This window comes from Cibotium barometz, chromosome 27 (assembly GCF_041138505.1).
Source record: "Cibotium barometz isolate CiBa-2024 chromosome 27, ASM4113850v1, whole genome shotgun sequence".
In the NCBI taxonomy this organism is placed as follows: Eukaryota; Viridiplantae; Streptophyta; class Polypodiopsida; order Cyatheales; family Cibotiaceae; genus Cibotium; species Cibotium barometz.
The window spans coordinates 10,173,480-10,244,282 of record NC_141072.1 but is presented as its reverse complement, the minus strand read 5'-3'; the positions used below and the strand labels follow the sequence as shown (position 1 = coordinate 10,244,282).

The 70,803-nt window shown below is 44.5% G+C and overlaps 1 protein-coding gene across 1 annotated transcript; it reads right to left on the bottom strand.

Annotated features, from left to right (window-relative positions):
- Positions 1-27,132: 27,132 nt before the first annotated feature.
- Positions 27,133-70,061, bottom strand: LOC147623064 (COP9 signalosome complex subunit 6-like). Its single transcript, XM_086821103.1, has 9 exons — positions 69,687-70,061; positions 58,978-59,066; positions 43,724-43,817; positions 43,584-43,645; positions 43,416-43,494; positions 43,239-43,331; positions 27,961-28,061; positions 27,737-27,792; positions 27,133-27,635 (listed from the first exon to the last, which is right to left on the bottom strand). The coding sequence occupies exons 1-9, from the start codon at positions 69,931-69,933 to the stop codon at positions 27,551-27,553; spliced, it is 906 nt and encodes a 301-aa protein (XP_086677229.1). The 5' UTR covers positions 69,934-70,061; the 3' UTR covers positions 27,133-27,550.
- Between the last annotated feature and the right edge of the window lie 742 nt (positions 70,062-70,803).

The following is a 70,803-nucleotide window of genomic DNA, read 5'->3' as shown; positions in this document are numbered from 1 at the left end:
ACTCTTAACCTTGAGGAATATGCTCACACTTGGTACATACATATTTCTTCTCATGATTATGAGGTTGCTACTTGGACAACCTTTAAAGAAGAAATGAGGGAGACTTTTACATACATATTTCTTCTCATGATTATGAGGTTGCTACTTGGACAACCTTTAAAGAAGAAATGAGGGAGACTTTTACATCGGAATTACACAACAATAAGGTCATTAGTGCTTGGAATGATTTGGAACAAAGAGGAGAAAGTGTTAAAGAGTACTCACACAATTTGTCAAGCCTGCTTTCCATGTAGAAGGGGTGAGTGAAAACAAATGATCAATACATCGATGTTGATATGAATGAGCAAAGGCCTCTTTCTCTTAAGGAGGATATAATGTTGTCTGAGATTTATGATAAGAAATATGCTCATAATTAGCAATATAAAGGACCTCAAAAGAGTGATTCAACTCCTACCTTTCATATGAAGCTCTCATGTGAAGGCTCAATATGGTTCAACATGGGACCTCCTATTCCGAGATACCAATTTGGGAGTCAAGGACTCTTCAATATTAAATTGTATAAAAAAATGAAAGGTTGTGACAAAAATACGATATTGGGTCAAATTTTCTTCTATATAAGAGCGAGTCCACTCTCTCTTGGTGTATTTTAATCATATTAACTTAGCTTGTGGGGCTCAAAATAGCTTCCCTTTTACAAATATGTCGATTTTAAGCAAAAATAACTTGCTTTATTGAACATGCAAATCTAACCACTCAAAGTAGATGTGAACCTTTAACTATATAAATATGTACAACTTTTGTAATAAAATCAAATGTCTATAAGGAAGCTTTTGTATGTCTAACTAAATATATCCGTTGTAAATGAATATGAACGATACACAAAATAGAATCAATGGTGTGTGTTGCACAAAATGGAATAAATGGCACGCGTGTTGCACAAAATCAAGTAATAACCTATCAACACCCAAAGTTTAGTGTCTCAAAATCTTCATGGATCACCACCAGCTCGCCTCTGTTATCCAACCCAAGAATTTATACTTACATTAACTATAAATTAATCAATTAATTAAAAATATAAATAACCATATGAAACTCGATAAATCAAGTTGATGCAACTCGATACTCTCACACATGTACGGAATCACCTGTATACACACGAAGTAAGCTACTATCATACGGATTTAGAAAGGCATCCAAAGTTAAGTGTCTCAAAATATTCATGACCACCACCAGCTCGCCTCCGTTATCCAACCCAGCTCGCCTCCGTTATCCAACCCAAGAATTTACACTTACATCAACTATGCCAATAAATTAGTTAATTAATTAATTAAAAATATAAATAACCATATGAAACTTAATAAATTAAGACGATGCAACCCATACTCTCATGCATGTATGGAATCACCTGCGTATGCACAAAGTAAGCTACTATCACCCAGATTTAGAAATGTATGGAGAATTCATAAATAATAAGAAATGTGAGAATATTAAATTCCATGAATTTACTCCCCAAGGGTAAGAAGCAAATGTTCTCAGTTTATTACAAAATTTGAAATAATCATGGCAAGTATGAATATAAGATATAATCAAGAATGGATAGGCAAGTATGAATATAAGATACAATCAAGGATGGATAGGCAACGAGCATGATCAAGGAGCCATTGAGCCTCTTCAGTAGGGTGGCCTTTATACTTCACTAAATATTTGTGATAAATATTTTCTCTCCTTTTGTTATTATCTACTCATGATCTAAAATAATTTTCGATTCTGTGATCTCAGAATCTTCTTGAGTAATGAATAGTCATCATAAACTGGATATATGGGAAGAGTCTCAATAGACTAATGTGAAAAGAGTTATGAGTACGCTAATGGGATGGAATATCTAAACAGAATGCATTGTTATTAATCTTTGTGAGAATCTTCAGTGGGCCATAAAATTGAGGAGCTAATTTAATTGATGGGTGCTTCTCTACTCTTTTCAATCTTCTCTTTTTTATGCAATGCCAAACATAGTCACCTTCTTGAAAAGTCACTATTGTACGTCTCTCTTTTATTGGCTTGGATCATATACTGACATCATTAACATTCTTAGGAATAGGCCAAGTCTTAATAGTCTGAACTTTTTTGGGGTCTACCCTTATACCTTTAGCTAAGCTTGATGATGGGGCATGCCACCATAATATGCCATATATCGTGGTAGAATGTGGGATGTCATAGCTACATGGGTGCACCAAGCTACCTTAAGAAGCCCTGTCTCCCGACTCACCTATCCTCATGAATCCTCTCTATGATGGGGGGAGTCTGGATACCTCTCAATGAGATAATCCACGACATACCCATCCACCTTATTGTGGCTCTAGCCATGCTGTCAAAGACTCTACATTCCCTCGACTCTACATCATCGAGGGAATGTAGAGTCTTGAGCATGCTCTCTAATGATGCAACAAGATGCATGGTGGAGGGATGGGCATAAAGCTGACTGCAGGAAGCCTCTAAGAAAAAAAACAAGAATGTCATTAAAGAAAACAATAACAAAAGATTGATTCTTCAAGAAAATATGGTTTATCATTCTACTAAATGTAGTGGGGGCATTGGTAAGACTAAAAGGCATAACAAGAAATTTATAGTGACTGGTTTAAGTGTAGGATGTAGTCTTATAAACACCAAAAGTATGCATATAAACATGATGATATCTAGATTTTAAATCAATCTTACTAAACCATATGTACCACGACGCTTATCTAGCAAATCATGAACACAAGGAATATGATACCTATTTTTAATAGTTATCTTATTCAATGCTCTATAGTCGATGCACATGCGATATGTTTTGTTCTTTTTCTAGACTAGAAGTACTGGGGCTCCAAAAGGCAAGCTACAAGATCGAATGAGGCCACGGTCTAAAAGTTCTTATATTTGCCATTGGATTTCCTTTTGTTGTATCTAGTTTTGTCTATAAGGGGAACTATGAGGTGGTTGACTACCAGGGAGAAGCTCAATGGTATGATATTTTGGGTGAGATGTAGGTAGTCTTGGTGAGAATAGGTCATTTGTAAAAAAATCTTTGAATTGATCTAGAAAATCTTTCTGACTATGAGATAATTTATGCTCAATTGCTTTAGTTTCGTTCATGTAAACTATGTAAGCTTTCTCATGTTTTCTTAGTGCACGTTTTTTTGAGTGTATGATAACAATGGATAGAGGTCATGTATAACATCACTATAAAGAGTTAAAGTTTCATTATGATGCGTAATCCACATCATGTGTGTATCATAGTCGATTTGGGGATGAAACTGATGACGAAAAGGCATGCCTAAGATAATATCACCAGTGTACAAAGGTGTAATCAAGAAATTTTCCTTATAGAGAGACATATGTGACTCTAATTGCATATTCTTAACAACACATTCAGAAATAAAATCGTAGGTGCTTCCATCATCGTGCAACACTAAAACATTGTGAACATTAATTTTACCCTTCATTTTAAGCAATGAAGAAGTTGAAATAGGGTTACTTGGCACATCGTTTTGGTTGGGTTACCATCACTGTGTAGCATATCTTCGAACAAATCTAGAGCATAATCGCCATTTTTGTTAGGCAACTCGTTGATGTTGTAAAGCTGAGCAACTAGTTGTTTAGAGGTTTACCAACATCAAGTGGTAAAGTGACCTAGTTTGACTACCCTTGTAGAATGTAGGGTGAGGCTTTTTAGCATTATTAGTGTTGTGACTAATAGGCTTGGGATGAATTATATTGCCTTGATCATTAACAGCCTTTATATTTTGAATAGGAGTAGTGTGTGCATTACTAGTTGCTACACCCAAGGCTTTCTATTTGCATTGAACCATTAAAAGAATGTAATCCAATAGGAGCATTGTAGTGATGAGGAAAAGATTATCAATTGTTATTAAAGCTCAAAGTTTGTTGATTATTTGGAAAATATACATTGAAGTGTATATTAGGCTTGGTTAAACCTCTTTTGCATTCTACATCATGTGCTAAAGCAATAGCATCATCTAGTTTCTTCAAGACCAGATTCATAATGATGTTGATGAATAGTATCTTCAGGCATGTCTTCAAGTATGCAAAGTTTAAGTAGATTTTGCCAAAACTTCTCACGGTCGGACATAGACAAAGTGTCCCATGCACGACGAGCTTTGAGGGCAAACTATGGTGGTGGTAAAAAGCTAGCTTTAATCTTATGTTGGAATTCCTCCCAAGTAGTAGGCTTGTTTGTGGGGAGAACATTCCACCAAAGTGATGCACAATCAACTATATGGTTGGTAGCACATTTAATCTTATCTTGTTCAGAAAAAATCCTTTCTTCAAAAGAGAAGTAATCATCCAATTGACTTAACCCCATGAAAGCACAAGAAAACCATCCTTTTTGCTATCAAAATTGATAAAAGAAAAAGTATGATGGCTAACCTTACGATCCTTTTTAGTTGCTTGAGCATTGAAAGTAGCCTTGATGATCTTAGCCATGTGTGTGTCTTCAAAAGTAGGATTAGAAACTTTATTTTACTGACAAGCATTGCTCAAGGACAAGGCATTTTTGTTGCTTATCTTGAAGTAACTATTTGAGGAGTTTAATTTAGTCTTCAAAGGTCGGTTATGGAAGTGGAGAATTAGAGAATCCATCATCTCAAACATTAGCATGTCCTTTGTTGGTGTCGTCGCTCGTTGGTGGCTTTATTTAAAAGCAGGGTCCGAATCCATGGGTTTGAGTTGAAGGAGGAATGTTCAGATGGAAATTTCAGTCTAATGGACCATATTTGTGTTAAGGATATGAATGATATGATCTGAATTAATTGTTATGTGATGATGAGTTCTATATAAGGGATCTTTATCCCAAGATTCTGTTGGGTTCACCAGACTATAAGGAACCCCAAAATCAGTTGGATCTTAAGGGAAAGAGTTGTCCTCTAGTTTGCGAGATGAGGACATCTTGCATTTTTTAAGTGGGGTAGGATGTAAGATTCCTCCCTCTAGCTTTTGAGGTGTGCAGGTGTAAGAACCTCCCCTTCTGATCTTATAATTATTCCCCTCTTTGAAATAAAAGAAAGACCCTGTTTTACCCTGTTTTGGCCTGGAGAGAGAAAATGTCTAGAGGGAGGTAATTCAAAATTGATGTACTAGAGATGTGTGATTATATAGAAAAAATAGGTTATCCACTTCAAATCTCATTGAATTTTCTATCTAAGATTGATTGGATAATTAAGATAAACATAAAGATAATTAAAGATAAACTATTATCCACTTAAAAATTAATATTATTAATAATATTTATTAACAAGTCTAAATTTAATTATATACTGCTTTCTAAACCTAAAGAAAATTTTAGTGATTTTTAAAAGGATTTTAAAGATTTTTTTGTAACTTTTAAGCTTTTTTGGGCTTGAAAATAACTTTCTTTGGCTTAAAAATAGGGTATTATAGACTAAAAAGGGATCTAAATTTTTTAAAAATTGTTGAGTATATGTAGAAGGACATGAGGGCATGACTAAACTCTTGGATAAAGATAAAGATGTGTTTAAATTCCCAAGAGTTTACCACCAAAGAGAGATGTTAATCATGGTATTGATCTTAAACCGAATACAAAGGCGGCTAACAAGTCCCCATATAGGCTCTCTATGGTTGAAAAAGATGAAGTTGCAAGACAAATCAAAGAACTCTTGGATATGGGATGGATTAAACCAAGTCAATCACCATTTGCTTCACTCGTGCTCTTGGTGAAGAATAAAGATGAAACATTATGTATGTCCATTGACTATCGTCATCTCAAAAAGATCACCATTAAGAATAGGCTTCCAATACCTCATGGGATGATCTTTTTGATGAACTTAAGGATGCTAAGTACTTCTTAAGATTTATTTGAGGTCATCATTGTACCATTAAATTAGAATGAAGGAAGGTGGTGAGTTCAAAATATATTTTACAATGGAAAGAGGACTATTTCATTTTATGGTGATGCCATTTAGGTTATGTAATACACATGCTACTTCTTTCCAAGCATTGATGAGAACAAAGTACTTCAGCCCTTCCTCTTCAAATTTTTATTGGTGTTCTTTGATGATATCCTCATCTATAGCAAGAATGAGGATGAGCAATTGATGCATGTTAGAGAAGTACTTAAGGTGTTGAGGAATAACCACTTGTATGCAAAGGAGAGAAAATGTACTTTTATGGCTCAAGAAGTGGAGGATCTTGGTCACATTGTGAGCAAAGAGGGCATCAAAGTGGATCCCAAGAAGGTTGAATGTATGATCCTAAAGTGAATACAAAGATGGTTATAACAAGCCCCCATATAGGCTCTCTAAGGAAGAAAAAGATGAAATTACAACACAAATCAAAGAACTCTTAGATACGGGATGGATTAAACCAAGTCAATCACCATTCGCTTCAACGGTATGATTAGTGAAGCAGAAAGATGAAACATTCTATATGTGCATTGACATATGCCAAGTATTTCTCTAATGTTGCTTTGAGGTCGAGGTACCATTAAATTAGAATAAAGGAAGGTGATGAGTTCAAAACAACTTTTAGAATGGAAAGAGGGCTATTTAATTTCACGGTGATGCCATTTGGGATATGCAATGCACGCCCGCTACTTTCTAACCATTAATGAGCAATGTACTTTAGCCCTTCCTCTTCAAATTTGTATTGATTTTCTTTGATGATATCCTATCCATAGTAAGAATGAAGATGAGAATTTGATGCATGTTAGAGAAGTGCTTAAGGTTTTGAGGAAAAACCACTTATATGCAACGGAAAGAAAATGTACTTTTGGGGCTCAAGAAGTGGAGTATCACATTATGAGCATTTGATGTATGTTAAAGAAGTGTTTGAGGTGTTAAGGGAAACCGCTTGTATGCAAAGGAGAGTAAATGTACTTTGGGGGCTCAAGAAGTGGGCTATCACATTGTGTGCATTTGATGCATGCTAGAGAAGTGCTTGAGGTGTTGAGGAAAAACCACTTGTATGCAAAGGCGAACAAATGTACTTTTGGGGCTCAAGAAGTGGACTATCACATTGTGAGTAAAGAGGGCATCAAATTTGTATTGGTTTTCTTTGATGATATCCTCATCTATAGCAAGAATGAGGATAAGCATTTGATGTATTTTAGAGAAGTGCTTGAGGTGTTGAGGAACAACCACTTGTATGCAAATGAGAGAAAATGAGAAGTGCTTAAGGTGCTGAGGAACAACCACTTGTATGCAAATGAGAGAAAATGTACTTTTGGGGCTCAAGAAGTAGAGTATCACATTGTGAGCAAAGAAGGCATCAAATTTGTATTGGTTTTCTGTGATGATGTCCTCATCTATAGCAAGAGTGAGGATAAACATTTGATGCATGTTAGAGAAGTGTTTGAGGTATTGAGGAACAACCACTTGTATTATCTCCACAAAAATGGTTATGCGTACCCATGCGTACAAGTAGCAAGGTGAAAAAGAGCAAGAAGGAGTAGTAGCCAAAGAGGAAGGGGGTAGAAAGACAAGAAGAATCTCATCAACACCTCATTCTCAAGGTATTCTGCTATTTTTCCTTTATACTCACTTATCATTATCTTCTGATTTTTTCCTTCATAAGACCTTGGCTTCTCTACCTATGTGCATCTAAGCTTGTGTGCTTCTCAATGGAAAAAAAGCCCAGATGGGCATGAAAACACAACGTGGTATCACACTCTAGTTTCATACACATTAAAACTTTCGTTTTTCTAAGTTTAAATGCTAAAAATGGTGGTCAAGAATGGATTAATTAAGCCATGTTAACAATGGATTAATGTTTAAGCCATATTTAATGCATTGAGTGACTTAACTCAGGGTTTAAAAAAATGACATGTTTTGTTGAGCGTGATATTGCACTTAGATCTCAGAGGCCTTATGGCTTGCATTTCATGCCTTTCCCATATGGATATTTGTATTTCATGGCTTACATGCATGCATGGTTCTCATGCCTTATGCACATACACATAGAAGTAAGTTTGGCTTTGTGCCTATGCCATACCCACATATGGAGCATAAAAGACACCTAAGCATATAACTTATTGCACACGACCGCTTGGGTATGCATAGGCTCCATAAGATTATGATGTAAGAATGGGTAGGGAATTCAGAGGCCCAACTAGCTCATTAGTCATGTTGGAGTGCCTTAATGGCTATAATCTAGCCAAGCAGTGGCTACCAATAAAAACTATGGGTTTCTTGTTTTCCACATATGGTAGACACACATTGGCTAGCTTTTTTCAAACGCCTTAAAGAAAATAGTGGCCACATGCATGTAGATGTCTTGCTTTGACATTTGTTGAGGGTGCGGTGTGGCTCCGATGAAAAGTCTTGGTGCAAGGGCTTAATGGTTGGGCCTCCAAGTCTGCTATGTAAAAATGGCTAACTCGGTGTTAAGAAACCATCATGTATGTGGTTTTGTGCTGCCCACATCTACACATGCTCAACAACTGAATATATGTACACAACATGTATGCACAATGACACATGCCATATTGAGTTTTTCTAACAATGCATGTGCATGTGTAATGCAATGCAATTACTTCTATGACTTTTCATCATCCTCAAACAATTATCACCCTGTCGTCGTTATAGGTTTGTAAGTATGAAAACACATCCATGGAGATGCCATCCTTGCTTCTCGTTGCATGCTTGTGGATATTGTGCATAGCTTCCATCCATGATCGATTATAATCATTGTAGCTAGAGTTGGACACACTCAAAGAAATTGTTTTTCATGCTTCTCAATACAGGCAAACAATTGTCAGCTTTTCCAGTAGCTCCATGGGCTCCAAGAAGCTTGTTGTCTAAGAAGATGTGATTCAGGAAGTCGGCTATTTTGAGTTGGCTCTCCAAATACTTGCATGGGGTCTTGCTAAAAAATGCTGGCATCTCCTAGGTATGTGGGAGCTTGGCGAGCATGGAGAAATAGTGGTATGGACGCTTGAAGTGTCAACAAAGGGTTGGAGGCTATAAGTTGAGAGGAAGAAGAGTGTAATGTAATGTGGGTATAGTTCATAAAAAAAAAGGCACGCTGCAAGGTAGTGCATCATGCATTGTGGTGTACATAGTGGGTCATGATGCAGCATGTCACAAGGCTTGAAGCACAATGAGCTAGCTAATGCAAAGCGTGTATGAAATGGGACGTGCAAGATGGAACCGCGATTGCGCATGCAAGATTAGATTAGGTCACAGAGGGAGCAATTGGTTAGGACCAACTGCATGGATGTGGCCCATGCACAAATGCAAAGAGGTGGGTGGCTAGGCATGCAGTGGTGGTTGACGGAAGCAGCTCTGTACTAGTCCCATCTCTATAGATTGTGGAGCCTCCCAATTGAAGAAGGTGATTGGTGTGATGGCCATAGGCAACAAGCTACTAGACCATACGCTGTGAGAACTAGGAAGCTTGGGCGGGTGAGCAGAAGACTAGCGAGGCGGCCTCATTTTAATGAGCGTGCTAATGCGCTCATGAGGGAGGACTTGCCCCAGTCACACCCATAGATTCCTTCCTTCCTAAGTTGTATTAACAGGCCTCCTCTGCATGGATGGGTAAATTTGTTGACATGCTCAAAAAATTTAGACGCACCTGATTACATGCGGAGCAAAAGAAGTTATTATATCTGATTTGATTTGATTGATTGCCATTTTATCAAAATAAGTTATTATATCTGCCATGACCCTTCTCAATCTTTCAATGGGGTGTTATTAATTGATACATGTGATTTGTTTAGTCTCTTATAAATTTACAATTATAGCTTCTATGTTTTCTACATTCCTTCTTTGCTTCCAGTAAGTTTACATTTTGATTTTTGTAACGATTTATTGGCAAGGCCTTAATAGAGTGGTACCTGGATGCATTTTTTGTTTTGTTTTGTTTTGTTTATGTGGGATGAAATTGCCATCTTCTCTTCTTGGTTGTAAATGGTACACCTATCAAAGAGTATGTCTGCTATTGAGATCCTTTCCTAAAACTAATCTCATGACATTGCAATTTAAGACTATCTATAATATTTTCGTTTTTTATGATCATGGTTTTTATGGGCAATTATGTCGTGTGTGTACATATTTCTATCTATTTTCATTTTTTATGATCATGGTTTTTATGGGCAATTATGTCTTGTGTGTACATATTTCTATCTAGTTCATGGAACTGGATCCATGTTCTTATTTTATTTTATATTGAATTATGAGAGTACAAGTTTGTAGTGGAAATAAGCATCATCTCTTTAGCCTTGTAATTTAACATTGTAATTAATTAACACACCCTTTTAAAAGCCTTCTGTTTTTTTTATTTAAAGTTTTAAATAAAAAACATGCTCAGTTTTAGGCCTTGCGTGGTTTTTTTCCTCAATTTTTTTATTGCCTCTTGTGGTGAGAGTATTCTCCTATAAGGATTTTTTTTTTGAAAACATTGTAGTCAAAGAGAACTCAACATTTTCCAGAAAAGTCTTTGAAAGCCACGAAAATAGCTTTCTTTCTTTATAATGCTATTGTTAAACATTTTATTTTATATCAAGAATGGACAAACTATTAGGAAGTGTTAGTTTATTATGAATCACAACCGCCACTTTGGTGGATATTATTAATGTTTTACTTACTATGCAATAAAGACACTTGGATCTAAGTATCTCGTATACGGTTTTTTACATTATATTTACTATATTCAATAAAGACACTTGGATCTAAGGAGCTTGCATATGGTTTCAAACTTTAGTTTGTCTTTTTAAAGCATATAAGTTTGAAAGAGAGAGGGGTTAATAGGTAAATAGATAAATAGATTTTAACATTTGTGAAAGACCAAGAAAAGGCTTTTTTGGCACATGTCGTATTCATTAGAAGCTCAAAACATTAATTAAGGATCAAGGTGGTCCATTGAGCTAAATAAGGTAAACAAACAAAAGAAAAAGAGAGTCTACTAATTGGGTAGTGTGGCCTCAAGGGTTGGAGGAAGAAGGCTTGATGTTATTTTATTTGGTGGAGAATTCATGGATGAGGGCTCTTCTTGAAGAAAAAGGAAGATCTTCAACATTACTTAAAGATCAAGGGTACATTAAGCTAACAAGGTAAACAAACAAACAAAATACATAGTCTACAAATAGGCTAGTGTGGTGGCCTGAATGGTCGTAAGATGCATCACATGAAGGCTCGTCGGTGCCATTTTGTTTACTGAATTTGTGGATGAGGGCTCTCCTTGACAAAGGATGTTCCTTAACATTACTTAAACATCAAGGGTACATTGAGTTGACAAAGCAAACAAACAAAAGAAAAAGAGAGCCTAGTAATTAGCTAGTGAGCTTCAATGATTAGAGGATGTGTCACCAAGAAGACAAACAAAAGAAAAAGAGAGCCTATGATAAGCTAGTGCATCGGATGTGTCACAAGAAGGCTCAATGCAATTTTTTGTGTGAAGATTTCACGAGTGCGAGCTCTCCTTGAAGACAAAGGATGCCCACTTGATTGTTGCATGTGCTACCCTCACCTTTCTAACCCTTCTCACTTTTGCTTGAGTTGCTTTTGGTGTGAGTTTTCTGTTGGATATCCAAGGCTTGGTGCCTTTTAGGAGCTTGGGTTTCTGTTATGAAAAATCACAACCTCAAAACGCGTGTCAAAGAGAACTAGATTTATTCTGCCAAAAATAGATACAATGCTAATTTTTTCCAAGCTTGCTCTGTACGCAATATTTATAAAAAATATTTAAATAATTTTATATGATAGTCCTCAGTTGCGTAGAATAGCAACATTATAATTGTGAAGTCATTCCAGAAGGTTGAATCTTTGGAATCACTCACAAAGAATTTGTTTCGTGTACATAGTCATTCCAGAAGGTTGAATCTTTGGAATCGCTCACAAAGAATTTGTTTCGTGTACATATTAGATTCACTCAAAACCAGCTCGTACAATCTGTAGAGCATGTATACAGAATTGGGTTGGACTCGCTCACTCACAACCGATTCATACACCGAAGTGGATTGGACTCATTTGTCAAAGCAAAAATGGTTGGGATTGCTCTCAACAACTAAAATTGATTGCAATCATTGGTCAAGGAGGTGAGGCACAACCATCCATTCACATAGGACTAGTTGGATTCACTCACAATGATCCAACATATTTGTAATTCATAAATAGAAATGGAAAGGAAAAGGAAATTTTGGTAGATTGAAGTAGAACACTTCGAAATCAGCAAAAATACTAAACAATAGAATACATACCTCCATCGTTGGTGTCATTGAAATTATCTGTCAAAAGAATTTTGACACTCAAGGATACGTGAGATTATAAACCATAAGTAGATGAAATTAATTACGTAAACAAGTCTAGATGATGAAAGGTTAATTTACTTTTGAAGTTGACATAAACTTAAATAATAAACACAAAACTCAAGTGTAGAGAGTCGTACCTTTATATATATATATATATTCAACTGAAATGATACTTTACATTGAGAAAAATGTGAAAGAATGCGAACGGATTATAATTCCATACATAACTACGGACTATGACTTTATAAGAAATAAAATCCTTAAGCATGATCACTATTGTAGGGTTAGAAACAAAAAAGCTTACTTGGAAGGTGTTTGAGTCACCATCTATAATTCGTAAAAGTTGGAAGCTTGTATGTCGAAGAGAAGTTGTTGTCCTCCAAGGTTGACTTGTGATAATTAACAACCCCTGATGAAATTTGTAAAAACCAAACGTTGACAAAACTTTTGAAAATCTAATGTTGGTTGTAGTCCTTGAAATCCTGAATGTAACCTCCAAAAGGCAATGGTAGAAGAATCTTGAAAGTATTTGTTTATCTTGGTTGATTACAAAAGTCCTTAATTATAGCAATCAATATATAAAGCTTATAAGCTTTGCTATATAGGCTTATATTATAAGTTTTATAATATAAGGCTTTATTACATGGCTTTAATAATCAAAGCTTAAACCTTTGTGGAAAATGATGGTGGCCAGTACAGAACAGTGAAGAGATGGGCGATGGCCAATTTGAAACTGAAGGGAGGAAAAGGGGCGCTTAGAGATAGCAATATATATTTATATATATTGATGATGATGATGTTATTTTATTTCCTTTGTTTAATGATATGTTACGTTATTTGATTTTAATTTAATTTCAAGTTTGTTTTAATAATTGATGTATTTTGTGAGTATTTAACTATTTCTTCAAGAAGTATAAAAAGGTTCCCGTGAAAGTGGTATCAGAGCTTGGGTGTAAATTCTTGAAGAAGATTAAATCATCACAAACCAAAGGGTAAAGGGGGGAAAGCTTACAAGAAACCAAAGGGTAAAAGAGAGAGCGAACATAGAAGACCTTTGGCCAAAGATTGAATGGTTATGGGATTTGTATAGACCCTTGGATGGAGATTAGAATCAATGGCTAGGAATTAATGTCACCCTTCTTCAAATACCACTACTGTGTAAGAAAAATCACTTATGGTTTGGCAAAAGTAGTTTTAAGAATCTGATTTTGGTTTTGAGATCTTTCTTTATAGTAGATGTGAAGACCAAGGCATGAGTAGCACTCTCCTATTCTCAGAATTCTGGGTAGGAGAAAAATTCTATATTGGATGATCTCGAAAAATTTCAGCTCTTGAATATTAGTTATTCTTTGCTAAATTGTCCATTTAATTTTTTTTTAAATTTAACCTTCTCTACCTACATGGCCACGTGGCGGCGCTACATGATTGAGGGGGAAGAAAAGAAGAAAGCATGGTCTTACGTGCATGGTAATTCTCTCCAGCAGCGCAGACTGGATGAAAGGAAGGGGGGGGGGGACAAGCAAATTTTTATTTTATTTTAATTGTTTTCCTCCTTGCGTGCTGCGCGTTTTTCAGCTTGGAGGGGAAACATCTATGGTTAAAGCTTATTTTATATATATAACTATATATAACTATATATAACTATATATATATAGTTATATATAGTTATATATATATATATAGTTGGCTGCGTCTCCCTACTATCCACTCCAAGTTTGGAGACGGGCGCACCTTAATGTGTGCTAGCTGCTGGATGAACTATGGTAAAATAAAATCAGACTTTCAAAACTGTGCAAGGACCGATGAGGCACCAATTACAAAGTTATAGACATGGAATGGAGCTTACTAGATAAAGCTTCAAAAGCCTTATTAAACCCATTTCTTAGAAAATTTTGTAAAAAAAACAGTGTGTGCTTTGTTAAAGCTGCACTATTATTAGGCTTTAAATAACGAAGCTCTAAAATAACAAAGCTTTATTTAGATTTATCAAGCTTAAACAATAAAGCTTTAGTGAGCCTCATATAAAAGGACTTAAAAAAATTTTATTAGTATAATCCTTATTCCAACTACCCCTTTTACTTTCTGCCCATACAACAGATTTTGGGGGCTTAACCATTAAGTTATAAAATTTTTGATTGAGATCCGACAATCGAGCTTTTTATATGTACAACAACTTTATATCTTTAATATATTAGTTACTATAACTTTTAGATAGGGGTTACCAAAAATGCCCAAAAATTACAGCTTTTAATATCTTTAATCATCCCTCTAAAGACTGGAGACCTTAGTCACTCATCAATCAAGGGAATTTTAGAAGAAAACTTTTGTTAAATGACTTTGTGCACATTTACACCTATACATTAATATTGTGCCAACTTGCACATTCCATTAAACTGAATCCTGCACAAATTAAATTAAACATATTTTTGTAATTCATAAAAAATATGAATAAATATATACCTGTAAATAACAACTAAAGCCCAAGTTGATGTTCCAAGTGCTAATGCAGATCACTCCCTTGATCCAACACGAAGAATTATGCCCGAGGCTTACTCCAGCATATAGTTGAGGGCGATAGCACAATGTCCCTTATCCTCTCAAAGCCCCAATGCTAGATCTGGAAGCCAATACGAGGAGAAGGTACATTGTGGGACAATGTACCTTATCCTCTCAAAGCCCCAATGCTAGATCTGGAAGCCAATACGAGGAGAAGGTACATTGTGGGACAATGTGGCAAAGCATACAAAGCTGTCAAACCCGCATCTCGCAGATCTGCTAGAGATCAAGGTAGTTGCTTTTATGATCAATTATTATTTCTATAGATGGCGACACAAGCATCCAGTGCACACACGGGGTAGCAATCGAAATAGATGGAGACAACCCCCGCCTGGAGGATTTTAGCATTCAACCGGAATGCCGTAAGGAATACCTGATCATTCTAGAGTACTATTGGGAATATAAAGGCTCAGCCCCCAACAAACGAGTCGATCCAGTCTTCATGCCTATCAAACGGAGACTCACGAGACTACAGTTTAAGGGAGAAAAGGAATGGGATGCCCATGTTTGCTACAATTTTCCAAAGTTCTTACCATCGGAGTTTTCGAATGTAGCAAGTCAAAAGAACCAAATGCTCACCTAGATCCACTCGTGGTAGAGAATACCTGATCCAAACATAGTGGTGGCTGTGGTCAGGTTCCTGAAATTGATTGTAGTACTCATTGACCAGCCAATAGAAACACATGATGGATACAATGCAAAATGCCTTTGCTTCGACATAAATAGGGGCCCATATGAGCTAGGAATAATTCTTTATTACCATTAACTGCGGTGTCTTCTAGGCTATATGCACATTACATTCGAAGACATGATCGACACTGAGTTCTAGACATCACACTCTGCATTCCGAAGAACCCTAAAAAAGTTTCAATCACGCCGCAATTTCTACCGACATGAATTCGGCGATCAGGTCTTTTCGACCTCAGTGAAAGGTTCTGAGGACATAACCTACTTCAAATTAGGGGGGGATGTTAATCCCACTATGGATTAACAAAAATGCTCCTCCATTTGAGAACATTAATAAGTGTTACGTAATGGCACTATAAACATTATACATTATGAGATACTGCCCAACCAAGGCTTTAGATTAGTAAGTTTTGGGCACCCAAGTGTGACTAAGGGCTAGATGTGTAAAAGGAAATTTCTCATAATAATGAAAGAACATAATCCCCCTTTGTGCTATGAGAACTCTCCCTTTGTCTTGTGTATGTGAGAGAGAGAGAGAGAGAGAGAGAGAGAGAGAGAGAGAGAGTGTACTCTAGTGCATGTGACTGTTTCATGCTTGTGTGTGAGAGAGTGAGAGGAAGAGATTACCTTGCATGTGGTGTGAGCGACTCCATGCGGTGACAGCGTGGAGGTGGAGATTAGAGGTTGGAGCTTCCCAAAACGAGCTTGGAGAGCCTCAAGGGGGGACGTGAGCTCGAAGCATTGGTAAGTACCGTACGACGGTTGTAGTCTAGTGCTTGTCCATTTGGTGAATGTGTGGAGTTCCCTTGGGAGGTGCAGTATGCCATAACACCATGGTCTCAAATACAATTCTCCAAAATGAACTCATGAATTTGACATCTCTATCTTTAATAATTTGTTACGGCATACCATGTAATTTGAAATACTCCACAATTGCTTTATGACCATACATGCCATGTACTTAAACTTTGTCAATGTATCCATAACTACATATAAGATGTCACATCCCTTCTTTGTGTGCTTTGATGAAATCCATAGCAATATGTATCCCACAACTACATATAAGATGCCACATCCCTTCTTTGTGTGAGGAAGTCCTCTGATGAAATCCATAGCTTCAAGAATAGGCAAGGACTGAAGCAAACCCCCAGGCTTATGTGTTTTTGTTGAGTTGACAAGACGCGCACTTTGACACATATACATGTATGTCCTTTCGCATCCCTTTCCAATAAAATCTCTTTCTTATCTTGTCATTGGTCTTGAAAAGATAAAAATTTTCCAAAATAGGAGACGAATGCATTTCCTTCATCACACTGCTTGCTTGTATTTCTAACATGGGCATAAGATAGACCCTTTTCTTGTAGTATAAGAGACCATTTTGAAACTTTAAATGGGGCAATTCTTCATGAGAACCATGCTATTATTTATGCACCATTTGTGACACTTCCTCATCCAAGAGATACTCCTCTTGAATATCCATGATCAAATCCTTATGAACTTTAAAGATGGCCGATAAAGAGCATGCCCACATTCTAGATAGAGCATCAGCAACCACATTATATTTTCCCCTTTATATGTGAACTCAAAATCACAATTTTGCAATGTAGCCACTACCACCTTCGCTTAAGATATAAATTTAGTTGAGAAAGGAAATATAACAACACCCTATAATCACTTCTTACATAAAAGTGATTCCCATGAAGATAATGATTCCACTTCTTGATAATATGTAAGATACCGAAAATATCTTAATTATCCACATGCATTTTCATTTCCTTCTCATTCAATTTATGACTCTCATAAGCAATCACACCATGGTCTTGGTATAAAATTGCCCCAATTTCTTTCCCACATGCGTCGGTCTTCACGGTGTGAATAGCTTAGAGAAGTATTCCAAAAAAAGGCTTCCTTCTTAATCTTATCGGTAAGAGGAGCTGTAATTATTGCATACCTCTCAATGAACCTTCTATAAAAAGAAGATAAACTTCTTAGTTGGGTCACATTAGTAAGTATAGGCCACTTCTTCATACATTCAACCTTCTTAGGAGATCCACTTTAATTCCCTATTTGCTGTTACCATATTATAGTAGTGATGTGTGTGAACACACTTAGGACCACCGGGGCACTTTTTCCCTCACTAGGAGGTTTTTTCCCCCGTGCATTGTATATACGCCCATTATCTTCTAGGGCTTGTTATCTTTCATTTTTGGCACTCATAATACACTACTGTGTTGTGCTCAAGCTTCCTCATCTTCTTGAAGTTGTGTGTGCATTCCTGCAACCCTAATTCCAACAATTGGTATCAGAGCAGGCTTCCTCCTCCCGGGCAGCATCACCGGCACCTGCCGCTTCATCTCCTCCGATTGCGACGAGGTTTCACGAGCGTCTGCAGGTTAGTATATGCCGTGGGAAAGCCCGTAGGGCTTGTTCGTTTCAGAATTTTGATCTGAAGTCATTTCGCCCTCCGTTTTTGCATTCCAAGTACTGCGCAGGCAAAATCGTCCCACTGTGCAGATTTTCTGTCAAGATTAAAATCTGCAGGACAGGTGCCCATTCGTCTGTTTTGGGCTGTGCTACATAGCACAGGTCGATTTTATACAGGTTTACCTCTTACAGACAGCATTTACATCTAGTAGTACAGTCATTGGCCATGGCTGACAACAATGATGTATTCCGCATGTTGGCTGCTGAGGATAAGTTGGATGGCACCAACTATCCATTGTGGGCATATATGATGCGACATGTATTGGTAGCAAAGGGGTTATGGAACATTGTGCAGGGTATTGATGCACGTCCTATTGTGGCTGGGAATGCTGCAAACACATCAGAAACAGGTACTGTTGATGATGGTGCAGGCACAAGTGCTGTAGCAGCTGTTCGAGAACCACCACTTTCAGCAGAGCAGATTCGTTGGGATGGTAGAGATGCGCAGGCTCATGCCTTGATTGCGCTATCTGTCAAACGTACCATTATCCCACATATTCGCTCCTGCAGGACTTCTAAGGATGCTTGGGATGTACTTGCCACATTGTATCAGGCAAGAAATGAGGCTCGTGTTGCTTACCTCCGAAAACAGTTGGAGAGTGAGCATATGAACGAAGGTGATTCTATGGATAGCTTTTTGACAAAGATCAAGGATTTCAAAGAGCAGCTCATTTCTGCAGATGAAATCCTGTCAGACAGTTCACTTGTGCAGACTGTTTTGAATGGTCTACCAGATTCTTATCAGGGTTTTGCTTCCACTCTTCGCTTGATGATGAAAGGCAATCCCAATGCCTTATCATTTGAGGAGTTAGTTTCTGTTTTGCTGCAAGAAGACCAGTCAAGGCAAAACAGGAATATTATGCGTGTCGCAGATCAAGCTTTCGTTGCTAGTCAGAGAAGCGGGAAAGGTAAAGCTGGCTTTTCTTCTAGTAAGCAGAAATCTGCAAATGCTGCGCAACCAAAGAAGGAAGACAAAGATGAGAAGAAGGGTGACAAACAGAAGACATTTTGCAAGTACTGTAAGGGAAATGATCATGTCATCAAAGCGTGTCCTAAGCTGGCTGCGAAAGAGGCTAAAAAGAAAGAGGCTGGTATGGCTGTTGTTGCAGATGCCTCTCCTTCTAACAATGAATCTGCTAATGTTGTTCAAGATACAGAATGGGCATTCAATGCGCAGTGCAGTTATGACCCATCTTTGCATGACACATGTATGTCTGCAGTAGATTCAGATGTATGGTACTTTGACAGTGGTGCCACTAAGCATATCACCTCGCAGCGCAGTTTATTCACTTTCCTTGAGTCTGCTCCCACAGGGAATACTGTCACTTGTGCCAATAACTCCTCTTATCCCGTTAAAGGAGTTGGACAGATTGTGCTGAATGTTGCAAATTGCAACACCTTTACACTTTTTGATGCATTGTATGTGCCAGGGATCAAAAAGAATCTGCTGTCAGTCTCCGCATTTGCCAAAACAGGTTTGGTTGTAAAATTTGTGGATGACAGATGTACTGTTCATGATCTCTCTTGTGGTGACATCATTGTAGCATCTGGTTCACTATGTCGAGGGCTGTATAAGCTCAATATGGATGGCAAATGTGTAGAGGATTCAGCATGTGCTATTATGGATACGCAGGCTATTTCAAATGCAAAACTGTGGCATGCACGTTTTGGTCATCTGAATTTTGCAAGTTTGCTGCGCCTGCAGAAATCTGAAATGGTGTCTTCTTTGCCTAAGCTTGAGGCACCTGTCAAGCATGTTTGTGAGGGCTGCATATTGGGTAAAATGCAGCGTGCTTCCTTTCCCAAAGATGGATCAGTGAGAGCTGAACGCAGATTGCAGCTTGTTCACAGTGATGTTTGTGGTCCCATGCAAACTCCATCATTTGGAAACTACCTTTACTTCGTGACTTTCATTGATGATTTTACCAGGCATGCATGGGTATATCCTTTGAAGGCAAAGTCCGAAGTGTTTTTGTGCTTCAAACAGTTTTTGGTTATGGCTGAAAATGTGTCAGAAAGTAAGATGGGCACCCTCCGTTCAGATCGAGGGGGGGAGTATATGTCTTCAGAATTTAATGCATTTCTGGCTGAGCGTGGGATAAAACACCAATGTACAGTGCCGTATACACCACAGCAAAATGGTGTGGCTGAGAGAAAAAACAGGTCTCTCATGGAAATGGCAAGATGTATGGTTAAGAGTCAAAGTCTACCACATGGTTTTTGGCTTGAGGCTGTCATGTGTGCCACTTATGTACTAAACAGGTGTCCCACCAAAGCATTACAGGTTGTCACTCCATATGAGGCTTGGCATAGCCGCAAGCCATCTGTTGGCCATTTACGTGTTTTTGGTTGCCTGGCATATGCATTAGTGCCTGTGCAACATCGCAGAAAATTGGATGACAAAGCTGTCAAATGTATTTTTGTTGGATATAGTGCTGAGAGCAAAGGCTATCGTTTGTATCATCCACAGACAAAGCGCATTTTGGTTAGCCGTGATGTTGTATTTGTGGAAGATGCAGTTCAGCCCTTGGTTTCATGTACTAAGGAGACAGATATCAGCTCACGTGATGTCTATGATACATTGTTGCCTCTTTTCAGTGGTGCACAGTCAAGTGCAATACCTCATGAGGCAGTTTTTCAGCCTATGCAGGTTTTAAATGATGGCACAGATCAGCCTATATCTGATGCAGATGTGCATGATGCACTTGAGGATGAGAGACAAGAGATTGAGGGCTCTAGGAACATGCCTAGATGGCTGGTGCAGACTTTGCGTGACAGCAAGTTGGATGCCCCTTTGTCTAGTCGCACTCGTTCTGGCTCTCATGGTGCCTCTTATGCGTCAGATTGTTATGCATTGGCTGTTTCTAGTATGTGCGATGAAAGTGAGCCTGTTTCATTTGATGAGGCACAAAGTTCAGAAAATTGGATGGCTGCTATGCAAGCAGAATACGATGCTATTATGAAGAATAGTACATGGTCTTTATGTGACTTGCCCCCTGGCAAGAAGGCCATTGGCACTAAGTGGGTATACAAATTGAAGCGTAAGCCTGATGGCACAGTGGATCGCCATAAGGCTAGGCTTGTTGCAAAAGGTTATGCTCAAGAGAAGGGCATTGATTTTGATGAGACTTTTGCTCCCACATGTCGTATGACCACTGTTCGTAGCATCTGTGCATTAGCAGCTCATAATGGTTGGAATGTACATCAGCTGGACATAAAGACTGCGTTCTTAAATGGAGATTTGCATGAGGAGGTGTATGTATCGCAGCCTCGTGGTTTTGTTCAAAGAGGGCAGGAAAACAAAGTGTGCAGGTTAAAAAAGGCTTTATATGGTTTAAAGCAAGCTCCACGAGCTTGGTATGAAAAAATACATGCATATTTGACTGCACATGGGTTTCAGAATAGTCCAACAGAAAGCACTTTGTATGTTAAACGTGTGGATGGTGTACATCTAATCATTGCTCTCTATGTCGATGACATGCTGCTCACAGGACCAAATGAGAGTCATATTGCTGATTTTAAGGTTGATTTGAATGCCTCTTTTGAGATGTCAGATTTGGGGCATTTGCATCATTATTTGGGGATACAATTTAAGCAGTGTGATGGAGGTATTGCTTTGTGTCAGACAAAGTATATTGAAACATTGTTGCAGAGATTTGGCCTTGAAGACTCCAAGCCTATTGCTACTCCAATGGAGACAGGTTTGAAGTTGAGTCTTCATGATGCTGGAGATCACTTTGATGTCACACTCTATCAGACAGCTGTTGGTTGCCTCATTTATGTATGCATTACGAGGCCAGACATTCAGTTTGCAGTCTCACAGGTGAGCAGATTTATGCATAGCCCAGGCATTAAGCATTGGCAGGCAGTGAAGCGTATCTTTCGCTATTTGAGTGGTACTCGGCATCTTGGGTTGTTTTATCCCAAGGGGGGATCATTGCCGCCAGATTTACATGTTTTTTCAGATTCTGACTGGGCTGGTTGTTATGACACACGCGTGTCCACGAGTGGTTTTTGCTTCATGCTTGGAAGCTCATGCATATCATGGTTGAGCAAGAAGCAGCCTACTGTGGCCACTTCTAGTTGTGAAGCTGAGTACAGGGCAGCTTTCACAGCTACGGTTGAGTGTGTGTGGCTCAGACGCCTTATGGCTGATTTGGGTGTTGGGCAGCCATCTGCCACCACCATCTTCACTGACAGTCAGAGCGCATTGGCAGTTGCGCGGAACCCAGTGTTCCATGCTCGTACGAAGCACATTGAGGTGCACTACCATTATGTCAGGGAGAGACTCTCTGCAGGAGAGATCAGTTTGGCTTATGTGCCAACACAGGATAACCTTGCAGACCTTTTCACAAAGGCTCTGCCTCGTGAGAAGTTCGAAGCTTTTCGCAAAGCTTTGGGCTTACTCCCTTTTGTGGATTCGTCCACATAGCTAGACACTTCCCTATACATGAGTGCTAGCTCTTGTTCACCGCATCACTCCAGGGGGGATTTGTTACCATATTATAGTAGTGATGTGTGTGAACACACTTAGGACCGCCGGGGCACTTTTTCCCTCACTAGGAGGTTTTTTCCCCCGTGCATTGTATATACGCCCATTATCTTCTAGGGCTTGTTATCTTTCATTTTTGGCACTCATAATACACTACTGTGTTGTGCTCAAGCTTCCTCATCTTCTTGAAGTTGTGTGTGCATTCCTGCAACCCTAATTCCAACATTTGCTCACAATGTGCTACTCCACTTCTTGATCCACAAAAGTACAATTTCTCTCCTTTTCATACAAGTGGTTGTTCCTCAACACCTTAATCACTTCTCTAACATGCATCAAATGCTCACAATGTGATACTCCACTTCTTGAGCCCCAAAAGTACATTTTCTCTCCTTAGATTGGCTAAGACAAAGTCTAGGGCAAAGGCAAATAAAGTGGGAGTACAGAGAAGTGTTGTGTTTAAGAAGGAGATGGCTTGGTCAAAGAAGAAAAGGGTGGCGATTACTGCACAATGTTGATACGGGATAAGATGGTATGGAAGATGGGGGTTGAGATAGGGTCTGATAAAAAGATATTCAATTGAACCAAGTATAGGGCCATGCACTTACAAGACATGGAAAACATAAACCCATAAAGTGTAGAGGTAAGGTTATGAATATCTCTAAGCTAAATTAGAAGTTTCAATAGTGCAATAAAAGGAAACAAAGCACAACAAACAACATCCTCAAGAAAGTTGCTCCAATTCTAGAAGTTTAGTTCAGAAACACTTTTGTGTCAAACATATAACTTTTTTCATTAGATGCGTTTTGATACCATCTCAGATAGAAATAAAAACAACAAAAACTTCTTATAAAGTGTCTTACCCATGTGTCAATTATTGGTTTTTTAAATTTCTTAACTGCCTCATCATTCTCCTTTTTTATGTTAAGAGTGCTCAAGCAGTTTGTCTACCGGCTTTTTAAGCCCGATCTTTCACCACACCATGTACATTTTTCCATAGCCCATATTTGATAATTTATTTACGTATTTTTTCCAGGTTATCCATGAAGTTGAAGAAATCTTGCTTTCACTACTCCCATAGAAGAGGGACCCCATCACCGTAGCTTGAAGTGTGCAGCTTCATAGCCAAGATTTAATACGTTAATTAAGCTTATGATGAGTGGAAATTAGCAGACGGCTCCAATTATTCCTTGGCAAAAACAATGCCCCATTCTCTACATTGTGCCTCTCTACCATGTCATGTTAGCTTCCAGCAGGATAGTTGCTCTCAATAACCCTACCACAGCAGTGTTGTAGAGCATTACTCCATATGGCACCTTTAGAGTAGCTCTTAGAGATGCACTTGTATCAACAAAGAATCTCGTGTCACTCACGGAAAAGACTTTCCTACTTTGTGGGAATTTAATCAAGAAAATATCATGAGGACTCCTCTTAAGGTTTTTCACTTGGATAGCTTGTTTATAACCATCACTTTACCAGCCAAACATTGCCCATGTTTGCATGCTGAGGTGGCCATTCTTACAAGGCTCCAGAGAGACCTCTCAAATCAAGAATCGGGAGATATCAGATATGGTCTTACCCTTGAGCAAAAGGGAAACTCTTGGCTGATCGAGAAACATATCATCCCATGAAATGTGGGATCAACAAAGTAGTTAGTCTTGCTTGCACTTACCATGCAATCCTAGTTTGAAGAGCATGATTTTTATTTACCATTTGAATGGGTTTTCATTTGATACTATAAAAACTGGCATGCAATGAAAGGGCTAATCATCCACTTCTGTTCGCACGTCTACCAATTCAATTACAAAAAAGGAACGTGAACTATATCTTCTTAGAAAGCTTTGATAAATGTGCACACCTACTCAAAATCATTCATAATTCTTTATATTGATTCATTTTATCTAGTTGTGTTAAGAAGCTAACAAATGGTTTTTAAAAGAAATTCACCTCATTGTGTTCAAGAGACCTCCACCAAAACTTCATAGACTTCACTGACAACACCATAATAAGACTTTTTGTATAAAGAGGAGGTTGGCTATCCAAGTCCTATTATATCTACGAAGGAAGTGACATGGCCAATCCCAAAGTACATGACTATACTCGGGTCTTACTTAAGCTCGTCTGCATTGAAACTTCATCACTTTGTACTCCAAGATACCTGAAAATATCACTGATATACGTCAAAATGCTGTAATTTGCATACAACAAGAGTTGTAGAGGATGCCACAGTGGTAGCGACTCTACAAACCTTTGTGGCCACAAGTGGCCATGTCGTAGTAAGATAGGAGACCCGTAGCTTTTAAATACAAGAAGCTCAGTAATTCAAAACAAAATACTCTCCCCATGAACTAGAGTTTTACAATGTGATTTACTCTTTGACAGATTGGAGGCATCATTGTATAGTCCAGAGTTTGCAACATTCGAAAGTACTTCTATACTCAACCACGTCTTTAAGGTCACATAGCTAATAATATTAGTGAAGAATCGCATGTCTTAACTTTTCACGAGGGACTCTCTACTTTGAGAAAGGTGTGTTCACAAATAATGGCATAGTATGTCTACCTAACAAGCACCAAGTAAAAAAGGGTTTAACATAATCCTTGTCATTTTATTAAAAAAGAGCACATCATTTTCAAAGCCACATTTCAACATATAAATAGTTCACTCACTACTTGCTCCCTATGTGGAGAAAGCACACTTGCATGGCTTGGTTGAGACCCATAAATCAAGTGTGGGCAATTTTCTCGCATAAACAATGGTGAATAGACGGATGGTTAGACTAATCCTTGAAGCTATGCTTGTATGTTTGTGAGAAGCTAAGTGAACTAGAAAAGAAGAAGAAGACTCAGGACAACGGGCTTTTCTTCACTTCAAGTCAGCCATAGCATGAATCTTATTTTCTTACCCTACCAACGAATTGCCTAGTAAGAATCCTAGCAGGTATTGAATTCTTATCAAAGATGCAATAGATGTTGCAAAGATAATAATTGTAAAACAATTGATCAGTATACAAAAAACTAAGGCATGGACAGCTCGTTCCTTTCGAGAAGGCTAGTTCCACTCGAATTAATTGTGCTTTGCTCTAGAAAGTCTACAAAATACACTGTGTACCACGTAGTCACTAATTGTCAAGAAAGTCAACAATGTGTAATTTCCCCTTCCAACTATGTGCATGAAAAACAACCCCTCTTTAGGACACTTGAATTGCTGTATTTTAATGTTTATTTTGCCAAAATTCTAGCATTTGCAGAAGGTTAAAACCCCTATAAAACCCTTTTTCTGCATCAAGAAAACAAGGTATCAAAGTTTGAATCTAAGAACATTAAAAAAGGTCTTTAAACTACACATTGTTTTTACATGCACACTCAAATTCCTAATTGTTCATTTGGATGTAGAAGCTAGGAGCTTGAAATTGAACACTTATCAACAATCAGAGAAGCCATGAATCCCACATACCATGTATTCGTTGAAATCCAAGAGTATATAGGCCAAAGGAGGGCTAATCTTTCTTCAAAGGCCAAATTTGAATTTAGGTTGATTTTGGAGCTTCGGGAATGATGTTGCAGTCACCTAGGTCTCAACAAATGTCCATGTCTTAGATGTTGAAGAGCTTTGGACAACCCAACATTCAAGATTTATAGCCTTCTTGGTAACTGTGCTTTGTGGAATAAGCCAATCGATGATCTCAAGCATAAAAATACCTTTTTGTGCCTAGAAATGTGAATTTCCATTCTCCGAACAGCGATGTACCAAGCACCAAACCCAAGTAGTGAAAGAGTAAATAAGGCTGGTCTCTACGTTAGTAAGAATTTGGTATAACCTAAAGATGACTCCATGTTTCAAATTAGTAGCAATGTGTGAATCATGACGGTGATAACGTGGTGTACAATTTAATTTCTTTGACAGTTAAAGTTGAATACCACCGAGAAAGTCTTGAAGCAAAGAGATGCAATTGATATATTTAACTCTTTAGAATTCCTATAAGCCTAGACAAGGCTTCAATTAACATGTTTACCTTGGAAAGCAGAATCTCAAATCCTGTCAGCAAGACGATGAAAGCTACAAGAAGCGAGAGAATTATGCTTGGGGAGGATTCAAGCCAAGAAGAAAGCCTCTAGCTAAGGACAACCGGTCTGAAGCAAAACTGACAACTCTAGCTACTGAATTAGAAGCAGATCACGCACAATTTGAGCTGCTGACTTCGCAGCATATCGCTCACAAGCTCGTGAGTGAGCAGGCCAAAGTAAGGTGCACTTCTTGGGCTACAGCCAGTGTCTAAGGGCTTGGTGAAGTGTATGAAACAAGGGAGTTAAAAAGTGCCAAGCAAGATGCAAATCCGAGAGAGGCGCACGCCTTGTGTGCTACAGAGCTACGGCTTCAATGACATGTAAGGGTGTAAGGCCAGATGCACAGGGACGAGGGGTCCATCACCGACACCCTACCCCAAGGGCATAAATAGATGGGCCCATAGCCCAAAAATATAAATGGAGAGGAGGAGATCAGTTAACCCTTATGCCATGCTATTTTTTGAACTTCATTGTTCGTGGCCTAAAGTTATGCTATTTTTTGAGCTTCATAGTTTGTCTTTACGCTTGGAGACACCTTAGTTTCTGTATTTCACCAGTCATCTCTCCCAAACACCTGTGAGCGATTCAAGCAAGAAGTCATAGCCATTGGAGCTGATCAGCATGCATTACATGAATATCCATCCAAACTTTGTAAAAAAATCAGACCTAAACTAGGTATCCAAGGCATAGGCAGGTATCAAAAGCCGGACCTTTAACTTTTGCCTCAACCATGTGTGCAAAACACAAGCTATCATGTATGCCAGAGGTGACCTTTACCTAGCTTTATATTCTTAACCTTTCTATGATATGCTATCTATACACTTCATGTTTGGTGGAGCTTTTCCTTTGTGACATAGTATATCGTCCATAAAATTCCTTACAATTAAGAAAGAGCTGACGAGTGTTTCAAAATCGGACCCATGTAGCCCAACAATATATTCCTTGGTATACAATACCATGTGCAAAAAGACAGCTGCAACAGGTTCCACCAATTGCCTTCTCCTAAATGAAGGGCATCCTACCCATTCTTCTGGTTTGCTTGGTGTCATAAGTTGTGTTGAACTTCTCCACAAATTCATTGATGGTGCTGCAATAAAAAAAGTAAAAAATGCTAAAGCAGACATGTATGAGGCATCTTACATAGATCTTGTGTTTTTCTAAGATCTTAAGCACTTGATTAAAAATTACCTTGAGCACTTTGTTATCATTGCAAGGTACGTCATCAAGAGTGTATCATTATACTCCTGCAACATCAAACCAGAGTTACCCTCTTGTTTCAAACCAATGCTCAAAGCCACTATATTCAGAGCCAGCATCGGAGACCTAAAATATAACACAGTACTCATCACTCCCTCTTGGCATGATATAAGCCTGACAACAAAGGCTCTTTACTTTTTGGAGAAAATAATCACCATTAAGAAATCATCTTGAAATTTTGCAGAGTCTATGGCAGGCAATCTGCGGAGAAGACTGGAAACCTGCCGCAAAAGAGAATGTTCATATGGAATCTCCCCTGCAAACAAAAAAATAAGTAAAAATGTCGCATAAGTACAAGAACTCCCACTAATTAAGGTTGATAATAAGGATCCTAGTATATTCTTCTGAACAGATTCTTATATGGCACACAACTACACCCTACAGTACTCCCACAAATTTAGGGTAGAGTATGAAAAAGACTCCCAGCATATCTTCATGAACGGATTCTCATATGGCACACAACTCTGCTCTACAAAGGAGTTGGTTAGGTGTCGTGATATCAAGAAGAAATAATAAACTAAACAGTGAAGCATGATGATACCTAAAGAAAGGGCCAACCTTTGCAAACCATTGTGCACAGCCTTAAAATTGTGTAAAAGAACTGCTGTTTTTGCTTGTGTCCTGCCCTTGCTCCTATGAAAGGTCATGGCATTGCATCCTCTACCTTAACATGCAGCTACCTCAACTCCTTGTTCATTCTATGGAGATCTTTCTCCCTTACAAGATTTGCACTGGGGCCTTTGATCTGGCCCATAGCTTATAACCATGTCCACATGTGTCTGTCAGACACATCCAAGAAGCGAGGAGTGATGCATGACGTAAAGGCCCAGAAGGTGCTTGGGCTGTCCATAAAGCACTACAGGTTTCTGGAAAACAAGAGGATGATACACAGGTAGAGAAACAGGATGGTTGTGCAAGTGACTTCACTTCAGTAAGTTGGACATGCCTGTGAGTTCATGTGCGCAGGACAGAACAGCCTGCGAGTCCATGTTAGCGAGCAGAACGTACCTGTTGAGAACTTTCAACAGGGCAGAAGTATTTGTGACATGGCGCATGCAGGGCACATGACACGGGATGAAGATATCTGTGTCAAATCTTTGTACTCGTTTGGATGTACTCGGAGCAATCAGATGCAGACCAGTGTTAAATCCCCCAGCACCTGTGATCTTATACTTGGATTCCTTTTGGAACATAATCCTTAAGGCAGGGGATTGGCCCATCTTCCAGCCCCTAGTTTGGTGTACTGTGCAAATTGGTCATTTGTTAGGGTTGTTGCTTATGGTAATATGGTTCCAAAACACATGCCCGCCCATTACAACACCAGCCTGTGTGATGGTTGTACTCGTATTACTACCAGCCGTACCCTAAGTTGTACCAGTCGTACTCTATGGTGTACCACCTGTACTCTATGATGTACCGCCTGTAACCTATGATGTACTATCACTACCCTCAAACTGAAAATCCCTTGTGTTGGCAACAACGAGCGAGCAATTAGGTATTTTGATATTCTGTGTTTGAGGTTGACTCACTTTTTCAACTGAGTATTTCTAGCATTATGAGCTCTTGTAAACAAGGGGTTTTCATACATGGTTAGAATGGTGGGCATTTATGGGCATTGTGTAAGCGCCCCGTAAAACGTGGTATGCTTAACAATTACTAGAGTTAGTTAGAGTACAACTAACTCCAAATAACTCAATGCTGAAATTAGTTACAACATGTGCATAAGATAGCAATACATATTGGAAGTAAAGTTGAGAGACATATGATGGAGCCAGATTGAGGGTTGAAGATGGGCAACCCCCCCAAGATGGGAATTTATTTCTACTCAATCCAAGTACTTTAGGATTGAGTTCAGTTACAATCAACCTGAGAGCGAAGAAGTAATCTTTTTTTTTTTTTCCATGAAAAGATCCTTTCATTAGTTATAAAAAAGCCCAATGGACTACATACCCTCTCCTGCTCATAAGAAGGCAGAGGAGAGACCAATCAAGGCAGCTAGGGAGACTCTCCCTAGGTGCAGAAAAGTACAAATAAACTGAGAGGCTATATCATACAATAGAAGGGAGGGAAATCCAAACAGGTGGCCTGTAGTGCCAGCGGGGGATACCTGCGTGTAGAGTATAGAAAGGGCCGCTGCGCCAAGTGGTGTGGAAAGCCTGGCATCGCAAGATCGCTCGATCCGAGTCGCCCCGGATGCGGTCATACTGTCCTCGTAGGGTGTGAATCAACTCCTGCCAGATAGCCCGAACAGTCTCTGCTGGGGGCTCCAGTCTCCCCTCATAAGCCCTGAAACAACGGGCTCTCTAGGTGAACCATATGGTGAGGCTGCTGAGGAGCTCCCATCGTAAATCCCTCTCCTGTGTCCAGCCGGCTGTCGAGAAATCCGGTGAAGGAACAAGGCGAGGCTGGCCCCCAATGAATCTGATGGTGTGGCTGGTCTGCTCCGTCTCGTATCCCATAGCTAGCCCTGACGAAGTCGACCAAGCAGCGGCTCCCCACGTATACATTCCCTCTGGAGACAGGGGGGCCAAAATGCGCAGAATCCTCAGCCAAATCTGCTGCGCTTGTGGACAGTCCCATAGGCAATGTCTCTATGTCTCCAATGGGTGGCCGCATCGGACGCAGGCCGGCGGAAGGCCACTGTAGACAAGCCAGGTGCCAACTGCAGAGCCCCTGTGGGCAACCAGCCACTGGAAAGCCGAGATCCTGGGTGCCTGTCTGCTAGCCCAAAGCCTGGTCCAAAAATCCTCTAGGAACTCCTGTGAGAGTCCCTGTAGCCGCCAATGCTCCGATGCAGCTGGAGAGACCATCCTCCTCGCAGTCAAAATATGTCTCCCCAACCAAACAGTGTACTGGAAAAAGGTTATCTCTGTGGCCTCGGGGGACGCATAAGGATCATGCCACTCGTACTCGCCAGGGTCCCACTGGAGCCGGGCCAAGGGGCGTGTAGCATATGCCCATATGCGCCAATCAGAGTCCACATCTGCAGGGTCTGGATCAATATGCCACTTCCGAGAAGCGGCGGCCACTACCCGTATCCTCTGAAAGATGCACTCTGCAACCAAAGGCGACTCCGCCTCCACTCTCTGAAGTCTGCCCTCATCCTGTATCTCATAGTAGAGGCATCTACCATCCTCAGTGCAAGCTCTGACAGCAATCAGGATCTCCAACTGTGTAAAGGCTCCCATCCATCGTGGGGCCGCTGGCTCGAAAGGCGTGAACCACTCCTCAGTGAGTGCCTCCTGAATGTCATCCCTCATAATCAACCCCCCTCTGAAGTGACTCAACCTCTCTGCCTGGATCTCCTCCGGAAGACTGCAAAAGGCCTGCCAATCTCCAAAACTGCGTGCTGGGCCTGCTGCCAATTGTCCCCAGGCTCGACGAGGCCGAGAACCCAGCATATGACCCTGCTCTGTGCGTACCGCGGGGATCCAGATGAGCGGCTGTCTAGCCCGCTCCTCATCACAAGTGCGAGAGAAAGCCCCGGTCTCAACAACTCCCAAGCTCACAGGATGCTCAAGGCAAATCTGTCCTCCCATCCTCTATTGAGGCCTGTCCTCCTCATCTCTATGAAGATCCACCGTATCTCTGGTGCCCAAGTGCCCCCCGCTGGGGGAGCTCTAGCCTGCAGCCGCTGAAAAAGAAGCTCCTTCCAAGGCTCAGCGCGGACGCAGCCCCAGAACAATAAGCTTCCCCAACAAGGCTCTACTCTGATCAGCTGGATCTATAATGCCCAAGCCCCCCTGGGCCCGCGGAAGAGTAATAACTGCCTAAGTAACCTTTGCTCGGGCCAGCTGACCATCCCGCCCTGACCAAAGAAAGTTCCTGATCATCCTCTGTACCTGGCTGATGCAAGAGCTCGAGAAAATCCAGCAGGACGTGATATACCACATAGTCGCTAAAAGCACGTGATTTGTCACCACCACCCCCAGCCAAGGAAAGCCGAGCTGTACTCCAATATAGAAGCTTCTTTCGAATGCTCAGAGAAGCGGGGCAATCTGTTGCTCAGGTGACAAATCAAGTCCAATCTGGCATCCCAGATACCGCACTGCTGTGCCAGGAGGAATCCATCTAAAACCTGGGTCGGGGCTCCATGCCGGAGCGGGAGCACTACTGATCCAAAAAGCCACTGTCTTGCGCCAATTGATCAATGCTCCCGAAGCCACACCAAAAACCTGTAGAGACTACTCTGCCCTCTGTAGATTGGCCTCCTTGCCATGCAAAAACAATCCCGTGTCATCAGCAAACTCAGAATCAAGCAAGTCCTCACCCCGGACTGGAAGCTGGAGTCCTCTCAAGCCAACCTCCTCTGCTGTCACATACATGCTCATAGCCTCTGCAAAGAAAAGAAAAAGGAACCGAGCGAGAGGGCATCCTTGACGGACTGATCTGGTCAGCTCAAAACTCGACCCCCGTCCTCCTGCCATCAACACCTGGCTACGAGCTGTGGAATATAGAGCCGCCACTCCTCGAATCCAGTCTGGCTCAAAACCCAGGTGAAGCATAGTGCCCTCCAGAAAACCCCAATCGACTCTATCGTATGCCTTCTCAAAATCGAGAAGCATAACGACCAAGTCCTCGCCGAGAAACCTAGCTCGGGCCGTCGCCTCCCAAAAGGTGAAGATGTTGTCAAGGATACTGCGCTCCTTGACAAAGCCTGTCTGGGTAGCATGAATCAAATCCCCAAGGAAGGGTTGGATCCTCAAACTCAAGGCCTTGGCTAGGACCTTGTAAACAGTATTGAGGATCATAATAGGCCTCCACTGCCGAATATCATCTGACACTCCCTCCCCCTTGGGGATAAGAAAGATCAAGCCTCTGAAAAACTCTGTGGCATCACCCCAGTGTCCAAAACATGCTGAAAACCCCTGCGGAGGCCTGGCTCCAAAAGGTCCCAATAGCGCATAAAAAGGGCAGGCGTCAAACCGTCCTCCCCAAGGCAACTATGACGCGGGAGGGCCCTCAAAGCCTCAACAAGCTGATCTTTCAAAAGAGGCGCACCCAAAGCTGTGCGCATACGATCTGTGACCCTCCTCTGCACATGGGTCCACACAGTCTGTCTGCAAGCATCACGTGCCTCCGTGGTTGGCTCCGTTGAAAGCAAGTCTTTGTAGAACTCAGTGGCAATAGCTCTAATCTCCTCGGGCTCAGTGGCTAACGATCCGTCCTGCCTCCTAAGCTGGCGTACTCCTGCTCGAGCATGGCGGGTCCGGTGATCTCAAAAAACTCAGTCCACTGAGAGGCCTGGCGATGATAGTAAAACTCGTGTCTCTGCTCCTCTGCCTCTCAAGCCTCCTGACGTGCCTGGCTCAACTGGGACGCCACCCACTCACATGTGGGCTGCTGCTCCTGAAGGCGCTAGAGCGAAGCAAGGCTACGTCTCAAGCGATGCTCCCGCTCTCCTGTCTCTCCCGTGTCAAGGCTGTAGCGTGCAAAAAAGAGCTGAGCTCGATGAGCCCCTGGGCACACTAGCCTGCTGCATCCAGGTCAGAGCTCTGGCTATCCTGCCATATCCTCTCAATGTCCTCAAAAAGACTGGGGTCTGTAAGTATCCTCTCTGGGATCCTCAATTGCAAGCTGGTCTCCCGTGTCCTCTCCTCAAGAGTCAAAATAACTGGCGCATGGTCTGAGAAAGAGGTGCCAGCGAAACTGCCAACGGAGCCACCACGCTCCCCGACACTGTCGCCCACATAGAAGCGATCAATCCGTGATAAATTAGTCCCTCCCTGCTAGCGATCCGACCCAGAAAAACTAACTGTCCTGAGAACGGGAGAAAGCCTCATGCTGCCATGCATTAGTGATCCGCAGTGTCGTACAAAATCGCTCCCAAGCTGCAAGCTCCATGCCGTGCACTGTAACATGACTGCCTCCCACCCTATCGGCCGGGTCCTCAAGCATGTTGAAGTCTCCCCCAACACACCAATGTGCGGCCTCGGGCAATGCATCTGTAACAAGGGTCCACAACTCTGCTCTGGCACTAGCATGATTAGGCGCATAGACATTGAGCACACCAATGTGCTCATCGTGCATCCTCAGAATAGCATACTGCGCTCTACCAGGCACAATGACCCCGCGATCCACAATGGCCTGCCGCCATGCATCCGCAATGACCATACATACTCCTCCCTGCCCTCCCAAGGGGCCAAAACGTGCAGACCAAAAATTATCCCATCTACCAGGCATCACCGAACCATATCTCCGAACCCTGCTCTCACTCAAATGGTGCTCCTGCATCATCAAAATATCAATACTGCCCCCAACCAGGCATCTCTGAAGCTCCTGCCTCAAGCAACCACAATAACGTACATAGTGTGCGCCGCCAAGGCCCTGTGCATTCCATGAGATGATCCTCATGGATGACCTGCTCAGGTGGAGGCTGTGTCAGCCATACGGCGGGCCTTCGCAAGCGGCTTGGATGGAGAGTAATCCCCATCCGAGCGACTACGAATCTGCCCACCCGGTGTGCTGCAAGAGTCTCGGACCAGGCGCCAGTGGCTGTGTCCCATAGCGACTGCCTCCCGCTCGGAGAAAGAATCCTCATGTATGCATACATAGCCAGGGTCTCGCGCTAGGTCTGCCACTATGCGAACCACCAAGTGTCGATTCCTGGAGACATCTGCACCCCCGGTATCAAAGAATTTTGCCAACTCCCAGAGTCGGCCTACCATGTCTGTAATCTCCAAATCGCTCACATGGTGAGAAAACTCAACTGCCTGTGTCTGCAAAATACTAATAGCAAGATCCAGAGTCCACTCCCAGTCACTAGTGCCGCAAGGAGGGAAGGAGACGGCCACCGCTGAATCAAGTGCCTCCTCCCCTCGGGCTGGAAGTATCACCACATGAACTCTGATAGGTGCTGGCTCATGGGGGGCCTCCGCTCCAAATAGCCGTGTAAAAGAGTAGTGAAAGCCTCCGAGCGCTGTCTAGTATCGAGACTACTCAGCCGACTGCGGGATAGAGGATATCCGTGAAGCACGAATCGGCATGGTAGGTCTCCTCTACGGTACTCGAGCAAGGTCGGTGCTCAGTGCCCGCCGGACTGCAGGTGAGCGCCAGGGCACTGCCAGTGCCTCCCAGGGAGCTGAGGCGAGCGGAGGGGGAGGAGGGGGTGGGAGAAGGGGGTGGGGAAGGAGACGCTGAAAATGCGGGAGCCGAAACGGGAGGAGGCGAGGGTGGAAGCGAGGCGGGAGGGGGGGGACGGGGGAGGGGGAGGGGGGAGTGGAGGTGAAGGTGAAGGTGAAGGTGAAGGTGAAGGGGGGGGGCGCTGGCATCTCCTGATCCTCAGTCTTGCGCTGGGATCTCCTCCTGGAGGGGAGCAAAGCTGTTCCTCACTGGAACCCAATGATGTTGAGGCTGTGTCTGCTGCTGCGTCAGTCTCGGGGAATGCTGCTGTGGCTGTCTCCCTCTACGGCGCCCCTATTCAGGCTGCCAATCAGGGGTCTCTGTGGGCTGAGCAGGTGTCCCAGAGGCTGCCTGCCGAGCCGCCTCTGTGGACGGGCCATCGGAGGTCTGCTGCTGCGGTGGAGGTCGGGGTCTCCTGCGAGGGCAGGCTTTGGCCAGGTGGCCGACCTGCCTGCATATAAAACACTGGTTCGGGAGCCCCGAAGACTCCACTCTCTGATCGATCCATCCCCCCCATCCTAGGTAACTGAATGACCTTCGGAAGGGAGGAGATGTCAGGAACCAAAACTCTGACCAAGGACAGGCCCGCTGCTCTAGCCACCACTGAAGGTGTTGTGGGGCCAGTCTCAAGCACCGAGCCCACCAATGATCCTATCCTGGAGAGGAGCGGAAGGTACTCGCGGCGAAGTCCAGGAAAGCAAACTGTGACATGGAATAGGCGCTCTCCCTGTTCGCCCGCTGCTGCTGGGTCGAAACCATGCTGCCAATGTCTGAAGAAGGCCGGAGCGTCCCTCATGTCAAGGGGACTCATGGCTAGGACCTGGGCCCCGCTCTGGGCTGTCTCAAACTCAATCTGGTAATGGCCGCGGCCCAGTAACTGAACGTCAGGATCTTGCCCACATCTGCAAGAAGGCGGGCGTGGAGAAGATCCCGGATCTCCCCTTTGCTGGGGCGGGTGCCAACTATACGGCAGATGGTGAAATGTGCCTGGAGGCATTCCACCTCTGCGGCGAGGTTCGCTTCCTCTTCTGGCGAAAGAGAAAGCCTAATGGGGGTATCCACAGGGGCGGGCGAGGGGGCTGCGAAAGAGTCTCTCTAAGGTGGGACGAGAAGGGCCTCCATCACAGTCTGAAGCTGAGTCGAGGGCGAAGCGAGAAGGGAGGGGGGGGGCGCGGTGCGGGGAGGGAAAGACCGAAAGCGAGGGGGGTGTTGAAATATACAAGTGAATAGGGTGTGTGCGGGAACAAGCCCTTGGTTAGAGGCTGTAAAAGAGGATGTGTAAATGTGAAAGAACCTATGAAAAGGTGAGAAGAATCTACTGGGAGAGAATAAAGGGTAGCATGAGAAGATTTAGGAAGTGTGGAGATATTCTGGGAGATATTCTGGGAAAAGTGAAGAGGTAGAGAGAATCAAGCAAAAGAGGTGGAGTGAATCAAGGAGAAATCAGTGGGATTAGATGCTTTGATGTAAACTCTATAAATTGAGACATTGGCCTAATGAGAATTTGCTGGTTTTTTATTATCCATGCCTACATTAAGCTATTTGCTAATTACTCACTAATTACGTCTTAATTACTCACTAATTACGTCTTAATTATTTACTAATCACTTGTTAATGATGTTGATTCTAGTATTTGATCCACCATAGCTCATCACATTGCTCTAATTTCAACATGGTATCAGAGCCATGCCTAGAATCCATCATTTTGTGAGCTCATTATCTTGCTAATTATTTTGCTAATTAGGATTAGTAAATCATCTCTAGACACCCTTGCTCTGGAAAGTTCTGATAAGTCTAAGAACTCGGTTTTAAGAAAATTATAATTTTTCCTCTTTTTTAACTCACCTCTGTACCCCCAGCTGGTGGAGGAGCTCTAGCTCCTTGCACACATCACATTAGGCCAAACCCTTCTAGTCGTAGGTAACTAACATCCTTGTGCTCCAGCCAGTTGAATCCACGCAGCAAACCGCCGCCTACAGCTCCCGATTTTCGCACATTTACAGGCGCCGTTTTTTTTAAAGGAAAATTGACATCTTGTCTTGCTCATCAGCTACAGTGGGTCTAATTCCTCTTAGTCCCGGGGGTTTTCAAGCATGCTCTACAAGCTGGTGAAGACAGAATTCAATTTGATCAAGTCTACAGTGAGATCCAAGCTCTTCATCAAATCTGCAGGTGACTTTGGTAAAACAGAAATTAAGCTTTCAATATTTGGTCAAATCTTGTGTTTCTTGGCTTAATCCTCTACTAGACTCATTGCTATTGATGGCTTTAAAAGCATTTGAGCTCATTTGAAGTCTAAGGCACCAGATCTGGACTCCCCGCATACTCTGTTTTCTGCACACAAAACAGTGGATTAATTTGCTAATCAGTGATTAATCAATGCTAATCACTATATTTTGGTGCAATTGAGGGTTCAAATTAACCATTAGGTATCTGATACAAATCCCTATAACTTCAGATTGCAATTCGGAGTAGGTTTGATACTCCAACCATTCCGTAGAAATTGGTTACCCTTGATTTAATGTAATTTATGGTGATTTTATGCTGATAAATTTATTGTAATCATCTCTTAAACACTAGATTGAGTTGTAAAAGGGTAGACACTGCCCTTGAATCTTGAAATTAGATCAAGAGGTAAGATCTCCTTCACATCATCATGAGTACAGCACAAGAAATAGCAAAATTTAATGGGGAGCAGTTTTACACATGGCACACAAAAACCATGTATTTGCTCATGAGGGAGGCACTAGCTGTACTTCTGAAGAGTGTGGACAAAAGAGAATATGAAAACATTGTAGCAACACTAAAGAATGTACCTGAATTGAAGCTACACGAGATAGAAGCAGCTCTACTAGAGCAAGAGAGCAGAGGCAAAGAGAAGAAATGCTTCGACTCAACAGCAGGAGAAGAAAAAGCAATCTTCACCCGAGGAGGATTCTCTCGAGGACGAGAACGAGGACGAGGAAGAGGCAGAGTAGGAGAAAGGACCTTCACTTGCAACAACTGTGGAAAGCCAGGTCACATGGCAAGAGACTGCTACAGCAAACCCAGTGGAGAAGGAACGACATCGGCAAACTTCATGGAGGCTCCAAAGAAAGTGGAGGCGAATCATCTTTTCTAAGAGAGAGAGAGAGAGAGACCCCACAACCCAATGTAACCTGCCCCAACAAAGTAAAACCACCTCTGAGCCACCGATGATGTAGGCCACGTGGTAGATAGATGTATGTGTGAGCACTTTAGTCAACGTTGCACGCAACTATAGTAAGCCTTGGACACATAGAGAAAGAGAGTGTCAAGGACTATGAGTTTAGGGACTTGAGGCACTGGTCGCAGGCTATCAAGTAAGAGAGAAACTTGGTATAGGGTCCAGGTGTGCTAAGATAACTTGAGGGGAGGTGTGCTAGACACTAGTCGCAGACTATCAAGTAAGAGGGAAACTTGATATAGGGTCTAGGTGTGCTAGAGAGTATTCACTTGAGGGGAGGTGTTGAAATATACAAGTGAATAGGGTGTGTGCGGGAACAAGCCCTTGGTTAGAGGCTGTAAAAAAGGATGTGTAAATGTGAAAGAACCTGTGAAAAGGTGAAAAGAATCTACTGGGAGAGAATAAAGGGTAGCATGAGAAGATTTAGGAAGTGTGGAGATATTCTGGGAAAAGTGAAGAGGTGAGAATCAAGCAAAAGAGGTGAGAATCAAGCAAAAGAGGTGGAGTGAATCAAGGAGAAATCAGTGGGATTAGATGCTTTGATGTAAACTCTATAAATTGAGGCATTGGCCTAATGAGAATTTGCTGGTTTTTTATTATCCATGCCTACATTAAGCTATTTGCTAATTACTCACTAATTACATCTTAATTATTTACTAATCACTTGTTAATGATGTTGATTCTAGTATTTGATCCACCATAGCTCATCACATTGCTCTAATTTCAATAGGGGGAAGGGGCGGATGACAGAGGGAGGGGAGGCGAGGGGGAGCGGGGAGGGAGCGGGAGCGGAAGGACGCTAGAGGGGGGCGGGGCGGGCACGAAGGGGGGGGGGGAGGGGAGGGGGGCGGGGAAAGAGCGGGGGCAGGTGGGCAGGCGGGCAGACGGGCGCGAAGGGGCAAGCGGGCACAAAAGGGACAGGCGGGCGCGAAGGGGCAAGCGGGCACAAAAGGGGAGGCGGGCGGGCAGGGGACGGGACGCGGACGGGGGCGAAAGGGGGGGGGGCAGACGGATGCGGAAGGGGACGGGGGGGCAGACGGGTGCGAAAGGGGGGCGGGCACGGCAAGGGGAGGGGGATGACGGCGCGAGCAAGCGGGACGAAGGAGCGGGCGGGGGGGGAGGCGAGAGCTTCAGCGAACGCGCGAGAGGTACATCCGTCAGAAGAAGTAATCTTCACTCTCACAGACCATGCAAAAGTCTATGCTAATGAACATACAAAAACAAGCAATATATGCAAATGCATTTTCTTACAATACATAGATCGTGAGAAGCTCCAATGGAAGAGAGAGTAATCAGCCTTCTTGTTGATATAGAGCTGGACAATGGCTGCAACTTTGTACTTGATCCTAAGATGAAGGGAAAAGAGACTTTATAAAGCTTAAATTGGAGTAATAAGAGAGGTGAAACCTCATTTACAAACTTGCTGCAATAATGGACAGCATGGGAAAAGGTGGAAGATGGAGTAGTTACATCATGTGGAAGCGTTGATGGAGAGGTAGGGGTTGTACCCAAGTGGTGTGGGGACTGATTTACAACAAGGGAGTTGTGTGTAGATTGAGAGGAAAAGAGTTGTATTTATAGGAAAAGAGAGCTTCAAGGCTTAAGAGGGAAAGTAAGGCTGAAAAGGACGTGTGTCCAGCCACATGTTAGAAGGTGGGACAAGAGTTGGGACACTTGTCCATTCTTCTAGAACTTTCTGTGGTGAGGTTGTGGTGAGGTGTCAATTGCCAAAAAATAGAAACCTCCAAATTTAACAAGCGCAATTAGGATGCAAAAATTACTAAATATAGTAAGTGATTCCTAAATTTTAGGAAATCTCTATTTTTTAGTGTTAGCCTTCTTAGGACAAACCGAGGTCCCTATTTTTTAGGACCCGGCCCTAGATTTCAGGGACACCCAATATGGGAGTCAAATGAAAGCTCTTTCTGTCCACATTCACAAAATAGCAATGGTTTTTCAATCTAATGCATCTAACTCATGTAAAATGAAAATCAAGCAATCACTCTAACATAGACTTTAATTGGTCATGCTGCCATCTTATCGATTGTAGCTGTCTGTTCTGGCGGATCTAGCCCACACTCCCAGGCATCAATCCTTTCTGTGTGCGAGCTTGACCTTGGTATGCTTGAGTTTCGGCCATAGGCGCCCAATCAGGTCATATAGGTGGAAGTGTGCACTATCCATATTCTAGCCACTGCGTGGACCCACCATGACCTATGGCCACTCACCAATAGCCAGCTCCTATGCACGAATCTATCCAAATGAATGGATTTTCTTGCCTATCTAAATTCAGAGGAAAACATGAAAAACAGAGAAGAAAGCATAATTATTACAAAGGATACAAAGAATTCTTTCTCTCATTTTGTGTTGAGAATTCTCTCATTTTGTGTTGAGTCATGACAGCCCTCTGGCTTTCATTCAGCTATCCTCAGCTGAAAAGCTTCTTCGTATGGTTGAAGAATCCTTGGATAAGATTGCATGAACTTTTCATCTACTCATTTTGCATCCGTTGAGGGTAGATCTTTGAATTTCAGTAAAAACTTCCGAGTCACAAGGCCACTTCTGGTGGTCTGGTCCTTGTGAAGCAATATCTGTTCTGGTTCTAGCACCTGTTCAGTTTCTTCCACCAAAGGTGAATCTTCAATGATGGGTTCTTTTGATTCTGGTCCAACATAAGGCTTCAGCGAACTTACATGAAAAGCATTATGTATCTTCCAATGAGGTGGAAGATCAAGCATGTAAGATACTTCATTGATCTTATCAATAACTTTGTTCTGAAAAACAATCTTTGTACTTTTCCAAAAGCTTTATTTGCTCTTGGTTTTGAACATTCATATTTTCTTTTCTATTATGAAAATCATTCACATAAATCAAACAACATTGTGCACAATCTTTAATGGCTCGAGAGACTTGCATATGGCTTACCATTGGTATGGTGTCTCTGCTTACTCCAGCTTGGATTTCGTACTTCTTGCCTCTATGCTTGAATTCCACCTTCTTTTTCTCGGAGTAGAGAGCTGAATCTACCCTGTGATTCCAAGGCATGTCGAGAATCACATCAAAACCATCAAGATCGGCGATGCAAAAGGTATCTTGATCACTATAGCCTTGTAGCTGGAATTTCAGCTTGCTGATGTAAGGTACAACTGTCTTCTCTGCATCTCCATCATCAAGATGAACAGCTTGGTGCAGTTCCAATGGAGTATCCATATCTACATTCCTTAGGCCAAGCTCTTTTGCTAATTGCCAAGAGATAAAGTTCTCATTGGCTGCAGGGTCTATCAAGAAAAGAGCTTGCTTTCCTTGCATTTGATCCCAAGCCTTCAATAGTTGGCGCATCTCTGGGGTGTGGGTTGTGTTCCCCACCACATCTCCTATCGCATTGATTGTGACTTGTGGTATGGAGTTGTTGGAGGGTTTGTTTTGTCCTTTGTTGGGACAGTGTTTGGAGATGGGGCTGTCCACGCTTGAAGCACTTCCCTTCTACTGAATCCAAGTACTTTAGGATTGAGTTCAGTTACAATCAACCTGAGAGTGAAGAAGAAGTAATCTTCACTCTCACAAACCATGCAAAAGTATATGCTAATGAACATACAAAAACAAGCAAGTATGCAAATGCATTTTCTTACAATACATAGATAGTGAGAAGCCCAAATGGGAGAGAGAGTAATCAGGCTTCTTGTTGATGTAGAGCTGTACAATGGCTGCAACTTTGTACTTGATCCTAAGATGAAGGGAAAAGAGACTTTATAAAGCTGAAATTGGAGTAATAAGAGAGATGAAACCTCATTTACAGACTTGCTACAATAATGGATAGCATGGGAAAAGGTGAAGATGGAGTAGTTACATCATGTGGAACAAGGGCGGTTTGATGACAGCAATTATGGGAGGATCTTGGGCCTAAGGCCAGTCGGAAAAAAATAACAAAAAAAGGGAACTGTATTTGAACCCTCAGGCACACTAAAGACCAGAATGGCATGCCGCCTTGATATCATTAGGGGTTTTGGGAGGTCTTTTAGGGGCCTTTCATGTGTATAGAGAGAAATGGTCTCCACCAATACAAATCAAGCCTCTGAACTATCCATAGATGCTACAGTTTGAACCTTGTATGTACATTAGGGGCTTTGGGAGGTCTTCCAGGGCCTTTTATGTGTATACAGAGAAATGGTCTCCATCAATAGAAACCCAGCCTCTGAACTATCCTTACATGCTACGGTTTGAACCTTGTATGTAAATGTCACCAAACCTGGGTGTTACCATTGGGGCTAGAGTCCATTAGCCCATTTTTTAGGGCAACTCTGACATATAGTCCCTTTTCCAAAGGAAAACAGGCTATGTAGACTTTGATCTGTCTGATGGAACTAGAGTCCACTAGCCCATTTTTTGGGCAACTCTAACAGAGTCATTTTTTTTCAATTGAAAATAGGCTATGTAGACTTTTAATCTGTCCAGTGGGGGCATGATGGGGAGACTATAACCCCATCCCAACCCCAACCTGCTGCCCACCCAAATTATCTTCAAACCCTCCATCAGAGCAGGATGCCTTATGCAGCCCTCTTCTCGCTTCAGCATGTCTGTCTTCCAGTAACAGACGGAATCAAGCACATGACGAGGATGTCGGGCAATAGTAGACATGACGGGGGGGTATTTTTAGCAGCGTGCCAACATAGTCACCAGAAACGAGAAACGGGAACAGAAACGGTCGATGAATGGAAATGGGAAACAAGTTTTTAGGGGTGGAAAAAACGGCCGTTTCCTGTGACAATATATCACTTGGGAAACGAGAAACAGCCATGGAAACAGATGGGGTCCTGAAACGGAGAAACACGTTTCTAGGGACTAAAACGGCCGTTTCCTGTGACTATGGTGCCCATGCTTGATGTGTGTACCAACATGAGCAACCAAATCCATATGGGCGCCTGAGGTGCAGCCAGCAAGACGGTTGTAAACAAGCATGAAAAGAACAATAGAAAAAGAAACTTGAGCATTTTCTTTTCGATCCTAACTTTCCATTTTTTACTGGGAAAATCTTTTTTGCTAATGTGAAATTAAGCTCAAAATGATGAAACATTACGACAATCTTTTCTCTTTGCTTTGAAAGCCTACCTTTTTGAATAGAGACCAAGAGATTGTGAAGAACTCTGATCCTGCAATTCAGCATTTTGACTGCACTATGGATGCCACTCAAATGAGCTGCCACTGTTTCAAAAGCCACTGCAAGATTTAAAACCTTTCTGTTTCTTCAAAGAAAGCATAATTCTCACTTAATTGAAGCAAGCTTACATTGAGTGGCAGCAGAGCTTCCATCAGAGGGCTTAATATGTGCAACATGATCAACGGTAATTCGCTCTGCCTCTACTGTCTGTCCAACAATTACCAATGTTAAAAAAACCTCATGTATTCATAAGCATAGAAACCTCAAAAAACCAGGTATGAAGCTAAGCTACATACCTCTATTGTATAGCTTGACTTGACAAATATCAGAGATGGCACCCCATCAATGACATGTAACTCTGCAAAAGTTAGCCAATTCTTTGATGTCAAAAACTCGAAAGGTTTTTTATAAAGGAAAAATAAGCTTTCCATCTTACCACTCTCGTATATGGTTATTGGCAAATCTTTTTGTGCATGGTTGATGGCTGGATTCAAAAGCATATACACCGGGCTTTCATTAATGTCCATCAGCTGTGACAAAGACAGTAAGTGCTAGTTAGTACACATCTGCAGTTATTCTGCACTCAGTACTCTCTTAAAACATGTCAAATATGCAACTGAATTCAGTAGTATACTACAGGTAAAATCGAGAGGGAACAGCCCCTCATCTTTTGTTTTGGAGAGCAAGCAGCCAGGACCGAATTCTTCAGAAAGATGGTTGCCCTTAGGGGCACCAAAATATATCTACAAGATGACCCCAAACCATTACAGGTGGAACATCGATGAAATGGCATGGCCAAGGTCATGGAAGCTACGAAAGCAGACAAGTGGACAATATATCGCGATGGCCGGGTGATCATCACAGATAGATGCCCCGCATGATGGCGCGGGGCCTATGAGACATAAGAAGCCTTGGAAAAAACAGTTTGAATGGAACTCTTTGATTAGAAATAGGGGGTTTAAAGAAACACACACAGATAGAGATGTATTCTTTTATACAAAAACTCACCAAAGCTCTGAAAGAGGGCTACTGGATGTTCCCAAGACATGTGTGGTCACCAGCTTGGTCCCTTCACCAGTCTTGACCAGTGTTTCACACACTGATTGGAGCCAAGGTGTGAACGAGGATTTTCCACATAAGAAAGCTGAATCATTTACTGGCAATTTTTTTCCCAGAAGATGGCTACAGAACATGAGCAGCATGTGATTTTAGTCATTAAAGTGGCTTATAAGGTTTACGAGTCACAAGTTCACACATCATTATAGTGTGGCCGGACTTATTAGCTATTTTGGGCCTGCATCCCTGGACAGAGGGAGGCGCCTAGCATAATCTTGACGACCAGCAAGCCGGGAAAAGCATGAAACTTGATATTTTTTGCTATTCAGCCACTTTTAGCAAAAAGGGGAAAAGCACACCTATTTAGGGCCTGGTCGACTTTATAAAAGTAGGGATGGGTTTCTCTTTTGCAGGGATGAGCAAGCACCCCCTTTCCTTGGCGGGCAGCAGCATGCTCCCTCTCCCTTAAGCGTTGACCGTAAGGCAGGGGATCTTCAAGTGTTTTCATCTCTTCTGGGCGGACAGCAGTGCTCTTTCCCTCTCTGGTGCACTGGCCGTACAACAGAAGCAGGCCAACCTGTTTTGATCCTGCTTTCTTTCCCTTGAGCGCTGGCCATACAACATCAGCATGCTCTCTCTTTCCGTGAGCGCAGCAGGGCACCAGAAAGTTCTTGTTTTCCTCTAAGCGCTGGTCGTACAGCAGCCGCCTGGCGTTTTCTCTGTTCTATAGTGTTGGTCGTCCAGCAGAACAGCAGATTTCTCTCTCCTGAATGCTGGTCGTACAGCAGGACAGCACCTTCTCTCTCTTTTCCCGGAGTGGCCACTGTGGTTGGGGCTGTTTCGAGGCTGATTTGTACTGGTTTATGGTGCTGATTGGTACCTATATCTTTGAGCAAGTGTTTGCTAAGCTTTGTGGAAAATCCGGTGTAGGATTGCACCCGCACCTCGGTCTATTGTAACAATTTATTCTTTGAATAAAGAAGTTCCTAAGGGGGGCCAGCCGTTCCGGCTCAATGTTGTGTTCTTTTGGTGATTTTTTATGGTTCTTCCATTGTGTTTTCATGCTCTGTCTGGTATATTTGAAGTGTTGGTCTACCGTTCCGGATCCCCAGTTAGTTACAGTGGTATTATAGCTTCGGCTTTCTCGGAAGCCGAGGCTTCCTTCCAATATTGAGAAAGAGAAAAGATCAGATGTGGGGACTACACTGACCAACAACTTTGCTATTGAGCTTATAAAAGCAATCATGTGTCCAGAGCATGAGCAGAAGACAACTTGGCATAAGGATTTATGGATTCACATAATTTATGGATTTATGGAGTTGGTTTTACATGCTCGTGTTCAGCACTCGTTCCATATGGACTATTCTGGATTATAAATCAATTTTCTTTTTGAGCGAGTTATACGGAGCTATATCTCAAGGAATCTTAGTGTATGCTCAGGAGATATTTCTTTTGGCTTCATGACGAACCTGGCAAAGAAAAGCTAAGTATACTTTGAGTTTTACCAAGTTGATGCTTTTTGCCGATATTTGGAATTTTGTACATGTTAAACTCCCTTGCATCAAATTTTTTTCAAGCGAGTTATACGGAGCTATATCTCAAGGAATCTTATGTGTATGCTGAGGAGATATTTCTTTTGGCTTCATGACAAACCTGGCAAAGAAAAGCTAAGTATACTTTGAGTTTTACCAAGTTGATGCTTTTTGCTGATATTTGGAATTTTGTACATGTTAAACTCCCTTGCTGTTGCAAGTGGAGAGTGTTTCTCATGTCTATCTTGAGATGTGTTTCAGGAAAGTTATTTTTCTGAAAGGCATTTTCTTTGCAAACCATTCTGGTTTTGGAAAAGGCTTCTCTATGGTTTTGATGAATAGTTTATGGTTTTGGTCTTGTGTACTAGAGGCTCCTTGTAGTATGGAATGCTAGAATTGTCACCTATATAAGGATCTCATATGCGAAGTATTCTAGTGGTATGGGACGCTAGAATGTGTCGCATATGCGGTTACAAAACTATGAATTATTTATCAATAACATACACTAGCTGCTTCTAGACTATGAGTTGTTTCGAAGCCAACATGGCAGGTATTCTACGTGTATATGATTGGTCAAAGATATGCAAGGCTGTCCTAGACAACATTGTGTCAATTGAGCTTCCCTGGTTTGTGTGAACATGTGCTTGTTTTGGCGGCTTTGAAGAGAAGGATTTCTAACATCGATCATGCCATGGCACATCCCTTTTGCATGTATGTGGATGGATCCCCAGGAAGGACTCCGGTGTGAGCCCACTGACATGTCAACAGGAGTTTATGTCTTTTGCGAATATGTGGATGGATCCCCAAGGACGCTGGTGTGAGCCTACTGACATGGCAAGATTACATGTGTGACTTATAAAGCCTAACATGACAGAACATGTGTAGCTTATGAAGCCTGACATGACAGAACATGCAGCAGAATTATGCGTAGATGAAGGATCCTGTCACACAAAGTCTCACACCGCCATCTTTATCCTAAGTTTCGTGAGTCTTTAGCAATCCACTTTATCACTTCACAATTTGAGAGAGAGAGAGAGAGAGAGAGAGAGAGATCTGTACACCTTATTGGGTCCCAAATTACCCACTGAAGGGCCCCCATCTATTGCTAGGGGTATTTGCTTTATTATCTTTGAAGAGAAGGAATGTATGACTGACTTGGGACTGTAGATAAGCTAAACACAAGACCTTTGAAATATAGGAATATGGCACAGTGGAAAGAGATAGCAAGACAAAGCATAATACACAATGCAATAGATACACAATGGAGAGAATTTAAAATTCTGATTATGCAAAAGAGGTACAAGTGATGGTGCTCCCCACCCGTGCGCTCTAAAGTAGAGCTTAGATGGCGATCTAGACAGACTCTCGATGGAGTATATACGAAGTGTAGAAGGAGATGGATACTCACAAGCATTGGATGCCTTAGCTCATGGCAACCATGTCCATATATAGTACTATAGGTAGTGTGGTAGACACATATACAACGGGCACTACATAGACACGGTCACCGCCCGTGTATCAAGAACGTGGCCCACCGACCACCTCCCACTAATGATGGACCTGGTATCCGAGAAAATATTCTAGGAAATATTCCTCATACCGTCGCATCTGGGGCTCCCGCCCCTGAACCCCCACCAGAGGGGCTGCTAACTCCCCTAGGACCCCCCAGCCGGGGTGATGCCCTGGACCCCAGCTAACACTCATATCCCTGACCATCTCCTAACCATCATCAATGGTCACAATAATGACCCCATCGGCATCTAAGCCGGGGTTCCCACTGAAGACATATGCACCATGGCTACTACTCATAATGGGGTCCTAACAAATGTACATTATACATCAAAGTGAGATACATACTGAGAGGCGGGCATTGAGTATATACTAACATGAAAGACCAAAAGTCGGCTGAACTGTACCCAGCTGTAGAAGCCGACCGATCTCAATGCCAATGCACTCTTCCAATGGAATGAAGGAAGGCTGCAAACTCAGGCTGAGAGAAGGGCTGCTTTGGGACTGTTCTAGACTGAGTCTATGCACTATGAATGAATGAACAATGATGTGTTTACCTTCACCAAGATAGCTGTAGCAAACGGGATGATGTGAAAAATGCACTCTGCAACCAAAGGCGACTCCACCTCCACTCTTTGAAGTCTGCCCTCATCCTCGATCTCATAGTAGAGGCATCTACCATCCTCAGTGCAAGCTCTGACAGCAATCAGGATCTCCAACTGTGTAAAGGCTCCCATCCACCGTGGGGCCACTGGCTCGAGAGGCGTGAACCACTCCTCTGTGAGTGCCTCCTGAATGTCATCCCTCATAATCAGCCCCCCTCTGAAGTGACTCAGCCTCTCCACCTGGATCTCCTCTGGGAGGCTGCAGAAGGCCTGCCAGTCTCCAAAACTACGTGCTGGGCTTGCCGCCAATGGTCCCCAGGCTAGACGAGGCCGAGAACCCAACATATGACCCTGCTCTGTGCGAACCGCTGGGCTCCAGATGAGCGGCTGTCTGGCCCGCTCCTCATCACAAGGAGGTCTCTAAGAGAGTCCCGGTCTCAGCAACTCCCAAGCTCGCAGGATGCTCAAGGGAAATCTGTCCTCCCATCCTCTACTGAGGCCTGTCCTCCTCATCTCTATGAAGATCCATCGTATCTCTGGTGCCCAAGTGCCCCCTGCTGGGGGAGCCCGAGCCTGCAGCCGTTGCAAAAGAAGCTCTTTCCAAGGCTCAGCGCCTGGAAGCAGCCCCCGAACAATAAGCTTCCCCAATAAGGCTCTACTCTGATCAACTGGATCTATAATGCCCAAGCCCCCCTGGGCCAGCGGAAGTGTAATAACTGTCCAAGCGACCTTAGCCCGGGCTGGCTGACCATCCCGCCCAGACCAAAGAAAGTTCCTGATCAGCCTCTGTACCTAACTGAGGTCTGTTTGGAAACTTGTGAATCCTCACAATCCTGTTCTAAGTAGCTCTTGATGTCTTGGTACAACTCACCAGCAAGACGTGATGTACCACATGGTCGCTAAAAGCACCTGATTTGCCACCACCACCCTCCCAGCCAAGGATAGCCGAGCTATACTCCAATACAAAAGCTTCTTCCGAATGCTCAGAAGAAGCGGGGCAATCTGCTGCTCAGGTGACAAATCTAGTCCAATCTGGCATCCCAAATACCGCACTGTTGTGCCAGGAGGAATCCATCTAAAACCCGGGTCTGGGCTCCATGCCGGAGTGGGAGCGCTACTGATCCAAAAGGCCACTGTCTTACGCCAATTGATCAATGCTCCCGAAGCTGCACTAAAAACCTAAAGCGACTGCTCTGCCCTCTGAAGATTGACCTCCTGGCCATGCAAAAATAAACCCGTGTCATCAGCAAACTCAGCATCGAGCAGGTCCCCCCCCCGGACTGGGAGCTGGAGTCCTCTCAAACCAACCTCCTCTGCCGTCAGATACATGCTCATAGCCTCAGCAAAGAAGAGAAAAAGAAACGGGGCGAGAGGACACCCCTGACAGACTGATCTGGTCAACTCAAAACTCGGCCCTCGTCCTCCTGCCATCAGCACCACCTGGCTACGAGCTGTGGAATATAGAGCCGCCACTCCCCGAATCCAAACTGGCTCAAAGCCCAAGCGAAGCATAGTGCCCTCTAAGAAACTCCAATCGACTCAATCGTATGCCTTCTCAAAATCGAGAAGCATCACGACGAGGTCCTCACCGAGAAATCTAGCTCGGGCCGTCGCCTCCCAGAAGGTGAAAATGTTGTCAAGGATACTACGCTCCTTGACGAATCCTGTCTGGGTAGCATGAATCAACTCCCCCAGGAAGGGCTAGATCCTCAAACTCAAGGCCTTTGCCAAGACCTTGTAGACAGTATTGAGGATCGTAATAGGTCTCCAATGCTGAATATCATCTGATACTCCCTCCCCCTTGGGGATAAGAAAGATCAAGCCCTCTGAAAAGCTCTATGGCATCGCCCCAGTGTCCAAAACATACTGAAAGCCCCTGCGGAGGCCTGGCCCCAAAAGGTCCCAATAGCGCATAAAAAAGGCAGGCGTCAATCCGTCCTCCCCAGCAACTATGGCGCGGAAGGACCCTCAAGGCCTCAGCAAGCTCAACCTCTGAAAGAGGCTCACCCAGAACTGTACGCATACGATCTGTGACCCTCCTCTGCACATGGGCCCACACAGTCTGTCTGCAAGCATCCCGAGCCTCAGTGGTGGCTCCGCTCAAAGCAGGTCTCTATAGAACTCAGTGGCAATGGCTCTGATCTCCTCGGGCTCAGTGGCTACCGATCCGTCCTGCCTCCTGAGCTGGCGAACTCCTGCTCGAGCATGGCGAGGTCCAGTGATCTCAAAAAACTCCCTAGTCACTCTATCACCAAGCTGCGTCCACTGAGAGGCCTGGGGACGATAGTAGAACTCATGTCTCTGCACCTCTGCCTCTCTAACCTCCTGGCGTGCCTGGCTCAGCTGGGACACCACCCTCTCACATGTAGGCTGCTGCTCCTGAAGGAGCTGAAGCGAAGCAAGGCTACGTCTCAACGGACGCTCCCGCTCACGTGTCTCTCCCAGCCGTGTCAAGGCTGCAACATGCAAAAAAGAGCTGAGCTTGATGAGTCCCTGGGCACACTGGCCTGCTGCATCCTGGTCAGAGCTCTGGCTATCATGCCATATCCTCTCAATGTCCTCAGCGAGACTAGGATCTGTAAGTACCCTCTCTGGGATCCTCAACTGCAAGCTGGTCTCCCGTGTCCTCTCCTCAAGTGTCAAAATAACTGGCGAATGGTCTGAAAAAGAGGTGCCAGCGAGAATGCCAACGGAGCCACCTCGCTCCCCTAACCTGTCGCCCACATAGAAGCGATCAATCCGTGATAGATTAGTCCCTCCCTGCCGGCGATCCGACCGAGAGAAACTAAGACTGTCCTGAGAGCGGGAGAAAGCCGCATGCTGCCATGCATCAATGATCCTCAGTGTCATGCAGAATCGCTCCCAAGCTGCAAGCTCCGTGCCGTGCACTGTAACATGACTGCCTCCCACCCTATCGGCCGGGTCCTCGAGCATGTTGAAGTCTCCCCCGACACACCAATGTGCAGCCTCTGGCAATGCATCCGTAACCTGGGTCACCAGGGACGGGGACGGACGGGGACGGACGGACGTCCCCCACGGCAAGTTTCTCACAGGGGACGGCGCAGGGACGGGGATGCCGGTCGGGGACGGCACTGTGCGGGGATGGCAGAGAGCCGTTGTTCGCCGTTTTTTACCGTTGCACCTGCCGTTTTTGGCCGTTGCGCTTCCCGTTTCTAGCCGTTTATGGCTGTTGCCTCTTTGAGGCTTGGCCCTCTCTCTCTCTCTTGCCCTTGAGACTTTCCTCTCTCTCTCTCTTGCCTATCTATATAAGAACAAGCCTCTACAAGGCTACAAGCACACACAAGTTTTCACCTCTCAAGGCTCAAGCTTTCAAGGCTCAAGCTTCTTCTCTCTTCCAACTTCCAAGTTCCAAGCCTCTAGGCTCTCACACAAGGCCCGCGGGCCGCCGCCCTACTATCTAGATTCTAGAATCTAGACTCTCTCTCTCTCTCTCTCTCTCTCTCTCACCTCTCCCTCAAGCCTCTTGAGTCTTGACTCTTCCAACTTCCAAGCCTCTAGGCTCTCTCTCTCATTCCTCAAGGCTCTCTCTCTCTCTCTCTCTCTCTCTCTCTCTCTCTCTCTCATTCCTCAAGGCTCAAGAGTCGAGCCATCTTCAACCATGGCATCCTCCTCACGTGCCAGGGCTTCTCGTAGAAGGACAACGGGATGGACATGGTGGGAGGAGGTTAACTACACCACATCCGTTCATGGAGGCGGTTCTCGGCCATGGGTATGCAAGCTTTGCCCGTACCGGCGAACGGATGGCGCCGACAAAGTGCGAGCCCACCTCTTGCATGAGAGTGGGCATGAGGTGAGGTTTTGCACGAATGTCACGCCCGAGAAGAGACGGGAGCTTCTTGACAAGCTTAGCGTCTACGAAGCGGTCGAAGCGACAAGAAGGACACCACGAGTGGCCGTGGATCCCACGACGATGGGGAGAGGAACTCAAGCCTCTACAATGGAGTCATGTGGTGGATCAGGATCATGCACACCATCACCTTCACCATCAAGTCGGAATGTTACTCCATCCACGACGCCGGCACCCTCCATCTCCACGGCCTCTCAATCATTACGTGGCCCACGGCGACAATCTACACTTGGGGAGAATTGGAACCCCAAGTTGAAGGAGGAGGTGGATATGGCGGTGGCCCGCTTCTTCTTCCACGACCACATTGCCTTTCAAGCGGCTAGGTAAGTGCAATCGATCATTGCCAATTCATCATTCATGTTTTCATCATCCTAGTCCCCTTCTCATTAGTAAATTACTTTCTTGAATAGGTCGGAATACTTCAAGGTCATGGTTAAGAAGATTGGGGAGTATGGCTCAACTTATACGCCCCCCTCATCCGAGAGCTTACGCACTACATTGCTCGAGAAGGAGAAGCGCATTGTAGAGCAAGCGGCCGACAACACAAAGCGGCAATGGGAGAGGAACGGAGTCTCCCTCATTGTGAATGGATGGAGTGACACCCGCAAGAGGAGTATTCACGGCATGGTTGCATATTCTCGCGGAGAGATGTACTTCATCTCATCTCATGATGCATCCGGCACTGGGAAGAGCATGGATGTGCTTGCGGCGGAGTGGGCTACCACCATGGAGATCGTTGGCCCCGAGCATGTAGTGGGCTTTGTTGCGGATGGGGAGCCTTCCAATAGGGCGGCGGGAGCTATTCTCCAAGGTATGTATGGACATGTCACGGTGTCCTTTCAACTTCTCTATCATGCGATCCATGGCCTCGTAGACCTTGCCTATGCATGGTTGCATAGCGTCTACGATCCTCAATAGGTGGACTATGGGCCTCACCATAGCATCTGTGGTCTTCACACGCTCCCACCAAGAGGCGTCATCCGCCCGTAGCCTACACTCTTGGCCAATGTTTGTATGGGACTCTTGCATGGCGACAAACTCGTCGCTAAGGAAAAGCCCCCTCAAAGCACCGCTACAATCCTTCAACCGGCCCAACATGAGAAAGTTGTAGGCAAACCGGGTGTCGGAATATTTGAGGAGAGAGAGACAGGACCTCGTGTTGAACTCATGCCGAAGTCTTTGGTGGTTGAGGACAAAGGAGACCATGGTGTTGGCCTCCTCAATGAGCGGGCTGATCCATGGTAATGCCCCGATGTCCTTGAGGAGGTTGTTTAGGCAATGAGCCATACATGAGCGGGATGGTCAGCCGGCCCGGGCTAAGGTTGCTTGGGCAGTTACTACTCTTCCGAGGGCCCAGGGGGGCTTGGGCATTGTAGATCCAACTGATCAGAGTAGAGCCTTGCTGGGGAAGCTTATTGTTCGGGGGCTGTTTCCAGGCGCTGAGCCTTGGAAGGAGCTTCTTTTTCAGCGGCTGCAGGCTAGAGCTCCCCCAGCAGGGGGCACTTGGGCACCAGACATACGGTGGATCTTCATAAAGATGAGGAGGACAGGCCTCAGTAGAGGATGGGAGGACAGATTTGCCTTGAGCAATCTGCGAGCATGGGAGCTTCTGAGACCGGGGCTTTCTCAGAGACCTCCTACTTGTGATGAGGAGCGGGCCAGACAGCCGCTCATCTGGAGCCCCGCAATACGCACAGAGCAGGGTCATATGCTGGGCTCTCGCCCTCGTCTAGCCTGGGGACCATTGGCGACAGGCCCAACACGCAGTTTTGGAGATTGGCAGGCCTTTTGCAGTCTCCCGGAGTAGATCCAGGCGGAGAGGCCGAGTCACTTCAGGGGGGCTGATTACGAGGGATGACATTCAGGGGGCACTCACTGAGGAGTGGTTCACGCCTTTCGAGCCAGCGGCCCCACGGTGGATGGGAGCCTTTACACAGTTGGAGGTCCTGATTGCTGTCAGAGCTTGCACTGAGGATGGCAAATGCCTCTACTATGAGATACAGGAGGAGGGCAGACTTCAGAGAGTGGAGGCGGAGTCGCCTTTGGTTGCAGAGTGCATCTTTCAGAGGATTCGGGTAGCGGCCGCCGCTTCTCGGAAGTGGCATAGTGATCCAGACCTTGCAGATGTGGACTCTGATTGGCGCATATGGCATATGTTGCGCGCTCCTTGGCCCGGCTCCAGTGGGAACCTGGCGAGTACGAGTGGCACGATCCTTATGCGTCCCCTGAGGCCACAGAGATCACCTTCTTCCAGTACACTGTTCGGTTGGGGAGGATTTTGACTGCAAGGAGGATGGTCTCTCCAGCTGCATCGGAGCATTGGCGGCTACAGGGCCTCTCACAAGAGTTCCTGGAGGATTTTTGGACCAGGCTCTGGGCTAGTCGACAGGCACGCAGGATCTCGACTTTCCAGTGGCTGGTTGCCCACAGGGGCTCTGCAGTTGGCACCTGGCTTGTCTACAGTGGCCTTCCGTCGGCCTGCGTCCGATGCGGCCACCCATTGGAGAGACAGAGACATTGCCTTCGGGACTGTCCACAGGCACAGCAAATTTGGCTGAGGATGCTGCGCATTTTGGCCCCCCTCTCTCCAGAGGGCATGTATACGTGGGGAGCCGCTGCATGGTCGACTTCGTCAAGGCCTGCTCTGGGATACGAGACAGCGCAGGACAGCCAGGCCATCAGATTCATTAGGGGCTAGCCTCGCCTTGTTCCTTCACCGCATTTCTCGTCCGCCAGCTGGACACAGGAGAGGGATCTACGATGGGAGCTCCTCAACAGCCTCACCATATGGTTCACCTGGAGAGCCCGTTGTTTTAGGGCTTTGAGGGGAGACTGGAGCCACCAGCAGAGACTGTTCGGGCTATCTGTCAGGAGTTGATTCACACCCTGCGAGGACAGTATGACCGCATCCGGGGCGACTTGGATCGAGCGATCTTGTGGCGCCAGGCCTTCCACACCACTTGGCGCAGCGGCCCGTTCTATATTCTACACGCGGGTACCCCCCGTTGGCACTACAGGCCACCTGTGTGGATCCCCCCTCCCCCCTAATTGTATGATATAGCCTCTCAGTTATTTGTACCTTTATTGTACTTTTTTGCACCTAGGGAGAGTCTCCCTAGCTGCCTTGATTAGATCTCTGTTCTGCCTTCTTATGAGCAGGAGAGGGTTTTTTTTTGTAGCCCAGTGGCGGTTTTTTTTATAACTAATGAAAGGATCTTTTCTCGGAAAAAAAAAAAGCAATCAAAGTCATAGCTTGGGCATCCCATCTCTTCTCCTCCTGTGTAGGAGAAGCACGTGTTGCAGCTCGCTAAGCAACACGGCCAAGTGTGTTGGGTGCTATGTCTATAGGAACCTTTCGCCACAAAAAGGTTTTGGACCATGAAACTCCATAGGGAGTAATTACTCCCATCCAGTTTGTCCTCTTGGGAGAAAACCCCAAATATATTAGTTGCAGTCCTCCCAGCCATAATGCTGAAATATCTTTGCTAAGAGATATGCAAACACTTGCAACCAAGTGTGCTGAAAAAACACTTAAAGGTAAAATCCCAACACATTGGATTGCTATGCCAGGCAATCACAAGTTCCTAAGCAAAATTTTTGCCCCAAATATAAAGCTGCAATAAGTGTTGGAGTGAGACGACATTTCAATGCAAATCCCTGCACATTCACCGCACAAATATCCAAACAAGGCTTGTAGAATGAAAAGCCCCAAATGTACATGCACCAATGGTGTCATGTAATTCACAAAAACTCCAAAACAGAAAATCTAAAAATACCTCTGAGATGCTGGAGAGGGGATGGAGCCCGACTGTCAGCGATGGCATGGGGAGATGCTGGAGAGGGGACGGGAGCCCGGCTATCACAGTAGAGAAGCAGCGACGGAAAGGGTGCAGGCCTAGAGCTAGACAGAGAGGCAACACCCACTCAAGAAGCTGGCCTAGTAGAGAAGCGACAAGAAGCTGGTCTGGCAGGAAGTGACGTTTTCACTCATTTTCTCTTGAGGAACAAGCTCTCTCTTAGTCTCTCCTCCTCAAGCCCTCCCTCAAGATTCCAATTAGTTTACAATCTCTCCGGTAAGTGCCCTAATCTCATTGTCTTCAGTTGTTTTGTGCATCTTCTTGCTTTTGATGTTGCCCCTGCATGTGGGCTTTGGGTAGGTAGTTCCTTCAAGACCATGCTCCTCTCCTTATTAGAGTCATGGCATAAGCATGGTCATGTTGATGCCCATGCTTATGACATGCAAACCTAACACCTAAACACTGGCACCCTTTCATAATCATGCACATAACCACCTTTAATTGTATGTGTGTAGACCATGGATTGCACACTAGACGACACACCCGCATATAGCCCAATGTCTCCATTTTGCATAAACCACATGAAATGTCCCCATTCAGTTTTATAATTTCATCTTGCAAATGAGCCACGAGTAAGGGCTATGGCTCAAGCCTACTTTGAGGGAGGTGCTGCCACTTCTGCACGACCAACACAGCCCACCACCACACAAGCCACACCGAGACGGACACTCCATGGCAAGTCACACAAACCCTGCCCACGACAACTCGCTCAACTAATCATAGACATAGACAAGACACGATCGCTCATTGGGTTGTTGCTATGGTGGTGGCTCCACCGATGCTTCTACCCCTCGGCGTGAGCGCCAACCCATTGCTAGTTGTGAGGAGACACCACACTCACACTCATCTTGCCGTGTCAACACAAACCCCTATACCCCAATTGGGCTTGTTCCCAATACCAAGTAGTGGAGGAAAATGTGGTCCTCAACGATGCTGGCAACAAGATGAAGACTCGAATCCGTGAGTTATGACCCCATTACTGCAATTGACGCTTCAAGTCTGACGGAGAAGGCGCCCTGGAAGGGAAGCGACGAGAGACCCAGTAATACAGCGAACGGACGACAAAGATGCTGGCGGGTAAACGGGCAACACCAAACACCCCGCCCCCACCCCCCCCCCCCAAGGGCAGGCGGGGGGGGGGGGCTAAGTGGAGTAGCCGCGGGCGTTAGCCAGCAGCACGAGTGCGGGGCTTTCCAATCCGTGAGTTATGACCCCATTACTGCAATTGACGCTTCAAGCCTGACAGAGAAGGCGCCCTGGAAGGGAAGAGACGAGAGACCCCAGTACTACAGCGAACGGACGACAAAGATGCTGGCGGGTATACAGGCAACCACGCCCGCCCCCCCCCCCCCCCCCCCCCCCCCCAAGCCAGGCAGGCGGGGGTGGCTAAGTGGAATAGCAGCAGGCGTTAGCCCGGCAGCACGAGTGCGGGCTTTCCACCACCGCCAGTGGCTCTGCCCGTGTGACCAACAAACTTCGGGCAAGAGGGTTCCCGCACTCTAGTTAGGTCCGTCGCTGTCGCTTCACACGATACCCCTGCCACCTTAGCACATGTCTGGTCGGGTCTTGATCAGCACTGGCTGGCGATGGCGAACCCGAGCTCAGACAAGAAACTGCATGGACAAACGTGACAGGCAGCTGACAAGCATGACAGGAGATTAGGGCTTAGGGTAGGACTCTGATACCACTATTGACCCAAGGGAGCTAGAGCTACACACAGAAGCAAGCATGTACACAAAGATCACAGAGATGGTGATGGAAAGAGATGCAAAGCTGTAGAGTACATTGGAATGGTGCAGAGCTGAGAAGTCAACCCACATCTAATAGCAAAATACAACAAGAAAGAAAAGGTGGTTGTCTTAAACACCATGTGTGCTAGAGGGAAAAACCCTAAGGGAAAAAGTGCCCATAGTTATGCCCTGTTCACATGTGGCACTACAACCATGTAATATATGCCAATAGACATGGTGAACCAAATTATGGAGTCGATTGTCAGATGTAGTTTGAGTTTCCCTTGTTTATTTTCAAGACTAAAAAGTCTTCGACTTGGGAGGGTTGCCAACATGGGTTTCCCAATTTTCTTTCTTAGACATTTTTTGTTCCAAGAGTGGAAACGTTTGAGGAGAAGTATGTTACGTACCTAGTTGACTGTTTGGTTCCAACCACACAAATGCAAGCTTCAGGGAGATTTTGTCCAATAGGCGAGAAGGCCAGCTGCTCAGGATGGCCAAATGGGAGCAGCCAGGAGCAGGACAGCAGGGCATAGTAGACCTACTGGTATCATGAATGTGTTAACATAGAAAGAATCACAGTGGAAGACTTACGCACACGCACACATAAGAATCTTACTCCAATCTTGTGTAAATCCAAACTCACTTATACAGAGAATGTACAGTGACCGTCTGGAAGTACAAAATGATCAACAAACAGAGAGAAGTGCCCAAGTGGATGGAGATCGCTGATGCAACACAATCGTTGGCTGTCCCCCTGCAGATCCTTACCTTCAGTTGCACACTTGACACTGCTCTTCACTGCTGGACTGCTGATGAAAACTGAATGCTTGATAATGGAGGGGCCTGCTCTATTTATAGGGCACTTTATGGTCCTTCATGCAGGTCAGCTGCTCGACCTGCTACCCAACTGCTGCCTGACCTGCACATGTGCTGCCCAACCAGCTCTTATGCTGTGCACCGCCTGCCACATGGCTGCCCGGCTTGTCCTGCATGTCTGGCTGGGGTGGACTGGTCAGCATCCTATCTGACCACACAGAAATGCATCACACGAGGACCGGTGCTGGGCAGACAACCTGGCCATTATGGGCACCCCCTGTCTAAGACATCCAGAAAGAGAGATGCTGCTTACCTCAACAAACAGAAGCTGAAACACAATATCAGAATGTACATTCTCTAGCTTTAGCATGTTGAGAAAAATCAAGTGCACACCTGTCAAAGACCACTCATTAAAAGAAGGGTGGATCAAAATTTAACATTCAAAATGAAAGTGTAGACTACCCTTCAAATTTAAGGCCAAGACTGAGGTATTTGCAAAGGCATGTCACATGCTATAAGATTACAATTGGTCGTATTAGAGTCTGCCCACATCCTTTGAGATTAGAGGTACTGTAAGTTGTACTTGACCTCAAATATACAAAAAATGCTCTCAAAAATCAGTAGACCCAATCAATATTGCAACACACAAGTGCTTTGTTGAAAAAGCATGAGAACAATCTATGAGATGCCTGTAAAAAGCTAAATCATACTCACAGCTTTATGCATTTGCATGTCCGTCTCCTGAATATCACTTCCAGTAGAGTACCAGCCCAAGATGTCATATTTTGGAAAGACCTTCTTGTCTGCAGACAAACAAATCAAAGCCGTTAAGACCTGTAAATTCAAAGAAAGATCCTTCATTACAAAAGCTCATTCAGGGAACCACAGATTCCTTGTCCTTGCTGTTACATGTGTGAAATCAATCATATGCACACTCAAACTTTTAAACTGCATAAAACAGATAATATATTAAAAAAACAAGTGGGGGGCTGATGGTTTAGGCAGCAAATCCCTTTTTAGCTGGCCAACCCCCACTTGAAACCCACATCAGTAACCCTTAAATGTATGCAGATCCACAAGTGTGAAATGGCCCTTGGTCACACTATGCACTCTAACTGGCAGGCGCCATTGGTGCACACAACCAACCAGCATGTTGTCTGCATCTCTGTTGGGTCCTTTGAAAACCCCTATGCTGAAAATGGTGAACCAGGCGGAGTTCCTTGAGTGCAACATTTCAACAGGCCTTCACCCTAAAACACTTCAAACTGCTGGCCATGTACTCAAGCTTCTAGTTATCACCATCCAGTGTGAATGGAATTGTCAGCTCTGTGCCCTCTCCATCTACCATTATTCATGTATATAAGTTTCTGTCATAGGTGGAGATGAGCATACCATTAGGTCTGGGACTTTGGGCTCCATGATGGGAGTGTTGGCATGCCTCCAAGTCCAAAGGTGCTCCAACATTTGTGTGGAAGCCCCGAATATTTTCTCTCGTTCTACTTAGCAGATTTTTCTAATACTCAAAAAGCTGCTTGAAAATACATTTAAGTGCTCTCCTGCCCATGGAAACAAACAATAGGTGTTTTTTGGGTTAGAAACTTGTGAAACGTTTCTACCCCAAAGCGTTTCTGAAACCTCATGAACCCCCCCCCCCCCCCCACCCCCCCCCCCAAAAAAAGGCCAAATTTTTCAGGCCACGTGTTCTTGCCTTTTTCCCCCTTTTCCCTTCGCACGTTTCATGCATCTTGTGTTGCCCAAATGTAGTCATTTCAAGCATGTTTTGGCCCGTTTGCAGCCCATAGCCCATCTCCTCTCCTGCCTTCTTCTTCCTCTTTTCCCTTGTTCCTCTTTTACTACTCCTAGCTCTCTCTTCTTACCCTCTCTCTCTCTCTCTCTCTCTCTCTCTCTCTCTCTCTCTCTCAGCGGAGCTCAGTTCATTTGCAGAGAGCCAGGGATGCAGAGCCTCAGGACAGGCTGGCTTCCGGAGGAGCTGCTCTACCCTTGACCACATCTTCACCCTCCGTGCCATCATCGAGGAGGGTAGAGCATGACACCAGAGGATTTACTGCTGCTTTGTGGATTTCCACAAAGCTTTTGATACTGTACCCCAAGCCCGCCTCTTACACCGTCTACATGAAATTGGAGTCCCATCTGACGTGGTTTGGAGCATCATCGCCCTCCATGAGTCCGTCACTGGATGAGTGAGAGCCCCAGGAGGTACATCACAGGAGATTTCCAGCACTATTGGGGTGAAAGAGGGCTGCCCTTCACCCACTCTTTTCGGCCTCTACATTGATGAGATCTCAAGCTTCATTGATGGATTAGGCGGGGCTGGTCCTACACTGGCAGGCATATTGATCCCCATACTACTTTATGCAGATGACATCGTCCTCCTCTCAGACTCAGCCGAAGGGCTTCAGAGACAGTTGGATGCCTTACATGACTTTTGCACTCAGCGGGACCTCTCTGTTAACCTTGGTAAAACCAAGGTAATGGTCTTCAATACCTCTCGCCCCGTCACATCCAGATCGAGCTTCACATATAGAGGGCATCCTGTGGAGATTGTCTCGTCCTATGTCTACCTTGGTGTCACTTTCAGTGGCCCACGCTTTACCATGCTTCCCGCAACACATGCCAGAGTGACGCAGGGATATGCAGCTTTGAGCTTACTTGAGCGGCAATGCTTCCAGGCACATTTCCAGAAGCCCAGGACGAAGGGTTGGCTTTTTGACACCCTCGTCACACCAGCCTTGATGTATGGAGCAGCTTTCTGGGGGCCAGATTTATCCGATGAGGATTGGCAGCGAGTTGAGAGGCCCCAGGTCATGATGTTCTCCCATATGATCCACAACAAACCATCAGTCCCACACCAGATTATCCGGGCAAAGTTTGGTGCAGCCCCAATGGTAGTGGAGGCCCTCTTCCAGACAGTCGCATACCTCCATCACATCAATCACATGGATCCCCACAGGTACTCGAGGCTTGCCCTGGAGTCCTCCAGACAGCTAGCACTTGAGGGGCACTTTGGAGTATGGTATGCACTAGTTTCCACTTGGTTCTCAGTATATGGGCTCTGCATGGACCGGCTACCCCCCCCTTCAGCACAGTTTGGACTCCCCTTTTTTCCGGCTGTCTCACGAGGACACCAAAAGGGTTATCTGGTCAGATCTTCTTAGCCTCTACACACATTGCACATGGATCACACCCCCGGAGCTCCCCACGAAGATGCACTTTTACAGAGATCACTTCCTCACACTCACTGAGGATGGATTCAACCAGCAACCGGGCTACTTGAGTGTTCACATGTCCCATGCCATGCGGATTGCGATTGGCCAGATACGGGTTTCTTCCCACCGCCTCAGAGTGGAGATAGGTAGAGCTGAGCGCATCTTCAGAGCCGGGAAGCTCGTACAAACACCCAGAGAGGAGAGGATTTGCCGACTATGCCACATAGAGGTTGAGACGAAGGAGCATTACATATGCCCCTGCCCAGTATAATATAAGATCTGCGGGAGGTTTCATTGTCTATTTCGTGAGGGATTCGGTCCACTCTCCAAGATCATTGACTTCCACGACCAGCGTTGCCTGGGCCTCTTCCTGCTTGAGCTCCGCAAACACAGGGACACCTTGAGACACAGGCCCCAGCCACCCCGCCCCCTCCCTTGGTAGCCAACCATCACCAGTTTCTTCCGGACCTAGGAGGTGGAGGATACCGACATAGTGGATCTTGTGGACCCTCCACGAGCTGCTCTGGACCTACCTCGCCCAAGAGGAGTTACCTCGGACCGAGCATCTGCACTCCAGCGTGCCCGACGCCCTCGACCCCCCCATCGGCCACGATCACCTCATCAGCTCCAGATTCAGGACATGCTTCGCCGCCATCGAGCTACCTTTCCACGTGGCATAGCTAAGGGAGACCTTTCAGCCATACTCGTCAGCCCCATGCTTGACATTTTGGAGAGTGGTATACCATCTACTTGGAGCTGATGTTGCTCCAATATTTTTACGTTCTTAGTATTCCATGACGAGTTTCCATGGACAGTTTTGTATCACCCCAGTGAGATAGCTATATTTATGTTTTCTTTCTGTTTTATTTTCCATTCCATGATGAGATATGCCATGGACATCATTGTATCACTTTGGTCTCATAGGCCCATTGGGTCTTTAGTAGACGCTTAATCTCTCTCTCTCTCTCTCTCTCTCTCTCTCTCTCTCTCTCTCTCCATGTGCATGAAACCACTCAACTACCTCAGAGTACCATGCATGTGAGTAGAGCCCACTCATCGGAATCCTCTAATACGACATCAGAGCCCACCCGTACCTACCCTACAGCTCCACGTCCCAGAGGAGTTCTTAGTGAGAGAGCTTGATCCATTCTGCGAGCCAAACGTCCCCGACCCAAAGCATCATAACCCTCCACCACATAGAGACGGATTCATGAGGTTCTCCGCTGACATGACACTACGCTCCCATCACAGAGGCCGGACATTCACTCCACCATCAAATCGGTTATGGCTGAGGCGGGTATCATCATTAGCTGATCACAGCATATCTCACACTACACAGGATCATCTGTTGATCACGTGTATTGTCATATGTTTTCATTTTACTTTTTCTTTCAGTTTTCCATGGCTCAGTATATCCATGGTACCATTGTATTACTTTTGGTCTCATAGGCCCTTGGGGTCTTCCGTAGACGTTAATATAACTTTTGGTCTCATAGTCATTTTGGCCTTTTGAAGACATTACTACAACTTTCTTTCTTCTTTCTCTCTCTGTCTTTTTTTTCCATTCTATGATGAGATATGCCATGGACATCATTGTATCACTTTGGTCTCATAGGCCTACTGGGTCTTTAGTAGACGCTTAATATATCTTTCTTTCTACAAGAGTCATGGACTAGCCATCTCATGGAGGCATTGTTTCTAAGTGAAGAAATCAGAACTGAGTACATGGATATGAATACTGTTAGTCTACCATAGTCAGACACTGACATGGGTAGTTGGACTGCAGTAGGAACTGGTGTAAAAACCAAGAAATTGGTGTCAAAACCAAGGAACTGTTTGTGCAGTCATTTGCTCATTTGATTTATGCTTGTGAGCATATCTATGTATGTGAACCAAGGGTCGGGGATGCCCGATTGAGAACCCAAGGACGACCATGTGTGCACGTGTTACGACCCTGTGTTTTTCCCTTTGGACAACAAGCAAGTGGGCACGGGCACGGGCACGGGATGGATAGTGTGGTCAGGCATCAGTTTAATATAAAAAGGAAACCCATATTTGGTGGCCAGCCCAAGTGTGAAAGGAGACAAAAGGGATTTTTAAAGTTATAAGGTTTAATAACCTTGGATGACTTAAAAATAATATTATTATTGGAGGCATGCGTTTTGTTATTTTGCTTTTGGCGTTTTTGAGAAAGCAAATCGGATCTTTATAAAAAGGTGAAGGTGGCGCATGGAGAAGCATGCATCTCCTTGAGCGAGAACTGGCACGTGGTATGTACGGGCGCTGCTGCGCGTACCACAGGCGGCTGTGCTACCAGGCTGCTGCTGCGTACGTGTGCTACCAGGCAGCGGTTCGGGTGACCAGGCGGCTACCAGGCTGAGACGCAAGGGCTCCAGGCGGTGGTGTTACTGCTGCTGCTGCTGCGTATGGACTACAACCGGGCAACCAGACAGGCAACCAGCAACGGGCAGCTAGGCAGGCGTCACGCAGGAGTTTATCTGCTGCAGCTAGGCAGGCGTCAGGCGGCAGGAGTTTATCTACTGCTAGTCGGGCAGCCGGGTGGGTTTCAAAGGGGAGCCATATCCACAGCAACAAAGTACACCGCAACAAAAAACAAATCTCAGCACTCCAAGACTTCTCTCGAGCACTTTCCAATGGTGCAAGGCACGAGGACCAAACAGCCCCCTCTCAAATCTGCTAGAGAAAGGAGCTGACCGGCAACAAAACAGTCCCACCAAAACTCACCGGAAACACCCAACCGGAGGGAGGGGAAGCCGGGAAGAAGAGGAACTGTCAAGGCCACTTGTCAGACTGCACCACACATGAATAGACCACCTCCAGAAGCTGTCCTGACTGTAAATACAGCCCCTACACCACCAGCCACTGCAGAAAAGGCTTAGAAAAAGCAAACACAGCCACCTTGGACTTGCACCTTGTCGCCTTGCAGGGATTGCACGGGGCAAGAGCACCACCAAGAGAAAAATGCTAATGTGAAGAGGCAATCAGAGAAGAAAACGCAGGCTAAGCAAAAAACTATAAGCCACCTACTATTTCCAGAAAGCAGGAGAGAGGAGGGGATCAAAACGCAGATGATGGCAGCTGGGACCTAGACGTCTAATACCATGTTGGAGTATGCACAGGGCGGAAGCAAAGACAAAAGAAAGAGAGAGAGAAAAGGGGAGAGAGCAATTGTTGACAAGATCACCTTATCAATTAGCAAGAGGCTTACAACGGCAATAGCCAGCAAATGAGTGTTACAATGTGCTTGGGATTGGATTGTACAAGAGTGTTGAGAGGAGGCCTTTATATAAGGAGGCCAAGAGCTGGCTGACTGCACATGAACTAGCCGACAGCAGCCCACGACTCACAAACACAATAAAAATACATATGCACCCAATAAAAGGCCATGTTCCCACACTAAAGAGATGCACATATTTCTAACATGGGGGCTACTGCCAAAGGTAGGTGAGGAAGCCAACAGAAGGCCAAGTGAAGGAGATTATTTCAAGCTTGTTGAGCTAAGGCCGAAATCGGTGGCAACAGAGGCAGATAGATTCATCCACGGAAAGGAAACAGTCGGCCAGTGCAAAAGCATTGAAATGCCTTCATGTAGTGGGTGGAGACGAAAGGTAGTGGCGATGTGGGGATTTCTCAGAGCAAGAGATAGTAATGAAATAAGATGTAGAGATGTACAGTACAGGGGCTAGGTAGGGAGGGGGTGGAAGCCAGCACGGCAATGGTGGTGGCAAAGAGCTCGACGGGTGGAATGCTAGTGATGCAAGTGTCGGAACGGCGATGGAGAACCGAACTTTCCGGTGGACCAATGAGGTGAGCGATGAAAGCTGAAGTCAATAGCATCGTCAGAAAGTTGGGGTGATGAGGGCGGCACAAAGGGAGGCATCCATTAGCACGCAAAGCCAGGATGGAGGTGACACCTGTCAAGCCCAAGGTGACGAGTTCGGCTTGACTCAATAAAGTGGGAAGGTCGGGAAGGTGGAACTGAAACAGGGTTGGAAGCTGATCGTGTCCGGTGCAGTGGATGAAAGAAAGTGAAGCAAATAGAAAACACAGATGTAGGCCGAGGTACTAGACCTGTAAATGCTGGAAACTAATGTTTATTGCTGAAAACTGAGCATGAGGGAAGCCCGTAGGTGCAGTACAATGGTAAGAAGCAATAGCACCTGCTAATGACCTCAACCAAATGCTAAAAAATGAGATGGAATTGGGGAAAATGGATTCAGCCCTTATATATTCCCCCAGGATGCTAGTCGGCCAGCTGTAGTAGCAGGTTGACAACAAGACAATAGCATAAAATGCTACAAAAATGTAAAAATACCCAAAAAAAAATGGTAGAAAAATGTTGAATAATCTTTGCTAAGATATGTCAATGTAGGGCCTCATAAATGGCCAATACAAGCATGAAAAAGATGATGTAGACCCTCTGGAGATGATATAATCCAACACGGTCCGATACGAACACGCTGAAGTAACACCTTCATAGTAGCTCTCGGAAGTGGTTTGGTGAAGAGATCAGCCACATTGTCCGTGGTAGAACAGTAGGCCAGTCGAAGAAGGCCCAACTCGATCCAGTCGTGTACAAAATGATAATGCACTTCAATATGCTTGAATCGTCCCCGTATCACAAGATTCTGTGCTAGAGCAATAGCACTCTGAGAATCCAAGAAAATAGTAACTAGGGAAGTGTCGGCATAGCACAAATGCTCCAGAATCTGATGAATCCAAAGTGCCTCAGTGGAGGAGAGAAGGTAGGATTTATACTCAGCCTCGATGGAAGAAGCAAGAACAGTCCTCTGCTTTTGAGACTTCCAAGAAACCAATCCAGTACCAAGCATGAAGCAATATCCAGATGTAGACCTCCGAGTATCAATGCAGCCTGCCCAATCAGAATCTGTGAAGCCAACCAAATCAGCACCACTCGAGTAGGTGATGCCATAATCTGAAGTACCTCGAAGATAACGAAGAACTCTCAAAGATGCCTGCCAATGAGACCTTCGAGTGGCTGATGAGAACTGGCTGAGAACACTCATAGCATAGGAGATGTCTGGACGGGTGTTGGCAAGGTAAAGCAATGAGCCAACAATCTGCCGGTACTCTGTGGAATCCACCAAGGGTGTATCATCCTCCTTGGATAACTTGGCATTGGGATCCATGGGACAAGAGAGAGGTGTACAATCTGACAACCCATAAAGTGTCAACAGCTTCCTCACATACTTCTGCTAAGAAATGAAGATACAGTCATCTTTCTGCCAAACCTCCAGCCCTAGAAAATAATGTAGAAGGCCAAGATCAATCATCTCAAATGTCTCTAAAAGCTTGGATTGAACCTGTGTGACCAACCCAATATCTGAGCCAGAAAGAATGAGGTCATCAACATACAAAACAATGACACAAATATCTCCATCAGAAAGAAGTACATAGAGATTGCTGTTAGCATATGCTCTCTCAAAGCCAAGAGATAACAAGAAGGCATCAATCTTCTGATACCAGGCACGAGGTGCTTGTTTGAGACCATAAAGAGCCTTCTACAGAAGATAAACATGGGTGTCCTGTCCCTGAATCACAAAACCAAGGGGCTGCTCAACATAAACGTCCTCCTCTAAATCTCCATTCAGAAAAGCGGATTTGACATCCATCTGGAACACGGGCCATCGGAAGTGTGTAGCCAGAGCCAAAACAATCCTGATGGTGGTATACCTGGCTGTAGGAGCAAATGTCTCATCAAAGTCTTCACCTGCCTTCTGAGCATATCCTCGTGCAACAAGGCGGGCTTTGTACTTGTCCAAAGTACCATCTGCATGAAACTTGACTTTGAAAATCCATTTCACACCAATAACACGACGATGTAAAGGTCGTGGTACCAAAGACCAAGTGTTATTCCTCTCAATAGAGGCCATCTCTGCTTCCATGGCTTGCCGCCATTGTGGCTATGAGAGAGCCTCCTCTGGACTCTCAGGCTCATCAATCTCTTGGAGAGAACTCATAAGAGCATAATTCACTGTGTGATGAGATGTGGAAGCCCGAGATGAACGGCGAGGTCCAGGGGTGGTGGTAGAGATCTGGCTATGGAGCTGTGCATCAATGAGACCAGAATCTCTAGAGAGTTGCTGAACCCACCGAGGTGTGAGGGCAAGGACCAGATATACGAGAGATCAGAGTAAAACCTATAAAAAGGTGAGTGCAGATATGTACAAGAGCCCTCATATGAGAGGTGACTCTGAGCAAAAAGAAGACCAGTGCAGAAGCAGAGAAGGACGTTGGAGCTAAAGCACGGTCGATGACGAAGGCTCGCGTCAATATGAGGCAAAGCACTCCGAGGTGATAGTGGCAGCGGAAAAAAGGTAACGTCGATGACGAGGATGGTGGTGCAGTCTCTAATGACACGGGTGCTACGTACCTGAAGCAGAGAGGGCTGCCATCCCGAGTGGTGCAAGCTCTGGTGACACGGTGCTGCGTACCTGAAGGAGAGAGGGCTCCGTCCCGAAGTAGCAGAGAGGGCTGCTGTCCCGATGTGGCAGAGAGGGCTGCTGTCCCGATGTAGCAGAGAGGGATGCGTCCCGAAGTAGGGCTGATGTTAGCCTAGATGTAAGTGCTGAAGATAGGCTGAAGTGAGGCTGATGTCAGCCCAGATATAAAGGTTGAGGTGGTGCCTGATGTAAACGCAGATGTAAGCCTGAGGACAAGCTAATGTAAGCGATGTAAGGCTCAGATGATAAGCGCTGATGTACACCTGATGTAAACGCAGATGTAAAACGAAGGACACTTTGATGACAAGTGCTGATATGAGCTGCAGCAAAACGCAGGTGTCTGCTGGAGCAAAACGCAGGTGTGAGCTGATGTATAAACGTTGAGCCATGAGTAGAGCGTGTCACAAACTTCTTCATAGGTTTTCTATTGATCATGTGTGGCATATGAAGCCTGACATGACATACATGTATGGCTGGTGGAGCCTGACATGGTGTGTCTGTATGGCATATGGAGCCTAACATGATAGTACATGTGCGGCTTGTGGGGCCTAAAATGGTGTACATGTATGGCTCATGGAGCCTAACATGATGTGATTCCCTAGGACTAGCTATCCGGGAGATCGTTCTGGAAGGTTCCGGAAGGATCATGAGCCCTGGACATTTTAACTGATACAACTCCGCAGATGGGTGTTTCTTCCGGTCTGGTTGCACTCATGTGTGTGCATGACTTTGATTTTATATTTGGATAACTTGTTTTGTTTGCTTGGACAATGCCTGAGATTATTGCCTACGTTGTCCATGGGTCGAGGACGCCTGGGCAATCTGTGGACATGTATGTGCACACCTATTTGGGGCTGACAAGTGGTCTACATGTGTTTTGCAAGTGGTAAGTGTCCCCAAAAACCCAATTCACAGCTTTATGATTTCACATACTAATAATTATGGATGCAGGTCCACACTCCCTTATAAGTGACCGGACAAATTATAAGTTATTCACATTGGGCAACAAATTATAAGTTATTCACATTGGGCAGGACCAATTTAATACACGTGGCGGCCAATAGATGGGCACTGGACAAGATTTGGACCAATCTATTGTAGGCGCCCCTTCTGGACCAAAAAAGCACACGATGTAATGCACATGCACCATGTGAATTGGACAATCAGCCCATCTTTGGCTAATTCAAAAACAGGCCCCAAGTGGAAATGTCCATCCGGTGACATGGACCTTCAAAATTAACCCCAAGACTTCACCACAGATCATATATGAAGACAATAGGTGCATCCCTTCAAGGTTGAGCAGAAGTTGGGCAAAAACAAAAAGGAAGAACCCACTTACATACAAAACTAAACAATCCTTCGAGATTAACCCTTATTAAACCCTAAAATTCCAAAACACTTATCCACTCTTTCACTCCAAAACCCTAAATCATCAACAAAAGTTATGCATTTCTTCAAGCTGAATACACCTAGAACCCTGAGATTCCACCACATTCCCTCATGACAAAACCCTAAAGTGCAACAAGCTTTGCATTACTTCGAGATGAAACCCTGAGATTTAAACACGTTCCTTCAAAAATGAAACCTGGATATTACACACAAGCTTCCAACAAACCTTGGCATTCCAACCCATACTTTGCACGAAACCCTTTAGAATCGAAAAAAAGAATTTAAAAAAACTTACAAAGATTGAGCAGAGAAAGACACTTACATTGCTCTTGTTTCTTGAACAAGAATTCGCGGTCAATGCAGTCTGCGGAGCCATCAGAAAGCTTGGTTTCGAAGCTGGTGAAGATTTCGACGGTGCGACCCGTCTGCACGCCGAGGAGGCAGCCGAACACTCTAGGAGGGAGCTTGTTGGATGCGTCCTCTTGCGCCTTGATACGCGTATGGTGATCGGAGACGTTGACGATCACCAGCGGATGGAGCTTGAACGTGAGCCCGCTGCTGGAGGCCATGGCGAAGTCTCAGAATTAGGCTTGGTCTAGGCTGAGGGTTGCTAAATTTCTGCACAGTCAAGCTAGATCGTTTTCATGGAAGCATTAAATCATTAATGTCGGCCTTAAATAGCAGTTTTTTTAGTAGCAAATCGTCGTTTTGCATGATTCTCTGCCCCTTTTTAACGTACACGTGCTCCCTCTCTCTCTCTCTCTACTTAGCAGTAACTAACTCTCATGATGATGATGTTTTGTTGTTCAGCCATGGGCACTTCGAAGTTCAAATAGACCTAAACTCTCTTTTTTGGTTTTTGGGTGCCATTTTGTTTTACCCTATCGTTCTTTTTTTTGGACCAATAATATTTATTTATGTTCTTTTTTTGGACCAATAATATTTATTTATATTAACTGTTCAAACCAGACTTTACCCTATCGTTCTTATTTCACCTTGTTAGAGGATGCCCTTTAGTGGTTTCACACTAGGTGCCAAAATAGCCAACAATGGTTTTGTGTGACTAGCCATACATGTGAAATTTGAAAACCGTCAATTGTCGGATCAGTCTCAAGAGAGGGAGCAACTAGGGTTGCTACAGTTAGGGTTTGGTCTTCTTCTCTTCCAATTAGCTCGCCGTGTTGGTTCCTCCAAGGGAGGAGGATGTGACCCTTAAGGGGGAGGTACCCCATGGTCGTGCGGAAGCCTTTGGTCGCACGCCCCACAGATTGAATATGGACCAGAACGCAGTACAAGCCTTGAACATCAACACAGAGCATGGCATGTCACTCAAGGACCTGGTGGGTCACCTCGGCACATGGGGGCAGGGGGGACAAGGGTGCTATGACTTCCTCCCTGAAGGCCTATAGCCTTTTTTAAGTGGTGGATAGCAACCCAAG

What these genes read in the sequence shown, in the direction of transcription:
- LOC147623064 (XM_086821103.1), bottom strand. Translation starts at nt 69,933, where the DNA reads ATGGCCTCCAGCAGCGGGCTCACGTTCAAGCTCCATCCGCTGGTGATC. An exon ending in AATAACCATATACGAGAGTG is followed by an intron (nt 43,646 to 43,723) that starts GTAAGATGGAAA and finishes TAACTTTTGCAG; the next exon opens with AGTTACATGTCATTGATGGG. An exon ending in CTTGGTCTCTATTCAAAAAG is followed by an intron (nt 28,062 to 43,238) that starts GTAGGCTTTCAA and finishes TTTTGTTTGCAG; the next exon opens with GGGAGATTCCATATGAACAT.